Genomic DNA, 55,703 nt, shown 5'->3' with positions numbered 1-55,703 from the left:
ATTGAAATCCATCTGCATGAATCAGAATACACAGTAATAGGGCATATAATATACATATTTAGTCAATATCATTGTGGCGAATCTACTCCCATATATAGTTGTTACGGCACGATACATTATATTGTGCTCAAACACATAATATATTTGATATGTAATTATGTATCTATCAAATGCTTCACTCCATTTATGGACGCATATCGCACAGCCTAAATAATCAATACAATTTTTTACATCATTTTCCGTAGTGATGTCAAGCTGACAGGCAAACTGAGCCAATCGAGTGAGCGAAGTATGGTTGGTAGTTAGCGAGTTACGTTATTAAATTCACGTCATCCCTTGCGCGTACGTTTCTCTTATCTAACTGCGGCTATTCATTTAGTATTGTGTTAGTTGGAAATTAGTTGCGTAGGTTGCAGCAATACAGTCCGCTTAGTTCCATTAGGGCTATCAAATATTTTAGGTAAATTGGGCCCAAGCTTCTCTGAGGCCACTCGGGCCCCATATTATCTGCTCAGCGGTGTAATTGGGACCGGATTTTAAAACTAAAATCATATTTTTGCAATTTAAAACTGGAATTTCTAAATCACGCGGCAAAATCATGGAGCGCTCAAAAATGTTTTTGAATTTTTCTCTTCACAGCTTTTCTGTTAAATTTTTTACCGCGGTTATATTTGACAGCGATATTTTCTTTGCACAATTCGGCGAAAGGTAACAATGCTCGCTGAAGACTACAAATACAAAGACGCGGGAAGCTAGAGGAATGCTGCCTTGATAAAAAGAGTGGGATCACTTGGAAAACACGTGCAGAACATGCAAGGTAAAGATGGAAGGACTAAATCAACATGCTACTACTGTTAAATAACAGCCCACCCGTTCACGGTGTAAGATATAAATTTTCAAAAAATTACCTTTTTTAATTGATATTTTGAATTGACAAAGTCCAAGCTGATAATAAATGTTATTTTTACCAAAAATTTCATTCATTTAATTTTTTAAGTAGGATTTTAAAGTGACTCTAACCAATGCAATGTGCCAAAAATGAAAAAAAATAAACAATTTTCATCAAAAATACATTTGTGCTTTTAGATAAATATAAAATATCACTTTCATAGTATTTAGCAAAACTAGAAAAATCAAGCACATTTTAAGAAAAATGTAAAATTTAGACCTGCAAAATCAGTAATTTTTTTTATCTAAATCAGGGCTGGAGTGAATTTTTCGATAAAAAGCAAGTTTTCATATTTTTTCATTCCAAATTGGGAAAATTAATTGGCATTTTCATAAAAAAAGGACATCGATGGGTAGATGAATTGTTTTCTGAAGTTTTCTAAACGCGAAAATTCAACTAGAACAAGGTTAAAATGGTGGTAAAAATATTTCCAAATTAAAATGCGTTAAAATTTTTAAAACCATTCATAAATATGAAATATTTTGTAAAACCATCGTCTTATGAATTTATAAAATTTCAGCTATAGAACCATCACATTTTAATTTTTATTAATTATATATCTCGCAGAATAGTCAGTTATGATAACAATAAAATTTACACCTCAAACTTAAAACCAACTAAAAAGACACCACCCTATGCTCGACAAATCAACTAAAAAGAAAAAGGAAAACATAAATATATGTATCAGTTAATTTTATACAATTTTTAAGAATCCCGCTTCATTTTCTTACACATTAGTTTAGCTTGAATCATAAATCAACCTTTCAGAAACCAAATGCCTCTATTGGCGGTCCTTGGACGCGCTGGAAGCTCAGTAAATCAAATCTCGAATCGCTTCACGGAATAGTACTCCCTAGGCGTGCGTACGCGACACCTTCTTTCCGTGATGGGGTGCGCGAGCCGGCCTTTCCAGACTGCGCCGAGGGTGCGCGCAGAAAGATGTGCGCGTGCCCCTATAAAAGGCGACGGCGCCCAGCTACTGGTACCACTTTCTAAAGCACCCTCGTAGCCGCAACCAGCCTTCCACAACTCACAGAAATGCAGCGTTGGTCCGCCAGTAGCAGTGCCGACGACTCGGACAGCAGCGAAGACACAAAGCGCCAGCAGGACGAGCGTCCCAAGCGCCGGCAGCGCGTCAAGCGACGCAACGCGCCACGCAACGTCGCCAGTGATTCTAGTGATAACTCGGCGGCGTCTGCTTCTACTGCTGCTACTCCAGAAACTGATGAGGTATGTCTTTCATTTTAAAAATTTTCACATATAAATTAAATAAGATGGTGGGACGTCCAATAGATATCTGGACACATCCTACAAATATTTATAAAGACAAATTAGACATATAAAAACTATTAAAATTAAAATATGAATAAACATCAAAATATTTGAAGTGGAACAAGGAAAAAATTAATTCAAACGTGTTTGGGAAAATTAAAGTTGTATTTAATTTTGTATGTGTCATAAAAAATACTCGAAATAATAAAGTCATTGGAGTTTGATAGCTGCCAAATGATATCAAGGGGACCAAAATATATCCTTCATAACAGACCATTTAATTTGCGGACATCCTCGGATACCCGATTTCTTGCTGGACAAAAGTACACAAATATTTAATATTAACGGTGTCGTCATCTATTGGCGAATTTAAAGTAGATAGCTATTTTTCTTTGGCGAAAATATATTGAAACATATAAATCAAAATATACTCTAACCGATATTTTCTCTTCTAATTACAGAACTCAAAATCCAATCAAGCACCTGCAAAAGAAGCTCAATCGCGATGGTCACCGTTCAAGAACGCACTGCGCATGCTCTCCCTTTCCAACTCTCGTGAGTCCAAGCCCAAGAGTGAGAGTAAGAAGATCCTCCGTTCGCCTGTGGCGTACGTCTACGTGAAAGGGCCGTCAGGTCTTCCGACGCAACGCGTGCCTCTCGGCGCCTCAAACTTCACCGATTTTTGCTGCGTGCAGCGTTCAGTGGCTCTGCGAGCCCTGCTGCTCGAGCCTTAAACCAAATTTGTGACCACTAGTCCGTTTTTGTGATAACTAAAGAGCGTGACTCGCTAGGCTTGAAGAAAATAGTCCATTAAACAAATATTCAGGTTCCACAAAATTTCTCAACTTGTAATTAATTGTATCTATTTTCCTCAAGCCTCAGCAGTGATTTATATCAATGGTGCCTGAATGTTGAAAGTGATATCCTGTTCTCAAAGATATCTCATACGCATCAGATTTCTGTATTGGATATTTTGTATATCTCTCTGTGTCCACGAAAAGCGGAGTGTTGATTGAAACGACGTAGATAGAATACACACTGATTTTTGTAAAATATGTCAGTTTGTGGGATATAATTTTTAAATATTGTTGTACGTTTGCAAACTTATCTTCAAATACACATTCTTTTACTGTGCTGGGCACATATAAACTATTATTAGTTATTAGTGAATGTCTGGGCACAACTTTGTGATGTTATATCAACAAGTAATAAAACACTATTTTCAAATGATACATTGACTTTATTTCCTACGATATTACAGTAAACAAAAATCCAAGGCATAGGCAGAAATGTAGCTTATTTAACTTAAATTGAAAAAGTCCTTGAGAAAAAATTAAATGAAAAGCACAATGAAGAGGAAAATAAAATTGACAACATGAAATTATACAAAACTGCGGAGCGAACAATTTTATGTTCTGCGAATGCGGAGTGTTCTTTTTTTTGTTGGGAGTGAGAGCGTGTCAGCAGATAAAAAATCGTCTGGAGCTGTTAGGAATAGAGAGACAGCCTTGCTGCAATGAGCAATTAGTCTCTAACGCTAATATTGATAAAAAATATATAAATAATTGTTTAAGAATAAGCGTACATCTATTATCAATTTTGTTCAATTTTATAGTAAGTACAAATATACGTTTTCTAAAACTATAAAAGTCAGTTAAAAATTAATAATATTAGGTTCAAGAGACAAATTTTATTACAAAAATTTGTATACTTCGTTTTGATTACTGCAACGTCACGCAATCTGGCTGCACATGAGTAATGGTCACTTCCAGAGCCTTGGCAATAACTTTGATTTTTCTGCGAGGACGCAAATAAAATTTGGTATTATAATAAAAAGAGCAAGTATTCCACTTTCACGAGATGTGAATAAAATTTGTGTGCGATGCATACTTTTCCACAATGAAGCGAGTTAAAAGTAAAATGACTGATGGTACTCACAATCAGTTAAATTCATGACAGAATTTTGTATTTTGCGGAGCAAAAAACGATTTTCAGAGAAACCAATGCTATGTTCAGAAAGCCTTTACCTTTTTACATCGGAATACAATCAGCCTGGGTCCAAATCTGTCGAAAATTTGGCCGAAACACGAAAGTGTCATGCTGTGGCCGCTGCCGCTGCTTAACACACTCGTCACGATCGGGCGAGAACTGGAAGGGGCAGAGTGGCGAGTGGATGACGAGAAACGATAGTCCAATTAAATTGAATGCTTTTTGGTTTTTGATTTTGATATTATTTTAATACGTGGTATAGAAAAATTTTACATTTGAAATACATATTATTATTTTTATAACCAATTCAGCTGTTCTCGCGCCGTAAAAGGATTTGTTGGGGGTCACGTGATTATTCAACATTTCATGCCAAAATTGAAAATTACCCATCGGTTTGTAGCCAATATTTTAAGTGTTTGTCACTCCCATCATTAAGCAATTTAACGTCAAAGTTGACAGTCAATGTAGAAAAATTTAAAGCAGAATTTAATTGGGGCCAAATAAATTTTTAACAATCTTTAAACTTATAAATTTACCCTGCGTGAGTGCAAATTCGCAGTGATAAGCCAATCAACTTATCATTTCCACGACTCGGATAAAAACAACTAAACTCTGTCTCAAGCAGCCAAAGTAAAAATGAGCAGTGAACGGTGGCATCTATATTATATTTGTTTTGACTGTTGTACACTTTTGATTATAATAAAAAGCATTCATTTATTCTTTCATGGCCACGATAAAGTGCATTTAAAGAATTCTTGAAAGAACAGTTCCTCAAGAAACATTGAATCGACGTCTCATGTCTCTTTCATAACAATTATCAATTATGTTCCTATTTGAATTTATTTGTCTGGATATGGCAATGTATAGGGCAAAATAGCACTGCAGAATAAAGATCATTTGAAACTACACCTTGATTTTATGAAAAGTAGCATTGAAAAATGTAGATTACAAAAATGAAACCCTTGTTGATATTCGAGGACTTTCCAAAAATTTTTGAAAGTTTCAAATTTTGACCTCGATTTTTTTTCGGTCCACCTCTTTTGAGATGGACGACCTCCTGATAGCAAACAACTCGCGAAAACTCCGTGTCCCAATAAACGAATGCAGTATATGCGAATGCATAACATGGCGCACGGACCTCTTTGGAGGAAGCTCAGTCCAGAAAAGGACCAGCTCATGATACTTTCCCCGCACCCTACCCAAACCGTGGTTATTAATTGAAACGCTAGACACTCGTCCCGTGAAATTAATTCACGCATGCTGGAAAAGTGTACAGCATTGTTACACTACAACGTGCACGCAAAGCATGCGCTTAACAATACGAGTACAATAACGGAGGTGTGGATCTAGCGAATCATAAATCACTTCTAAATAAACTTTATATGACTATTCTTATGGTAAATTGTCTTATTTTATCAAAAACTATTGAATGGTAGCGAAAACACACGACAATTTTTGGTTTAAAAGATGCGCTCCCTATGGAGGCTGCTACACAATATCGTATAGCTACGCACACCCTTTGGTCCAGATCTCCGTATTTTTCTCAAATTACTTTAAGACAAGATAAGGAGCGTTTCTCTGCGGGAAGCTGTCAGCCGCTACTATCTCGTTAGGCGCTTTTTAAGCTGTGTGAGTGCGTCTACTCCGCCAAATTTGCGAAAAAGAAATCTTGGCCAGTCTGCCGCCCCAAATCTTTCTTAACCTGCTCTACTTACTTACCCTTCTCAGTTTCGCGGAAACCCAAACGAGCCGTCTTTTGTGCAAATCGAGCCTCCGCGTGTTCTCTGTCCTTGAAAATTTGTATTTGAAAAATCTCAGCGTTATTATTATTATTGCTTGTTTATTCTCACCAAAAGATATATAGATACATGTTAAAAAACAATTTGTCAAAAACTAAAAATATAAAGCACGGTGAGAAAAGGCACCATTCCTGGCAAACATCTCGCTAAAACTCTACCAATGAGGGCAGAGCCGGAATGGGTCTTGAAAGGAGGGGAATTAAAGCTGCATTAGAAACACGCACTCACATACGCCTTACACTTGGAAGGAAACTGTGCCGCTGAACAGTCTTTCAATGCAGGTGGTGCAGCATTCCAAAAAGCGATTAATCGAAAATCAAACGCACACTGGCCGAGTTCGGTGCGCGCTGGTGGCTGTTGCAGCTGCGATTAGCTGGGCAGTTTAAAATAGTTGGACTTTAATTTTTAAACAAATCTTCTTGTCTGTGAGGGAAATTCTACTTTCGTCAAATTACTCCCGATTTTTTTTAGAATCAATCACTAAGCCTATTTTCTTGGAGATTCCTTGGATGAATGTTTGCAAAAGAAGGAAAAAATAATGCTATTCAAATGAATCGATGTCCTTCTGCAGAGAGGAATCCAAAGCACAATTTTTTTCCTTGAAATTGCACCACAGGCAGATGGGAAACTGTCGTCTCAAAGTTTTTCAAAATTGTCCCGTAAAACTAGTAAAAACGAAAATTTTTACGTTTTCCAGTAAAGACTGATTCCTAATGTAAACTAAGATAAGTTTTTTGACCTGAAACCAATTTTGACAACCGAGACCCGTGATATTTTATTTCGTAAAAAATAAGAGCAAAAAATTAACAACTAATGAGCATGGAGCTTCAATCACTGTCACAAAAACACATCCCTTTCACAAATTTCCGAGAGTTGATGAATTAATAGAGAGGTGTAGGATCGCCACGTGTAAGGCTGGCGGTATGAGATGGTGGTTGTTGGTGTGGCCGCCGCACGAGTAGCAATTTCACGTGCTTATTGTGAATACTGTGTGCTTACTGTAAATACATGCATATGTATATACATCGGTACAAATTATCTTTGGTGCTTGGATAAAAAAGCCGCAGCACCCTAACAGGCCACAATAAGCACGAGAAATTGCCAAGGAAAAAGTGTGCTTTGGAAGAGAGATGAGACGTTGATTCAATGTTTCTTGAGGAACTGTTCTTTCAAGAATTCTTTAAATGCACTTTATCGTGGCCATGAAAGAATAAATGAAGGCTTTTTATTATAATCAAAAGTGTACAACAGTCAAAACAACTATATATATTATCTTTTTTCTGCCCTGAGTCCACAATTTTTAGTGATTATTATTTTCTTCACTTGAATTTAGAAATGTAAAATTTCAAAGCCGCAAAATTAATATTCCAAAATTGAAACAAGATCTCTTATCTAGCGATGTGGTACCCATCACACACTGGCTTAGATAAACAATCAAGGCCTCACTAGCATGAAAACTACTAAAACAGACATTGAAATAAATTTCCCAATCAATTTAATTAGGTCTGACATTTGAGATCGTATAGCTGCTGATCCGCAATAAAATCACTTTGAATCTAGATTAATGAGCAAAATGTGGCAAGCACGTGCCAATCTTGGCGTCAAACTGCAGTGCTAATTAGGTGAGGGGGCGGTTGCGTTTGGTTTTAATTACTGCTGGCGTGCGCGGCATGTGATTCGCAGTCACATTGCCATCGATCACATATAATACCGACATCCTTCGCATGAATCATATTATGTTTTCGCTTTGAAAAGAAAACTGTAAATACATGCATATGTATATACATCGGTACAAATTATCTTTGGTGCTTGGATAACAAAGCCGCAGCACCCTAACAGGCCACAATATGCACGTGAAATTGCTACTCGTGCGGCGCCCACACCAACAACCACCATCTCATACCGCCAGCCTTACACGTGGCGCTCCTATACATCTCTCTATTAATTCATCAACTCTCGGAAATTTGTGAAAGGGATGTGTTTTTGTGACAATGATTGAAGCTCCATGCTCATTAGTTTTTAATTTTTTGCTCTTATTTTTTACGAAATAAAATGTCACGGGTCTCGATTGTCAAAATTGGTTTCAGGTCAAAAAACTTATCTTAGTTTACATTAGGAATCAGTCTTTACTGGAAAACGTAGAAATTTTCGTTTTTACTAGTTTTACGGGACAATTTTGAAAATCTTTGGGACCACAGTTTCCCATCTGCCTGTGGTGCAATTTCAAGGAAAAAGTATGCTTTGGATTCCCCTCTGCAGAAGGACATCGATTCATTTGAATAGCATTATTTTTTCCTTCTTTTGCAAACATTCATCCAAGGAATCTCCAAGAAAATAGGCTTAGTAATTGATTCTAAAAAAATCGGGAGTAATTTGACGAAAGCAGAATTTCCCTCACAGACAAGAAGATTTGTTTAAAAATTAAAGTCCAGCCATTTTAAGCTCGGCTGGAGCTTGCCCAGCCAATCGCAGCTAACACATAACAAAAAGAAGGTAAATCCAAGGAGAGAAATATTTATATTTATTTTGTTTTTAATTCGTTTTTCTCTTAATTTTGTTTCTGAGCTCTTTTAAATCACGAGATAGTTGGTCATGGAATTTAAAGGTTGGAGCAAATTATTTGCTATTCATCTCTATATATACAGTGCTTTTACTGAATTAAAATCAATCAGTCTTGTAGTATCTGTCAGAAACAAAAACGCGTGGAAGCGTCATGGAAATTTTAAGAAAATGATTAAAAACGGGATTTTGTTGCTTGCAATAATATAAAGTCAATCCAGGAATTAGAGCCCTCTTGAATGGGTTTCACACTGCGACGCATAGGCTACAGAGGACCTTCATATAAGTGGGCTCAAGGGCGGCCTGACACACGCACGATTCATTTGCTTCACAATCAGTTGAAAAAGATGTCGATATTCTCTCAGTTTTTTGTTTTCCAATTGACGAGTGGTTTGACATTGAAGTTCTACGCATTACTATTCTCTCTGAACAAAAACCAGCATGTACTGTATGTATTTTATGTACACGGACACAAAGCGCACATCCACATACATTTTCAATTGGGATATGCCCTCTAAACCCACACACGCGTTCCAACAGACAAGCTGAAAGCGAATCATACGAGCGAATAGTGTTTGGACCAGTTCCGTGCACAGGTCAGCGAGTCAGGTGCGACCGCTGGGTCTTTTTGTTTGTGCCCCGCTGCGAATGACAGGTGTGTTTGTGCAGTGAGGACACCTTTGTTCAATTCTTTCCTTCAAACCCCAAGGTCAGTTCAGCCGCTGGAACAATAGGCCAATGTGAGTGCGCGTTTCGTGCGCTGTGAACGCTGAGATTTTTCAAATACAAATTTTCAAGGACAGAGAACACGCGGAGGCTCGATTTGCACAAAAGACGGCTTGTTTGGGTTTCCGCGAAACTGAGAAGGGTAAGTAAGTAGAGCAGGTTAAGAAAGATTTGGGGCGGCAGACTGGCCAAGATTTCTTTTTCGCAAATTTGGCGGAGTAGACACTCACGCAGCTTGAAAAGCGCCTAACGAGATAGTAGCGGCTGACAGCTTCCCGCAGAGAAACGCTCCTTATCTTGTCTTAAAGTAATTTGAGAAAAATACGGAGATCTGGACCAAAGGGTGTGCGTAGCTATACGATATTGTGTAGCAGCCTCCATAGGGAGCGCATCTTTTAAACCAAAAATTGTCGTGTGTTTTCGCTACCATTCAATAGTTTTTGATAAAATAAGACAATTTACCATAAGAACAGTCTTATAAAGTTTATTTAGAAGTGATTTATGATTCGCCGTTATTGTACTCGTATTGTTGAGCGCCCCAAAATTCAACTTTGAAAAAAGTTTCTAATGGGAATCCCCCATGTTAAACCACTTTGAAAAAAAGTTTCGAAAATTCAGCGTGCAAAAGTGTTTTTAAGACCAAAATTTTGCGCTGATTCCGATTTTGAGGTCCGTTTTTTGTTCCGGAGGCCGGAGGGGGTTGTTTTGGTGGGTTGGAAGCTTGGCTTACAGGGGATGACGGTCAAAATCAAAGTCTGCAAAAAGTTTCGTGCCGCACATGTTTCTGGGGGGAAATTTTCCGCAAAAACCAAAATCCGAACATTTTGTTGCCCTCCGGGAACCGCATTTCTGAGGCGGTCTAACGTCATAAATCTCGACAAAAAAAAACATGAAATTCGGTTTGTGGGCACAAAATAAAGTTCTAAGCAGGAAAAATTTTGGTTTTTGAAAATAAGACCAAAATTGTCCATTTTCATAAGGGGTCCGTGTTTGGCCTTGCAGCTCGGCACCTATGAGTCAAAGAGCAAAAATAAGCACAGATTCCGAGAGCTGATAAAATTTGCAATCTTCCTAACGTGGAAAAAAATTTCCTCCACCCTCGGATTTTCCGGAAAATTCCTGTAAAAAATCTCTTAACTTTATGGGAAAAGGAAAAATATCGAGAAAACTTTTTCAAGATAGCCGAAATTTAGCAGAGGTCTTAATTAACTTCTCGTGAAAAAATAAAAACATTCGTGCAAGCCGTTTTCGTACTGCGCGCAATTTCCCAAGTGTCCACCTGTAAAAACCGAAAAAATTCGAAAGTGTCCGATAATTGTCAAGTTGCACATTTTTGGACTCGTCATGAAGTGCTGATTCCAAAAATGTCTGGTTTTTAAAAACCCGAGCATTTTTCGAAAAGTTACGCTATTTTCAAAAAGTTAAAAATTTCCAAAATGTCCTAAAAATTTCAAAAATCCTCAATTTTGTCAAAAAAGCTCGGGGATATATATATAATATCCAAAGTATATTGTGTATATATGCACATGAATGAGATCTATTTATAAATCAGGAAGTCCAATTACGCAGTTTTGGGAATGCATCACCAGCAAGGTATATTATATTACATATTGTGTTAACTTCGAGTTCATTCTGTATCTGCACATGTAAACGTGCTGCATATACGCATTGTGCACGATCAACTATGAAGCACGTTGCATGCATGCGTTCGCTCGCTGCTTCCGCATTTAGTGTGTAAGTATTTTTAATCGACTTCCTCCAACGTGGTTACGTTGATGCAATTCCCGGGAAAATTTGCAATAGTTATTGACACCCAAATATAGTTTTAAACACGACTTGAAAATATTTGTTTGTTTTGAATTATTAGTATTTTTTATGCTTTCCAAAGAGCCTCAAAAAATGGAGACAACACTATAAATTTCAGCTCCAGACTTCGTATGCCTTTCATAGAGGAGCACTCTTGTTATACCTTCTAAAAATCGTGGTTTATGTTGACTAACGGAAAGTCTCATTTTTTGATCGACGTTGCTCCATAAAGAGATAAAAAAATCAATTTGGTCAGCAACAGTTTTTTGAAGATATAAAATCAAGGAAACTGCCTCCCCCCGGGTTGGAAAGTCACAAATAATGGCTCTAGTTCTAAATTCACTCAAATTTAAAAACGTGATTTCATCACTTCAAAAGGTTAAATCACGCGATTTATGATTTTCACCCAAGTTTGCATTACTTGCATTTTTTGGATTAATGAACAATTTCATATTGTGCTTCAGTGATGTTTCAACATCAAATCTTTTTATCCAAAAAAATAGTATTTATTATTATTTAAAAAAAATAATACATCTAGCTACTTCAAATAATTTTAGTGCCCATTTTCCGCCACTCGTCTCTTCTGTTCTTTCGTTTAATAGTTTTAAGCTTTGATTTTGACTTTCTTACCACATAAATTTAACTGAAATCAAATTTTTGACCTTTTTGATATCTCGCCTACTTTCATTTTGTGTTTTAGTAAAATTTGGGTGAAAATTTCAAGTTGTCTGGTTTTGAAAGGAACGAGACTTTATTTGCTCGTTTTCTTTCCGAAAACCGCGACGAAACAAACCTAGAGCCGAGAGCCCTTTAAGCTGCGTGTACATTTTCGATGCCATGCACGTGCCTCTTTATTTCCCTTATAATCATTCTTAGACGTTAATTAAAATTTCTGCAAGCTCAAAGTGTTGAAATAAAGGAGTAAATTAACACGATGAATGGGCTCTTTGTTCGACTACCTACCAAAATGGAATTGAATGTGGCCGAAGCAAAATACAACGTAGTTTTTTTATTTCTCATCTTGTCGTATGTCCAGCGGTGTCGATCGTGTTGTGGCTTGGTGTAAAAAATGCTAGTCTAAAATAGCACCTGGCTTTGTGGAGTCATTAATTGGCGGCCAGAGATGAGTGTAGCTCGAGGTGTGTGCACGCGCTTGGAGAATCAATGACGTCACTGGACGAGGAGTCGCGCATTGTTCTGCGGATTGAATTACAGACTTTTCCACCAGACTGTCCAAAATACGCTCTCGGGCACGTGGAGTATCCTTCCTCTCACTCCCAATGAGCTTATCATCTGAAAAATAAATATAAAAATTGAGTTTTGAATGCAACGCCGACATCGGCTCATTTTGTTTAGCACACGAATGTAAATAATACTTGTTTATTCTCATCTAGTCATAATACAAATATAGTACAAAAGTTATGCACAAAAACTAATTGGTTATTTATATATATGTTTTACTTTCAGTATGGAGTATGTTCACCTTGAACTGTGATGGCTTAACTCCATAGCATAATTGCAAACACGAGTGCAAAATTAGTTGCCAGTTCAAATGAATTCCAAACAGCCGCATTATTTTCCTCCGTGTGCACATAATGTTGTACAATTTCTCATCTCTTACATGCACTGACGTACTCAATCACTTTGATGTGTGTTGCATTCTTGGCTGCTACAGCTATATGATTATATATTTATCTAAGCTTGTGACGCTTTAACATGTCAATATTGGAGAAATTTGAGCAGGTTAGGGGATCTAATAATACTGCAGCTGCCTAATGTCAGAGATGGCTAAAGATGGTTGGTTTAGTGGCTCGAATTGTCGAAATGCTCAAGTGGCTCAACGGGCTGAGTGGCCGGCTCACCACTTCCTGGTTTTCGAACTTTTCCAGTGGCTTAAGGGACAAATTTCATGTCTGGCGTTTCAATAAAAACACCTCGGTGTGGAGAGGCGAAAAAATGGCCACATTTTGGGCCCAAAAGCTCCTCTGCGGCCACTCGGACCCATATGTTATCTGCTGGGCGGTGTTATTGGGACTCGGTGAGATCATGGGAAGTGCTGAGCATAGAGGTTCTGTATATAGTTGTCATATTATTTTTTTAATTATTGAGCTTTTCCAAAGTGAAATTTCACCCCAGCTCGAGTGAGGACTGGAAACGCAAATACGGTATAAATAATTCCTACATTTTTTTTAATATGATGAGAGTGGTTCGAAATTTAGGCGACTGTTTTTTTGAAAAGGTTATATATGGCTTATCCTTTTCAAATAAGTATCCAATCAAAGCTATGCGGGATAAATATCGTTATGTCTGAACATCCATGGCTGAATACTCTTTTTTAGGAAAGGAAACAAACGATAAAATAGTCCTTTTGAATATTTCTTTTTCCTCCTCGCAGACAATAATCGTCGTGAGTGTATATAAAAGGAAATTTAGTCCGTTTCACAGGGGGTTTATGTCATGAAAAGATTGAGGGAACGAGGAAGAAAGGAGCCGGGAAATTTGCGACGCTGATATCGTCGATGTTTTTGATGTGGGGCGCGCGTGTGTGAGCGCGTGTTCCTCGCACCCTCGGTGGGGTCTGATCTGCCTCATTTTTTGTACGGTCGGCCAAGGAAAGAAAAGTGTATAAAGCGGTTGACAGCTCCCATTCTGTGCAGAAAGACGCCGTCTTGTCACTTACAAAAAACAAAAGATGTGCGCGTTTCATCACGGTCTTTACCACGCACGTGGATCGCAACGAGGCACCTGTCTCCTGATATTCGCGCATAACCCAATTTATTTTTCTACTTTCTTCTAAAACTGGTTCATTTTTTCTCCGCCTAAAAATAACTGTCCAAGGCAGATATATTTATTTACTCCATTTTAATAATGATTGTTATTAAAAATGACGGTTTGTTTTCCTGCTACAAATAACAAATTTAATAATAGTAGCAAAGGCTGGTTTATTTTTACTTTGTTTACTTTAAGGGGAATACATTTTTATAAAATATATAGGCAGAGATATATTATCAAAATTAAAACTTCATGAAATTATACCAAAGGATTTTCTTGAGCTAAACAAAATTATTCTCACCATGAGATCGGAAAATCAGATCCCAGTTTGATATTTTTTTTCTCCCACCTTTAGTCGCTTTTGGGCTTTTTTATTATTGTTTATTCTCACAGCTAGTCAATACATTCATGCTATAGCATAGCTATGCCATAGCTATAGTCAATAAAATTTATAAAAGATGTGAGAAAAGGCAACAATTGTGGCAAACAGCTTACGAAACCCCTGTCCAGGAGGACAGAGCCGGAGTAGCCCCAGACTAGAATTAAAAACACATCATCTTTCATCCCATGTTTGATGTAAATATTTATTGTTTTGGAGTCAACCAAGATTTACCCAGAAAAGAAAAGCAGGGAAGCAGGGACCTTGTTCCTTTATATCAGTCAAAAGATGACATATATATAATATTGGCCAAATTGTGATCTGGTTTAAATATTTCAATATAAGAATGGTATTTTCTGATTTGTTAGCCTGCAAGTGCCAAAAAATAATTATACTCTTTGATTGGGACATAAATAATTTTGCGTGAGAAAGCAAAACGCGAAAATTAACTCCACTCTAAAAGCAATTAAACGGATTCATTTATTTTCCCAGAGCACTACATAGCTAAAAAAACATTCGTTATTATTTGGGTTGATTGACTGAAAAAGAGCACTAAAATAAATCTCGGTTTCACAATCGCTGTTTTTCCAAATTGAGTTGGTGCCTGCGCGAGAGTGGCCGCGGCCTCTCACAGCTTTGAACCGGCGGCGCACGTGATTCAATCTCCATGCCCCGCTTCGATGAGCGATTTTCATAATAATACACAGCTTTCCCGAAATAGAAGATACCTAAATTAGCTTTTCTAAATGGATGTCGCATTTAAACAGGCCTTTTTTATGCATTTTCTATATGAACGATATAAAAAAGCAGAGAAACCCAGCCTAATAAGTGTTTTCCATTTATCATGCTATCGAAAAAATCTCTTTTTCCCTAACATCAATTTCATTTTTGCTATTGTTTGTTGTTAACTTTTCCATTAACGCCATTAAATAGTACGTTGTAATTAGATCTATTAATAACCATAATTCGCCGAAAACTGTATACTTTTCTTCTACTCTTCTATGTCTAACAAAAGATTTAGTGAAATTGGTCTGAAAGCGCAAAAGGAAAATTAATTAATTCACTTTAGTTAAAAAAGGGTTGAAGGAGCGATAAAAAAGGTTGGAAGTGATCCCCCGTCCCCTAAATACCTTTTAGCTCGTCAGGGGAAATCAAAATAAGTTGAAAAGTATACATATAGAATGACGAGTGATAAAAAATGAGATTTTTTATCACTCGTCATGGTTAGCAGGAGCCGAGATCTTTCCAATTCTCGTGATCTTTAATTTTACGTTTTCTTAAGCTGGGACTGTATCACTAATGCATGACGATGTAGTTTACTAGTATACTGCGAGTCTCTTCTATGGTGTTCATTTTACAGTTTTTGACTCCAAACTGAATTTTAAACCTGAAATTGGTAAAAACGACACAATAACTAATAGCCTAACTATTACTGTCGCGAAAATTTCAGTGTACTCGCAATTTGCAACATATTTGCAAAACATGTATTACGTTATTTAATTTCAGTTATTGCTTCCAAAAATTTATTAAAAAAACAATTGAAAATAATGGTAACCTTTGACCTTCATGAGATCTATAGATGAATATTTTGTCATAAAAACCTAAATGCCAGGAATTTCTTGTTTGAAATTGTTTCTGAAATATTCTTTGGGTCAATATCACCAACACACATGTGAAAATCAAGATTATGTAGTGATGCAAGTACAGTAAACACTTCAACAAATTTCGGAACCCTTTTTATTACTTTGTATAGCTCACAATTAGACCGCTCTTTTCTTTGATTTAAGTTGGCACCATATAACGCTTCTAGATTTTGTTGGCAGCAATGGTGTTCTTCGTTCTCCGTTCTGTCAAAATCAGCTGTGTCGAGTGGAGAGAAAAGTGAAGAGTGCACAATAATAATAATGGGCGGAACCTTAATTTTCAAAATTGCCAATTGAACTAAATTTCAATTGATAATATATCTTCCCAGAGAAATCGGTTCTCATCAAGTTGAGCTTAAATCTCTGTTTCATCTTCCAGGATGGCTTTTATGGAGGTTAGTTGAAAAGCAATGACTATGTATGTATGACGGCTGTGATTGTGATCAATTATTTTTGACAGCAATACATATTCATACGCACAAAAATACATACTCCTGTTTTCATATTAGCATTAACAACTTCAATATTTTACAGTGGCGGCGTTTCACTTTTTTTGACCTGAACAAAAGCATTGACAGCGGGAAGATCAGTGAGGCGCTGAAGGTCCTCTAATTATATTTCATTCATTTTCTCGAATAAAATATTATTGGTTTATTTTTAGGGCTCACAAATAACTACTTCGTCTAGTGGTCACAACAATCTTGTCTTTGGAGACGCAGAAGGGTTTGTGCACCTGGCTAATCGTAGTTTCGACGTGTCTACGTTCAGGGCTCACGATGGCAAAGTCAATTGCGTGCACCACATCCAACATTCCTCTTTCCTCGTTACAGTCGGGGTATGAAACTTTTTTAAAATATATAAATGTTCATGTGAATTTTTGGTTTTATGATATATTATACATGATATATTATATCAATCCCTATATAGGAAGATGAAGGAGGAAACTCCATTCTCAGGGTGTGGGACACTGAGAAAAAGGACAAGCAAGGTTCCCCAAGCTCCCTGCGCTCGCACCGGCTGCAACCTGGAGGCAGGGGGGCCACGGTGACAGCCCTGGCCGTCCACCAGAACCAACTGGTTGCCATAGGCTACTCGGACGGAACCATTTTGCTGCAGCGAGGAGATGTAGGCCGCGAGAGGGCGACGAAGCAGGTGGTGCTGCGGGATAGTTCGGACAGCATTTCTGGGCTGGCCTTCCGCATCACCGCCAGGGCAATGTTCCTGTTTGTTGCGACCACTGCTGGCTCCTTCCTTTACAACATTACCACCAAGGATAAGGAGTTTAAGGTATATAATTTTCCTTAGGCTGGCATCTTAATTATATTAATGAAAAAATCAGAAAAATAAGATGAAATTCAAAAAGGAGCAAAGGAGGAAAGTCTCCAAATTTTCGCGTTTTCACAGGGAATTTCTGAAAAAGCTAATAATTAGTAGTTAAATATAGATACGATACTAATTTAAAACTTTCCGAGAAGGATTCCCCTTAAAAGTTCCTAAAATAGCAAAAATATAAAAATAATAATATAATATAAAAGTTGCATTATCAAAAAGTTTCCATACAATACAATAAATAAATCACAAACTAAACCGTCGCATGCATATTGTTTCATTCTGAAAGTGAACAAAAAAATTAGGTTATTTTAGAATATACAAAAACTACTAAAATGATATTATGCAACTTGAAAAAACGCAAATTGAAAAGTTTCACTTTTAAAATAAAAAAGTTAATCTTGAAAAATTATTAATACCTTTTTTGAAAAATAAAAACGAAAAAATAAATTATATAGAGAAATTAAAAAGCGATTTAAAATATTAATTTAGTAGCTCCAAAATATCTCTATTTATCGTCAGCATAGCCTGTGAAACAAAATTATTGATTTATTATTGTGATTTTGCTTCATCCAAATATTTCCCTGTCTTTGTATTCATTTATCACGAAAATAATTAGAGTTAATTTTTTTCAGCAAAATTTGGACAGTTTGGGTTGTGAGCGGAATTGCTGCGTTGCCACAGACTGCATTCCCGAGTGCAACTTCATCATTGGCCGCACTGATGTGAATTATATTCTACGCTAATTGATAAAAGTTAAACAAACAAAAAATCTCTTTCAGGCTGTGTATTGCTACACTCCAGAAGGCAGAGGTCCATGCTACGCCATCGAAGGAAAGAAAAAACTGCTGCAGATTTCACGAACGTATCTTGTTGTCGTGGCTGAGGACAGGAAACCGGGTGGCAGCGAGGAAAACTCTATAACAAGGTTTGCAAAGCTATACTTATTTCTAGGCATTTCAGATTATATTTTTTACAGTTTGACGCTGACGGTGCTTGACCTGCAAAATAAATTTCTCGTATACACGGCTCCCGTCCGCGAGGTGCAGGCAGTACTGAGCGAGTGGGGCTACTTCCTTGTTCTCACTGAAGGGAACAACCTGCTTGCTCTGGCCGAAAAAGATGTGCAATCTAAGCTGTCGATGCTTTTTAAGAAGAATTTGTACGACGTCGCCATAAGGTGAATATATATTTTTTAGGTTGCGTTTTGACTAAAAGGGATTATTGTAGAATCGCGAAAAGTCAGCAATACGATGCTGAAGGGTTGAGCGACATTTTCAGGCAGTATGGAGACCACCTTTACAGCAAAGGAGACCACTCAGGGGCCATTGAGCAATACATTAAGACCATTGACACATTGGAACCTTCATATATTATCAGAAAAGTGAGTTTTGTGATGTTTGCAAGGACCACCAGTCCACAATTTTATATCTAGAGTTGATTTCGAGTTACAGACTGGGATTTATGTAAGAAAACTTTAAAATCCATTTAAAAATCCAATCGTGATTTCCCTTGGTATTTAGATCCCCCCCCCCCTAACGAGAAAAATTGATTGATGGATCCTTTTTTACTTTCTAAAAATCTCTGTATCGTTTTAAATTTAAAAAATATAATACTATTTACACCCCTTAACTTATATAATTTCATGTTTTGTTCATAAATAACTTTTTTATTGATTTTTATACTTATTATAAATGTATTTGAAATATTTTAATATAAATCATTTACATTGCTGAAATATATCTTATTAATGTGCGTAGAGATTAATTATCTACAAATTGAGGTATACAAAGAGTCGAAGAAGCCCAGAAAAATCCACAATAGAACGCTTTAATTTTACTTTTAATCCATGAAACTTTTTTCTCCATATTAAATATCTTAATAAACCAAAATTAACCATGATTGAACAAAAACTAAATTGAAATCAATATTGAATCATTTTTATTTTTTTCCACGTCGACAGATTAATTTTTTTGGAAAGTGTGCAAATCTTCATTGTTTTTCTTAATAAATTTAGCTCTCGATTTATTCAACTTGTTAAAATATGCGCGGGTTATTTTCCAGTTTTTGGACTCGCAACTAATTGAATACCTGACCACGTATCTGCAAGCGCTGCACAAGCACGGTTTGGCCGGTGAGGATCACACGACTCTGCTGATAAACTGCTACTCCAAGCTGAACAGAACAGACAAGCTTCGAGAATTCGTGCTGGTAATTCAATTTTCTCAGGTTTAGGACTGTTTCTTTAAATCTATCAAACAGACAAAAGATCGAGACTTGGACTTTGACGTCGACACTGCAATCAAAGTTTGCCGGCAAGTGTCGTCTGCTGACGCTCTCACTCTGGCTCTAAAACACCGCAGACACGATTGGTACGTGAAAATCCAGCTGGAAGACAAGCAAGAGTACAAGAAGGTTCTCGAATACATTTCCGAGCTGCCTTTCCACGACGCGGAGGCCAACATGAAAAAATATGGACCGCTGCTGTTGAAGGAGGCGCCGCAAGAAACGACAGATTTTCTTAAAAGACTCTGTTCCAATTACAAGCCCAAAGGAGAGCCGCTTATTGATCCAGTATGCTACACTTTAAGCTTGAGCTAATGAGCTAAGTAATTTTTTCCAGAGGGAATTTGATGGCAGCAGATTGGAAGAAAATCGGGCCAATCCAGAGGAGTTCATACACTTGTTTCTGGAAAACCCTGACATGCTGATTCAATTCCTAGAGCATTCCATTCAGGTATTGTGTCTCGCTGCCCTGTCAAGCGGACTGATAAGTTCATGGGGAAAATTAATTTGTGTTGGGTACTTTTTAAGGAATTTTTCCATCCAAAAATTTGGGGACTGTTTGGAAAAATTGAAAAATGACAAATTAATTTTTCAGGTTGATCCGCACGAGAGCAATTTGGTCTACAACACCCTGGTAGAGCAGTATTTGCAGGTGTGGGAAGCTGGAGATATGGAAGAAAAAAGGCAGCTAGGACAGAAGGTTATTATGCTGCTGCAGAATCCTGACGCAAACTTTGACCGCGCCCAGACCCTGATCCTCTGTCAGCTGCACCACTTTTCAGATGGTAAAAAGTTAAAAATTAATTAAAATCCATTAAGGTTTAAACTTGACAATTTTTGCAGGTCTTCTTTATTTGTATGAGGACTCAAAAATGTATCAACACATGATGCGTTATTACGCCTCAAGCAGAGATTACGAAGGTCTGTTGGCTTGTTGTCGGAAGTTCGGAGGCCAGGAGCCAACTCTCTGGGTGCAAGCTTTGAACGCCTGTTCCAAGGATTCTGGTGCTCCAGCTCACGTTCTGTCAGAAATTTTGCTAGTAATTGGTGAGTTATATTTTTTACAGGCCTCTACTTACTATTAACTTTGAGTTGGAAAATTTTTTTTAAACAAGGAGTCATTAAAATCATTTTGGTATCCTAATTTGCAGAAAAAGATAGACTACTGCCACCACTGTTGGTGATTGACGCTCTGGCCTCAAGCAGCGCCACCCTGGGTGACGTCAGGTCGTACCTTCTAGGAGTGCTGAAGGGAGAGGAGGAGATGACAAAGCAGGAGCAAGCGCTGATTGAAAAGTATTCTGCAGAAACTAGAGCAATCCGCCAGCAGATTAACGCCATCGAGACAAGCAATGTGATATTCCGGGCAAATCTGTGCAACGCGTGCAACCAGCACTTGGAGATGCCCTCCATCCACTTCCTCTGCCAGCATTCATTCCACCAACAGTAAGTAATTAAAAAAGAAACCATGTGAAAATTTAGCACCAAAAAATAATTCTTAAAATATGGGTCTCCTCTGCTGTTTAGTCCAAATGCTTTTTCAACATAGGAAACTTCCATAAAAATATTAAAATTGTTATTTTCTTAATGTATCTTAAACTGGGAGGGTTTAAAATTGCAAATTAAATTAAATTAATTGGTAATTATTAAATTTATAGTATTTTTTAAGTATTTAATCAAATATTAAAATTTAAATATGATAAAAATGATTATTTAACCAGGAAAAATTGTTATTCCTGTGTTTAATTATTGAATTTTCTCATGTATTTAATTTTCGGTATTTCTGACTTGACGAATTTTTTCAGTTGTTTTCAGAGTTGTTCCGAAAGTGATCACGAGTGCCCGGTTTGTTTGCCAAATAACAAGAAAATAATGGACATCATTAAATCACAAGTGAGAAATTGTATACAACATCAAAAGCCCTTCATTAAATTAAATTTGATTGAAGGAGCAATCGAGATCTCTTCATGAGTCATTCCATAGTCAACTAGAGCGCGCGCAAGATGGATTTTCCCTGGTGGCCGACTACTTTGGACGCGGTGTGTTTAACAACCCTGTAACAACTGCCACCTCACCTGGTAATTTTCCACAAAAAATCGCTTGTTTGGATTTTAATGACCACTGTTCTTCAGGTGTCACTCAAAAGAAGATCGTTGAGTCAGCGAAAGACAATATCGCGTCAGAGGCAAGACTTAGGCTCATGGAAGGGGGCTCAGGTAATTTTAATTGTAAAAAAATACGCCAATAAATATTTTTGGAAGTCTTTTATAAGTCTGAAATCAAAGAGATGTATCAGCAAATCAGCATTATAATTATAGTGGAGAATTTAGGCAGGGTTAAATTTACAAATATAAAAGAAGGTTTAAGACACTCCTAACATATCTATAACAAACATTTTTTAAACGTTTCATATATACTTTTTTCTAATTCCATTTTTTTACGACAAAAATTCCTTTGAATTTTCTTTTTTAGTGATTGTAATTTTCAAATTAAAGATGATCAGCTTTTTTTGTAAATCATCTGCACAATTAGGTGTCTTAAATAAATAAGAAGGAAAAAAGTCAACCGCCATAATTTCCCAACCAAAAAATGGTTTTGTTATTTTGTCAAGAAGTAAAAATTTATGATCTTTACCTACTAATACCTTTTTACTCTGCTTTCATTTATTAATATTTTTGACCGCAGGTGCAACCACGCAAAGTGCCTCAGTAACCGACCGATACGAGCCCTGGTCGCATTCCGAGGCGCAGGCGGTTCCTCTCGCAGCAAAGTCGGTAAGTTCGGCGAGAAGGTCACCTCAGCCAATTGTGCTGTCGGTGCCAAAGAATCCGTTTGATGAATCTCCCGAGTATGACGATGCCAAGAATCCCTTTGCTGAAGATGAGGTCGCTGTTGAGGCTGCGCCAAAGGATTCCACGCCGCAAAAGGCCTCTGTGAAGTCAATCAATCCTTTTGAGGACGAAGAGGATGATTATGATAAAAACTTGAATCCTTTTGGAGAGGATTAATGCTTTTTCATATATTTTTGTTTTTTGTTTATGGAAGAAATATGCTTTACAAGACTGCGAAATTGTTCATTCTGTATAATTAATTTTAACTGCTCCAATAAATATGTATTAATTTTCGCGTGGCTTGAAATCGTCATCAAATAAACCTTTTTTCATCATTGAGTAAAACTTTGTTTGATTTGTAGAAGGTAACCTTGGAGCGGTCCTTCATAGGACATGTCCCTTTCATGCAATTATGTCGTGATGAGACTGGACACACAGCTGGTTGCTAGCTGATTGCAAAAAGCTCGGGCGTCTTACTCTTTTGGAGAGACGATCCAGGGTTTGACAAAAAAGTAGACATTCACAAAATTGACTCTTTAAGTGTTTTCCGGCGTTACGATTTTTGGAGAATAATTATAAACGTACGATAATACCATTTTCCCAATGCTGCTGATAAAAAATTGTTTCGCCATGATTTTTTAAAATTGTTAATACTAGCCAACAACTAAGACGCAAAAACAAAGTCTCTGAATGTTGTTTAATCGCTTTGATAATTTAGTTTGACCTTTTATAAAGTCCTCTAATGTTCAAATAAAAATGGAGGTTAATTCTTTGTCCTAAAACGCTACAAAGAAGTTCTTAATGAAATTAGTTGCGACAAAAAAAAACTAAAAGTCACTCGTAGCAGTACAATTAACATTAATTACGTGAGTGCTAAGTGTCAACAATATAGCCGCTTGTCATCGTGAATTATGCGAGCGTATATACGCAGTACTAATGGCAAAAAACAATGCGAAAAGTTAAATAACAGAGTCGCGGGTCGAGGCTGTTTCAATTAGGTGCTTGGAGTTATTTAAAGCAGCCTTGCGTCTCACAAACGCACTCTAACTCCTTCGCACTTTCACCTGGCGTGCGGAAAGAGATGCGATGAGAAAGAAAGGCCCCTTCCTAGATCTCGATGCTGCTCCCCACCGCCTTTTTATCTCGCTCGCTCGGCGCGCCCGGAGGACCACCGAGAGACCGACTCACTGACTAAATCCCCGGCGAGCAGGCTGCCACGAAAGGACACATTATTTCTGCAACCAGCTGCGAGACGGCTTCGCTCGGCTTTGCATCAGGAAGTGTACTTTTTGCGAAACATGGCAAGTGCAGAGTTTGCCGGCGGCGTGCAGGGCCTCCTCGATGCTGTCCTCGCCGACACGCCGGCGCCCTATTTGCCAGCCAACCCCCAAAATGTGTCGGCGTTCAACAACTCTTTTTTCCCTGGAGAAAGGTGCGTCCCGGATATGATCCCGTCCGTTGCGGATTACCTTTCAGGTAGGGCAATCAAGCGCAGTTTCTTCATTTGTAAAAGATAATTGTGTTCATTGCTTTCCTGGGGTAAATTAATTTTTATTAAATATATTATGTTTTAAATAGTTTGAAAATATTAGAAATATTGCTTCAAAAGCCTACGACATAAAGTTATATTAATTTGAAATATTTCAGATTACAAATATGACATAATTGAGTCATTTAAGGAAACAAGAATTTTGAAAATTTTCGGTTCAAACAATCTTTATCATATTTGAAGAAACTTTAATCTGTGTTCCTCGTTAAAGCCTGTTTCAAATTGTTCTTTGTGAAGCTTCAAAAATGTATGAAGCACAATTGTTATGCAGAAATTCATGCACGCGCAAGATTATAAAATTTTTAACATTAATTGATTTGAGTGGATGTGTGCTGCAAAATTCATAGCCATAAAATTAATTTTTACCTTTACTTTAAATACATATATACTCTCTGAAAATGGGAAAATAACTTAACTTAAAATTTATGAGATTATGCCTGCTCCAAATTGTAAATAAACTGAATGGCTCTACTTGCGCGGAAAATTAATTCAGCATGGCCTGGAATTAGTGAAAATTAACTGTGGCTATATTTTTTTTATTTTTAGATAAATCACTCTGCTGTACGAAAATGTGTTACGGAATTATTTCCTATCTGAATTTTCACTATTAGCTGACCATCCTGAATTGATTCTGAAATTTAACTGTTACTTGGACCTGATTTTACTATAACAGTATACTGCATAAAATAATCATTCACCCTTACAATTTGATCAACTGCTAATTCAATCAATATATAACTCATTGTTGCAATAGATACCCTGTATCAATTCCACTTCGAATCTCTTAAAAAATCCCTCATGCATCCACTTTGTGCCATTCCTCAATAATAATACATAAGTAAAGTAACCGATAAATTGAATTCAGCCCGTAGAGAATGAAAAGAAAGCTTACATAATTGCTTGAGATGAAATGAATAAAGAACCACCATCTGAACTGGTTCGGTTGGAATTCCCAACACAAAATGCTTCATGGAAGATGAATCACGCATGAAACCCCGCGAGGAAATCTTACAGGGCAGCAGCAAGGTGCTTTTTTATTGCCACGATTTGTCATTTTTATTTTTATTACTCTAATAGCCGTATGATAAATAGATTGTTACAATCACTTGTAATAATCGAAATAGATGTACGTACTGTTTTGCTTTGAATTTAATTTATTTACTAAAATGCGGTCAAGGCATGATTGTTAGTTTCTATTTTGGCTTCGTTTGCAGGCATATTGCGATTTAATTGAACAAGTTTGCACATCAGCTGAGCTGCAGAGAACGTATAATATTTGCAATACCACCACCGACAATGTGTGATGAGTTGAACAATTCGCTCTAATTCTCGCCTTGAGAGGTGATTCCCCATACGCGAATGACTCATGACGCTTCAGATTAAAATTCAAGATATTGACGTGATTTAAATGATATCACGATTCCATCCATCATATTTTTTTCTCTCTTCGCAACACAAAACATCTTACATGTTACATGTCAAGTTTCTTGCAAGTGATGCAAAAACACCTCGCCGCAGGGTTTATATTCGTTCGAAATTTTATGTTACACAAAAAAATTCACGGTAGAATTGGCACAGGATTCTTTTATTAGGTTGGATTCCCGCATCCGCAAGAAGCAGAATAGTCTGATATACACGAACAAAAAGATAGTGGCACTAATTCGAGCGTAAAAGCGAAGTGAAAAAAGAGCTCCTGAAAGAGCCTTGAACTTGCCACTTGACTCCATTCCTTGGCTGTTTCCAAGCAGCGTCATAAGGGCTGTAATAAATTCGCTGCTCTTATGCTCTAACCAGTTTTTTTCAAGCAAAGAATATCGTCTTTCTAGCATCTTCTTTTTAACAAACAAACCTTAAAAGGGTTTGGTCTTACAAATCTGTAAAAAATCATCAAGGGATATTTGCTTTATTATTATGCTTAATTTAAATATAATTTAAAATGTTGCCTTGAAAAATTTAAAATTCATCAACATAATATTGAACCGAAATTTAGGAAATATAGTACAAGTTTTCTCTATTTTTTTATTAGTTCCCCATCTACCTCTATTACGATCGAGGAAATATGACTCAACGTATCAGGCTTGGAATTTCCACCAAGTGTTCATCTATCTGGGGATCCTCCCAGACGGAAAAAATTAAGGCAGAATACCTGACTTTATCGATTCAACCTTGACGCATAATGCCTACGCTCAATTAAAAACCTTTCCGCGACCGTTTTCTTGGGCAAAACGTTTACCCAATCGAATTTAACCAAGCGTATCACAAGCACATGGCTGAAATTACGCAATACGCACTTCGCACGAGATAATAAAGTAAACTACCATACCGCAGAGTCACTTTACGGCAATCAACTAGATGGACACCCAACAATAGAAGCTTTGATTAAAAAACTTATTTCAACCGTTAGAGAGTCTTTAGATCTTTATTACTTCACGGTTCCTGAGCAACTTTTCAACTCTCGTCTGCAGTGTTTATTTATTCCGGTGTAAAAGTAACATGGCCTGAAGTATCTCCTTCTCCGCGCGTTGGCCAATTCTCGCATTTTGTTTGAGCAAGGTGCTTCTAACTTTCCCTTAAATAAATATCTCATTTTTTTCTCTTGACAGCAGCGGCGCCAGGGATTTACAGCCGCTCGCGCATTTCCCATATCTGCTCGACAAACATTTTAAGATATTTTAGAGATTAGAATTGAAGTGCTTATTAAATACCATTACATTTAACAGAATAATACACAACTTAATTTATTACAAAAGATTTATTGTGGTTTGTGTCATGCCAAAATACGTGGAATTGGCCCTTACTCATCCTTGCCTACATAAATGTCTAATTTTTTCATTTTGAGAACAAAAATAACTCTAGCGTCCTTTATTTTTAGTTTTGTGGCCTAAAACTACAAACCATGAAGCAAACAAAAATTTCAAAATCATAATAATTTTTGGCTTCCAATTTAATATCTGCAAATAACACTTTGCCAAGTAATTCATCGTAAAATAAATTTACTGAAAATTTTAAAGTGAAACAGTGTTAATGCTATTCAATTTTTTAATTAAAGCAATATTTTGCCATACTGGGTTTAATTGTTTGATATTTTTGAGTAATTCAATTTCTATATCAATAATTTATGTTAAATTCACCTTATAGTATTTTTATCAATGGAAATAAAAGTGACTCATGTACTTTATTTCGTTCCATTTTTGCAGCTATAGAATTCGCCGGAATCCTCTTGCTGTGCTTAGGGATGGTCGCCCTCATCTCCGTATTTGTGCTTTTCGCGGACTGCGTTTCCCACGTATTGCAACACGGCCTCCCACAAGCCAAGTCGAGCACTATTCTTGTTATTTCTGTGTACCCAGTAAGTTTTACATTCTTATTTATTTTGTAATAAAATAATTCACTGTTTTTTTTTTATTAAATTTTGGCTATGGAAATATTAAAAGAGAAATTAAATGTTGCTGATCAGTAAAAAATGAGAAAGCTTTTCTAAATGACGTAAAATGTGCATTGAAAAAGCAGAAATATAAATTCAAACTACACGATAATTTCAGATATTATAACTTCCCTGTCATACCTATCAAAAACAAAATTTAAATTAAAGCTTTTTTGGTTTTTAAATTGAACATATATGTATAAAGTTTTCCTGAATTTCAGATTGTAGCAGTGGCTATAATGATCGCGTCGATTTGTCCACGCGCTCAGTTGATCTCTGAAGCCACGACGCAGCTGGCTTTCACCACAGCGTGGTACAACTTCTTCTGTCTGCTCCTCGACTACAGCGGCGGCAAATCGGCCATCCTCAACTCCAGTCACAATAGCTCGCAGAACCAAATTCTCACGCCTAGAGTGCCCCCTCTGTGCTGCTTCTGGTGCTGCATGCCGCGCCAAATCGATGTTAAACCGTGAGTAAAAAAATTGAGTTTTGATATTATGTTCTTTTTTATACAGGAAGCTAAAATAATTTTACAAAATTAACACAGAAATTAATTTTAACAGTTTTCCTGTTTTAATATTTGCATTGTCTTTTTAAGTCAATTTAAAATTGTATTTTAATGGTTTACTCAAATATTAAATCAGCTCATTTTCAGGCAGAGCCTAGCGTTTATGCGGTGTCTGGTGGTGCAGTTACCCGTGGTGCAGGGCCTGATTTACCTCACGTTGATGGTCGTGGCTGCCGAAAGCCTGTCAGTGTCTGCTGCCCAGCACACACTTTACGCGGCTCCCGTTATGTTCATTTCGATATTTTCAGCTTTGTGGGGAATGGGTGAGTAAGCCAAGTAAAATAATTATATCTGTGTTTTTAACGATTTTCCTCGTGTGAGTTGAGAAGTATGGACTTCAAATGAACACGAACCATAGGATTCCCACATTGCAAGCAATTTAAGCCCACGTTCTAAAATTATTTCATTTGTATACGAAATTATTCAACCTTTTTTTTAGCTAAAGATATTTATTTTCCACCTTGCATTTTTGGATTTTGGAATACTTCTTTGAAATAATTAGTTTGGTGGAATCGAGAAACTTCAGTTAATTTAGTTTTAAAATTTTAGAAACGTCCCAATTTTGTAAAACTTTTATATAAATTGAACAATTCCGGCCACAACAAACACAAAATTCTAGTTTTCAATTTCGGTTTCACTTTTCACTTTTAACAACATTGTGTTTATGATAAATACAATAAATTTTTACACGTGATATAAAAATAAGTAAAAATCATCAACTTGGTTCAATTTGACAGGAATGCTTGCGCGATTTTTGGGTCCTGGCCACCTTCAGGGCTACTTTGTGCCGCAGAAGATGATCTCGCTGCAGTTCGTGCTGATCTTCTCGAAACTGCAGGGACTGGGCATCCGCGTGGCCGCTTGGGCCGGCGCCTTTCCCTGCCACCCGTCGCTGCCACCGACCGTTTTTGCAAATCGTAAGCATTCACGAAAAGACACATTTTCCTTTATACATACCACTCTCGTTTGCAGTGGTTTACAACACTTTGATGATGACTGAGATGGTGGTGCTGATGGTGATTGCCTGGCGCCTCTACAAGAGACCGCTGCCCGCCGACAAAAGCGCTCACTTCGCCTGCGAGGAGCCGCCGACATCAAAGCTGCCGTCCATCAGTAGCGTCATTTCTGAGAGGGTCAGATCGTAAATCTTTTCTTTGTGTGCTTCAACACCTCTGGATCTCCCAAAACAACTGCTTTCAAAGAGATTAATTTAAATTATTTATTTCCCTTCACTGTCTCTTCATTTGCTCCTTGAAGCGGTGAAAATCACTGCGCGACCTTCAATCGCGAGAGAGTGAACCATTTCGTCTCGCATGAATGTAAAGAACAGTATAAAGCAAGCCAAGCGATAAACTTAAGAGATGTCTTGACGTGATTAAAGATACGGAACTATATATAGTTTTAATTTAATAAAACCTTCGAAGAAAAAAGCTTTGATTTCAATTTTTAAATTCACTTCCTTATAAATGACCTAGATAAAGCTATATAGGTACCGATAGATACAAAATTGAGATGATTCAGAACGTAACTACTATAAACCTTGAATTAAAATCAATTAAATTAGTACAATATTCTCAGCCATGATATTTCCCAGTTAAAGAAAATTGATGGGATTTTTGTGTATATATACCTTGTCATACACAAATCATGCTAGATAAGATCATCTAATAAACGTTCAAGTAAAACTCGAGTGCTTTAATGAATATCGAACGCAGAACGCAGTCGTGTCCCAATATAGCCACAAACACGCTGAAGTGTCCACGAGCAGACAATGAAAAATGTTGGTGTGAGTGTGTTTAGCGGGTATTGATCTGGTGCGCCTGGAGCCTCGTTATGTGTCTTGTGGGCGCTCTCGAAAACGTTCTCTCGCTGCCGTCTATACATCATGTATGTGCCGGAGTGCGCTGGTGCATATTGTATGAGCTTCCGAACAGCACTCTCTGCGCTGTAAAACAGGGCAGGAAAAAATGAAACGGTCCTGGGCTTGTGCAGTCGACGAGGAACTTTATTAAAAAGTTTCAATCGGTTGATTTCTCCCTCAAAAGGGGACACGTCTTTTATTCCACCTAATTGATATAAGGGTTGCGTTTATCAGATTTCAACAATCCAACTGGGGGCTATACAAAATAGGAGTTGGCACAATTTTAATTTTTTTTTCTCGTCTCGCAATTAAAGAATGCCTTCATTGGGCCCAACGCTGAGCTCGGGTTCTATCACAATATTCTGCGCAACCAAACTTCTCACGACAATATAAGGAGACACACACATATCTTAAAGAACATTGTGTGTCGAATATATATTATATTTTTGTTCGAAGCTAAAATTTTGAAAATCAAGAAAATCAGAACTTTGGAACTTTTGGAATCGGACCCCCCACGCGTTAGGCCATCAAGCGCTAGATAAGGAGAGAGGCCATATTGCGACATCATTACTTCTCAGAGTGACAATGATAAGGATGGGTCAATTTTCCTTCGTTGCCCATGCTTTGTAAACCAAACTATCGGCAAGTAACAACAAATCCAGGGCTTTTCCTGAACTTGTCAGAGGCTATGATCCTTTCACCAGTTAACGCGCTGGCTAGATTAAAAAATTTCAACTGGAAGGATTTTTCAGAAATTTAAGCTGAACCAAATTAAATTATAATATTTTCGACACCAATATCCTTTAATCTGGAAACTAGACATCTAAATTGAAAGTGTAATTTACGAAGGGACTGGTGAAAAATTCGTTTGACACATAAATTGAGATCGGGAAGACAGAGCTTCTTCGTATAAGAGGGTATTCACCTAGAGCTACCTTTCTCGTCAAGATAAATCAAGCAGCACACCCAACTACGTCTCTCTAAAAGGGGATTCATCTCTGATTGAAGCGGTAAAAGCGAGAGTTAGTCAAAAAGACAGACAACAGAAAGACGCGTCTATTCATTTATATCTCGCGGATTGTCACCTACCAGATCTGCATTTTTGCTTTCCTCGTGTCTACAGATATAGATGGTGTGCGTAAAGCGTGCCTCCCAGCAACACTGGAGGGAGGATTTGTGTGTATCAATAATACCAGACAGCAAAAAATGAACATAAATGAATGAGCCAGCCGGCATTTTACGTTTACTCAACTATATCGCGCATCTTCACGAACCCTGCTTTCCTCCCCTGGATCCACGCTTCCGGGGGTTGCAAAACGCGAGAAAATGCACTACGGTGCTTAAATTAAATATAGTTTCTTATTATCTGCTGATTTGTGCTTTGTACGTAAGAAACTTCATAGAAAGGAAAATTAAAAACAGCAATATATTATAATGAACGATGGCGTTAATAAAATTGTAGAATTTTAATCATTAATTTTATTTTGTTTCTAATTTACCTAAATAATTTTTCTCATATTTCTGTTTCCAGATGAAATGTAAAGAAACTAATTTTACTTAATTCAGAATTTCACTTGCAAACAACAATAATTTGGAGACCAAGTGTTTTAGTGTTTCGTGTTCTTTTCCGTAGAGGAACAAATTTAATGAAGAAGTTTATTTCTTTTGATAATTCATAAAATTTGAAAAAAAAATTGTGCGCTAAATTCCGTGTAGTGCATTTCAGCAAACCTGACCCTGTGTGAAGCCTCCCCTACATGTGCCCCCACTACTCGTCTCCCCCCACCACGTCGGTGAGCACGCCCTCGTCGTAGAGGTCGCGTAGGACGTGCATGAGGCGGCGCTCGGTGCGCGTGTCTCCGAGCGCGACGTCGACGGAGCCGACGCAGAGCAGCAGGGCGAGCAGCTGCGAGCGCTTGAAGTCTGCGTAGAGCATGTGCGCGGTGTAGCCCAGCGCGTCGATTGAGACGCCGAGCGCCGCGCACAGACGCTCCAGACTGGCCAGGTACCAGTCGAGCAGCTCGTGCGCATGCGCGCGGCGCAGCCTGGCGTCCAGCGAGCTGACCAGCAGCAGCGCCAGGTCGTTGGCCGGGTGCGAATACGCCACCATCTGCCAGTCGAGGATGGCGCAACGTGGCCGCCCCTCCGCCCCTTCCGCCACCCCCTCCTCGGTGCGGAACAGCAGGTTACTGCACCAGAAGTCCGTGTGCGTGATCAGCGCCAGCGGTTCGCGCGGAGCCAGCAAAGATGCGATCACGCTGCGCGTCCGCGGACGTAGCGCTGACAACGCTTCCAGGATGCAGGCAAAATCTGTTTCAATCAAAATTACGAAAATTACTAATTAAATATACGCGCAAAAATGATATTTTCTTTTATTTTGCATGAAAGGAAGAACCGAAACTATTGTTTTGGAATTATTAGAAAACACAAGAAATATTTTTGGGTTAAATTAAATGAAGAACTTTTAAACTTCTAAAAGGTTAGGCAACTGCCTTGACGTGGATACAGTGCCAGTTGCATAAGTTTGCTTTGAAATCTAAAAAGCATAATAATATTTCCTTATACTTGGAATAAACTGCAAATGACGTCATTGCAACCCATACGAAAATCTCTTGGGCAAAATTTTATTTTATTTCTGGCACTCTTCTCCCTTTTAGCCGAAAGTCGCATAAAATTTTATTGCTGCTGCGCCGTTCTTATTTAGGAGTTTTTTTAACCTATTTGCATGAAACGGGGCCAAATTGTATTTTTTCTCACCTTCTCCGGGGTGTTCATCCGCTTGTCGCTGGAGAAAACGAGCAAGTTGTGGCAGCCCTCTTTCCACGAGTTGCTGGTACGAATCGGTGGCTGCCGCAGTCTTGAAGAGGAAAGGGTATCGTTGCAGTAAATCTGATCCTTCACGCACCTGTCGTCGTAAAAAATGCTCGTGAAAATACACTCCCAACGAAAATGATATTCTTCAGAATCTCCCCTTTTATGCAGTCGTAAAAAGCATTGCAAAGTTAATTTACACTATGTATAAGAGCTGTGAAATTTAGACTGTCGACAATTTTTTTTAATCAAATAAAATTTTTTAATCACTAAAACATACTTTAGTTTCCAGAAAAACTGTTTTGAAAAAGTCAAGTATTTTTTCGTCAAAAATTTACAGTTTATAAAAATTAACCCCATTCAAGAGAATATTGTGTACGAGTTGTGGCAGCACTCATAGCTCATTCGCTTTGGATTTGTTGAGTGCACTTGTGACTTATAAGAGCCGGGTACGCACAAACAAGCGCAAATTCATGCAAAAAATGCGTCGTGTAATTGCGTTACGTACCTTAAGCACTAAAGAGAGCGAGTGCATTCGGGCCAAAGCCTCGAGCGCGGCTTTCGCTTGATCCAAAGACAGTCCTTCAGCAAAATCGGCGCTTTTGTATCCCTGTGCTTTGAGGTTCTCCAAAACGAGTACAGAGTGGTGTGGCGAAGCTCGGTAAGTGGCATGCAGGCAATGCGGGATAGGCAACCAGTCTGATTCGAGGGTGTCGCCGCCAGCAGCTAGCAGGTCTGGCACTATCTGCGATCGCCAGGGGTAATGCATTTTAATATTACATCTCGCAACAGATTCACCGTGGCTACTTGAATCAATTACGGCAGTTACCGTAACTCACATCGCATGGCTCTACTTATACTGTCTACAAATATTGGATTTACAAGGAGGGCGCATTACTTATTGATTCGTTGAAATTTTTACTTTCGAATAAACAGGTTGAAATTATTGAGAAAAAAATTGTATTCACACAAAATTTTAATGTACATTTTTTAGGTTTTCAAGTTATGGACATTCAAATCGTTAGTGTACTTTCTTACTTTACACGCCTGTAAAAGATTCTAGGTTGATTAAAATTTTTGAATATTGTGATGCAGATCAACCACATTTTTCTTATTTAAATTGTACATATTTTGATAATCGAATCACATATAGGGAATACGAGTTTAACTTTGTAATTCAGCTGCTATGGGTTCTAGAACAAAAATCTAGGCAAATCCGGAAAGCTGTTAAAATTTTGGGAATTAACAAACTCATGAATAAATTTCCAACCCCCCATTTTCTCAGTAAAGCCGTTTAAAAATGGACCAGTGTGTTTTGCAACCCTCAGAAAATTTTGGAATGGCAAAAAATGCTCGATTTTATGAAAACCAAATTAAAAATCTGCTACAAAAGCCGTTATATTTCTGCAAAATGATTTTTTGTTTGTTTATGCGACTGAAAAGATTGATGTAATATGACTTGTGCTCGCCGCTTCATTAGCTTGCTAACTCTTGAAGCTGAATTTCTCAGAAATTTTTCTTTACCCCATTTTTATAGATTGTTTAAGATAAAGGAAAAATTAGTTTTCAGAATTTTTTAGTCTGATCTATGATCCTTCTTTAAAAATTAAAATTTTACTAACATTTTCTCGAAACATTAAATGATTATATTATATTCATTTGGTTTATTCGTTTGATTTCTCGAGAGTTTATAAGACTCTGGGAAAATTTGAGATGTTTAAAATTTTAGTGAATAATTTAGGAAAAGATAAAATAGATCTTCAGAATTTGTCCACCCTTTAACTTGTAATAGAATTTTTTTTAAATGGTTTGAAAATCTATATTAAAACATCTTTGAAAAAATGAACCACAAAATTCAGAAAGCGTAATAATACCTGTGTGTAAAAATTGATTTCCCTCAAGTCGAACTGCGCCTCGGAGACGAAAAACCTGCTGACGGGGTCCCTGGGAGGCAGTTTGAGCACGAGGTGCACGGCGCCGGGCGTCTGTCCGCGGGGACCGGCGGCGTACTGCACGTGCAGCGACAGCACCTCGCTGAGGGCCGAGTCACCGACGGCCCCCGGGGGCGGTGGCGGCCCCTCGAGGGGCTCGCTGCCCGACTTGGCGGCGAAGTGGAGCACCTCGAAGGGCCTGCCGGGGGCGAGCGCCGCCCCAAGCACCTCTTGCAGCCACCCCTTGCTGATGCTGAACGGCGGCGGCCGCGGGGGCGGCTCCAGCCCCTCGGACTCGTCCGTGTCCGAATCCCCGGTGCCCGGCGCCTCCTCTTCTTGCGAAGACATCTCTCGTCTGCCCGAGACACACGGCCGCCGCAGCGCCGACGCCGCGATCGATCAGACACGTTCGTGTGTGTGTGTGTGCACCCCCTGCCGCCCCTCCCCACGTCACCCCTAAGCCCAGAATCTCGCGCGCCGACAGGGTGGAGCTGCCACGCGCGGCCGTCTCCCTTTTTCCCGTGTTTGTGACATTGGAAATTTATTATTATTTATAGCCAGGCCCAGCAGACGTGTGTGTAATAATTCGAGAGGTGTATATTATTGCACTCTGAATATTGTAAATTGATATTTTCAATCAATTCGATTTTTCCCAGCGTGCATGCGTCATGCTCTGTGGAGTGGAAATTTTATCGTGCAAGATGAATGCTAATAATGAAACTGTGATCACATTCAATCATTTTTTTTTAATTTTCACGTGAGCTATCATTATGATTTTTTAAAATGCTGTTTGGATGGTGTTGTGGTTTCGAAATTACCGAGTCAACCAGACAAAAATTTAATCACCCTGTACCGAGAAATCGGGGTGAAATCAAGAGAAACGGACCAATCAGTGTTCCAAAACAAAATATATCTCGAGTTATAAAGATAATATTTAAACTCAACATTAAAAGATACCCGATTACAGCCTACATTGAAATAAAACCAAGTTTTCAAATTATTTAAATTGAAATAAACTTTTGAAATTGATATTTAATTATTTTAACTATTAAATAAGGAAATTTTAAAGTGCTTGGCGTGCGTAGAAATTTTCAAGATAGTGCGCAATGTTTGTTTTCGAGATACAGATGGGTAAAGGTTGAAAAATGGTAATTTTTAGTTCAGGTGAATTTTTGAGACAACAAAAATTGCACGAACAATTGATTGTGACCTGAGGAACATGCTATGGTGGTTGCAGAAAATACCATCCGAGCAGGGAAGCCATCGATAAGCATTAGATTCCAATTTTATTGACGCCTGTTGGGCTCTGTCTGTATTGTTTAGAATTGCCAGATCTGCACACTGTTGGAACGGCCAATTCAACAGCTTTATTCAACAGCTAATTATGTGCAGTCCGCACCTTTGGAAGCTATCAGGGAGTTCAGGAAACGCCAAAAACTTCGTTCCTGAGCACCCTTAAACTGAAGGCGCTCGGTGAATGTGCACCTTACACCTTACTCAGAGCTATTTTTCCTTTTCTTAAAAATATATTTTAGCTTTGTCATATAATTATGGTGTACTTATACCAATTTATTCTGCTGCGCCAAATGACTACAAAAAACTGTCCAAGTTCTGCGGATGAATTTTTCCACCAATGAAGCCTAAATATGTAGCCCTCAGTCAGAGAAAATGGATAAAAAAAAATTAAGGGGAGCAAAATAGGTTGAAGCGATGAAAAGATATTTATCAAAAACCTTGAAACGTTTATTTAAAGTCATTTTTCTTTAAAATTTATTATAAAAAAGATTTTAACTACCAAGAAAATATCTTAAATAATGAAAGAGATATCACTAGAAATTAGGGAAATTTTACGTCAGATTTGTATGTATTTCACACTACTATTTCTGTTGGTTGAAAATTTTGATGTCAATTAAAAAAAAACTGTTGATATTTGATATCCCAAAACTTATTGCAGGGTTTATTTTGCTCTAATTATATGCAAAAGTTGCTGCAGTTGATAAAATTTATTGTGACATTTCAAGAAGTGTACATTTACAGGTGAATAATGAATTTAAAATCTAACATTGCTGTTTCAAGTCGGAACAAAAAGTGTGATCACACCAAAATCATCCTCGAGAAGACTTTTTACAAAAGAGATCGCTTACATCTACCACTAAGCAATGATAAAAGATTACACCTTGAAACTGATGAGATGTCTTTGTATTTATTCATTGATGGTCTCCAGAAGTTTCAGCGACTCCTTGGACTCGATTTCACTCGACGCTCCTTCCTCGTCATCTTCGTCATCCTGAGCAAAATAATTATTATTAGTTTTTTAATATGAATGAGTGATGAATGGGAGGAGGAACTCACATCAAATCCAAAGCAATTCTCCATATCCTTCTGGGCCTCAAGCTTCTTTTTGATCGCTTGCGCGTCTCTCCTGGTCAACTTTCTTGTTTTCAAAGTTTGAATGATTCTGGTTTCGCCTAAAAATTTAAATTTATTTGGTTATTTTAATTATTTTGGTTCACTTGCAAACATATATTTCGATACAGCAATTTATAGGACTTGGTTAAAAATGACCAAAACTTTCAAAATTGATTTAAAAACAGTTTTTTCTCAATCTATGTGAAATTTAATTCATAGACAGCTTTTCATGAGACAAATTGACCATCAGTGGCTCATTATCTACATTCAGGAAAAATTTGAAATTTTCTTTGTAAGCTTTGTAAATTTTGAATGAGGAACAGTATTGAAAAATCTTAAAGCTGTAAGGATTTTTTTTACATTAAGTGTCATACAAAAAAGACACTTAGCCAGATAGAGACTACACATCAAACATCATCAAAATTACTGCTAACTTGTTCATTCAAAAATTTAAATAAATTAATTCAAATTACCTGACGCTCCATCGGCGCTTTCGATGGCGGTCACGGCTTCAGTTCCATCGGTGCCAGAAACAACAATGTCATCAGGGACCACCGCCATGGTGGTGTCATTTCCGTCCTGCAGCTGGATCACCTCCAGCACCACATACTGCTGGCCGTCCTGTCCCTCCACTGCCATCATTTCACCATCTTCATCTTCCTCTTCCTCCTCGTCTGTCTCGTCAGCTGGCATCACTTCCACTTGCTGACCGTCAATAATCTAAAACAAAAAAGTAATGGGATTGATTGATATAAAGTAATTTGTAGAGTAGAAAATAAGCTTTTTGAGGAGCGCAAATTGGAAGATTTAAGCGTGCTTTTAAGAAAATTAGCTACGGAAGTAACCAAGTTACCTGGATTTTCTTTTGTCTGCCAAGCTTGAGGGCGAGCGCTTTCTCTTGAGCCGAAGACTCAGGGTCGTGGACGGCCATGTGCCTGATAAGGTTTCCTTTGTGACGGAACGCTCGCCCACACTCGGGACACTCGTGCGTCTTTTCTTTGGGGGTTGGTGGCACGTAGTTGGGGTTGTGGTACAGGTTCTGGTGGCGTTTCAGCAACTGCTTTTGACGGAAAGCCTGAAATAGAAAAGTATTTTGCAATATACTGTTACGTTAATATTAAGAAAAAACGCCAGAAAAGTAAGAAATTTTAACAATGTAGATATTGTATTGGCTGAGAAATTGTATAATTAATTATTTTTTAAGATAAAACACAGAAAAATCCGAGCTTGAAATAACAAAAATCAATTGAATTACATAAAATAAATGAATAGTTTTATCTTGATAAAAGATATAATGTCATTGACAAAATTTTGCCTGTTTTAAATTATACCTTTAAATGGGCTTTTTTAAGAAAAATGTCCGGTTCTTACCTAACTACAGAAATTTCCCAAAATTATTCTTGAAAAGAGCAGCTTAAAGGCTAGAGTCACTATTTATTAAAAATTTTAAGTTTAAATTTTACTGAAACAAATTTTTGCCTTAATCCTGTACCACTCTCATTCAAACAAGTAACAAGCAAGATGATGATAAATTATTTTACCTGATCGCATTGATCACATTGGAAGGGCTTCTGGTCAGTGTGGATCAGCATGTGAGACTCGAGATGTCTTTGAGAGATAGAAGCGTACGGACACAAGTCGCACTTAAAGCACTTTTCACCCTCATGGGTCTTGTTGTGGACCTACAGTTTAAATCAATTATTCAAACATTCCAAGATTCAATCATGATTGACTCGCCTTAAACGAATATCTGTCAGGATAGGACTTTCCACAGCGCTTGCACTTGAGAGGCTTGTCCGAGGTGTGCAGCTTTTGAACGTGGATTCTGAGGTCGGTTTTGCGGCCGCACGTTGTCGGACACAGCTCGCACTGGAAGATGGGCTTGTCGCCAGCCGTGTGGATCAGCCTGTGCGCCTTCAGGCTGTTGCTCTGCGTGAAGCGGGCGTGGCACACGTCGCACTCGTATGGCTTTTCACCTGTGTGTATCCGCAGATGTCGCTTCAGCTTGAAGGTATCGGGACTGGCGTATGTGCAATGCGGACACTATAATCATGAGGATTGCACCAAAATTTAGTAAAAAAATCAATAAGAAGACTACAGAAAATTTCAAGATAGCAATAAACGTAATTAAAAATTATCGATTCAATAGTTTTACAGGCAGGAGGATACTTTTAAATTAAGGAACATTCTTAGTTTCAGAGTTTAAATTGCATTTCCCCGTTAGTTTGAATGAAATTTAAGTACCTAGGAAAACCCTAATACTTTCTGAAATTAAAATCAAATTTATAACAAAAACCTTCATGAAGCTAGATGAAAATGGATTATGCACTAAATTTCTATCACTACTCCCGTATCAAGTTGAGATCAAAGAGAAATACAAAATAAAAATATACACAAGCTACAAAGAGCCTTTGAATATTAAAAATCCAGTGCACTGCATAGTTTTATAAAAATTACAGAAGGTATTTGGCAACCCTGAAAAAAGTACATTTATAAAGCTGAAAAATCAGTCACATTACCTGATAGGGTCTCTCTCCAGTGTGGCAGCGCATGTGGCGCTTGAGCTTGCTGAGCTCCACGCTGGAGTAGTCGCATTCAGTGCAGTGGTGCGGCTTCTCGTGCGTGTGTTTGTACCTGACGTGTCTGACCAGTTCACCAGAGGTGGTGAAGGCACTGTCGCAGAACTTGCACCGGTGCGGCTTGGTACCTGTGTGCGTGTTGACGTGGTTCTGCAGCGAGGCCAGTGTCTTGAAGCCGCGCTCGCACACGCTGCACTTGTGCGGCCGTTCCTCAGAGTGCGACTTCATGTGTCTGGACAGCAGGTAGCGCTTTGGACTCGTGTAGTTGCAGTAGTTGCACATGTGTGCCTGAGTCACTGTCTGGCTCTTCTTTGGCACGATCTTGATGATCTTTGCCTTGTCCTCCTCATCTCCAGACTCCTGGAAGGGCAATAATAACGTTGATTACACATCAAAAGACAGCGTAAAAATATTTTATGACAGATATGACCTATACAACAGCAAGTATTTTGATCGTAGAAAACTGTGAATCAATTTTTAATCAAAAATTGTGTTTCTTTTCAATAGTATTATTTGCTAAAATTAAAATATGAAAATGACAAAGGAATATTCGCCAGATCTACACCTCTGTACTTGAAAAATAAAATATTTTGAAAATAGTAAACTAACAAATTCCCTTAAAACAAGGTGAGATCAAATATCCCACTTTTGTGTAAAGCTAAGAAAATCATCAGTTATTTCCAATCTGGTATTATTAAAATGCTTGGGTAATTTCCAGAGGAATTCCATCTAAGCATTTCCCAAATAATACCTGAAAATTTTAAAATCACTTCAAAACACTAACCGGAGGAGCTCCTTCCTCTCCTTCATCAAAGTCATAGACGTTGCTCAAATTCGCATCGTCGCCATCCTTGTCCTTGCCATCCTCAGGTTGCTGAACAATCAGCACATAACTGACCTCACCAGTGCCAGTTTCACTTGGAACAATGGTCACTGTTTGATACCCGTCGCCAGCATTGAGAATAACCTGCAATCAAGACAAATGGAAAGCTGAACATCAAACCACAGCTTGATTATCATACGTCGTCTGTGGCTTCCATGGCGATGGTGCCATCCTGGCCATCAGCCCTGGGCATTGTAATATAAGTCGCCTCGCCCGACGACGCTTCGGCGCATTCCTCACCCATGCTGGCAGGAATCGATATGGCAATGCTTTCTCCCTGGCCATCATCTCCGTCAGCTGCATAAAATATTAATTAGGAAAAATACTAATTTTTCGGCAGGTCATCCTCACCAGCAACGACGGTCATGACCTGCTGCTGCTCTCCATTGGCGGAAGTGTAAAAATAGTGGCTAGTGCCAGACTGGTCTATAAAAAAGCCTCCTTCTGTCGCAGCTTGGGCATTCACTTGAGATCCATCTAGAAGGAAAATAAGATTACAACCTCCAGGCTGAAACAATAATTCCGTTTTTTACCTTGGATCTCTTTGTTGAACGTTTCCAGATAGTTTTGTATTTCTGTAATCGTCTCACCATCTTGGCCTTCAAGTTTGACATTGGTGTCAGCGACTAAGTTGTTTAATTCTTATTTAATTACATATGTCCAAGTCTGAATAGGAATAGCTTACCATCTTTTTTCTTCACTACTTCAGCACTCATGATTTAGCAGTGTAAATCAATCATAAATTACCTGAAACTGAAAAGAAAATTATTTTAGCAACTCAATGGAATAATAAAGCAATATTATATTTATTCATTTGTGTGTTGATTTAACACATCACTAACCACTGTTAGCCATTCATTGGAAAATAAAGTTTAACTCAAAATTCCAACCCAAAACCCCTGAGAGAGGGATGCAAAGAGTTGTGGAATTAAATTAACACTTGTGTTTACTCTCCAGGCTTGCAGGTGCAGACGTTAAAATTCAAAATATGTGGTTAACCCCTCCCTCCCGCCAAAAATGTTGCTGTGTAATAATCATAAATTTCAACCCACCCAGGAGAAAAACGCTCATGAAGAAAACTGAGCCACGTTGAAACCTCAATTTCTCTTCTCTACATTCAAATATGAACGACCAATTTATTAAGGGAATCATGTTGGGGCAGTTTATACAAAGCAGCCCCCATCCCGCCTCCGATTATCCTTTCGGTGTTCCGCCATCTTGCCGAAACAATAAGCATAGAGGGACCAAATTAGAGCATTTTTTCGGGGTCAGGGCCCAGGGTGCCAGCGGAGGATGAGGGGGCGGCAAAAAGGGAGGGAAAAAGTGTCGGAGGTGGCTCAACCTGAGCCAAGCCCTGACGACCTTTCTCGCGTGCATCAACGCCGTTAAAATCAACGGCCAAAACGCAAATACGGGTTTGGCCGAGAAATGGGGCCCTCGTGGGTCTCGGCCGGCCCCCGGGGGCGGCACGCGATCTGTCGGCATGAAATAGAGAATTGAGTGGTTTGCGATTCGGGCACAGGGGGCATTATTTGGGTGAATTCTGTAAATCGGCACGGCTGGCGCTGTCGGCAAGATGGACGCCCTCTCCGGCCGACCCTAGCGCCGCCTGCATTTCAAGCCCGAATTCGACCGTTTTTAGCCCGATTCGGCCCCCCAGACCGATGCCAAACCGTACGTGAAGACATGCACTAATTAGTGAGCTTGAAGTTAGGGCGAAAAAAATCGAATTAGGGCTGAAATTTCCTATTCAAAACTTACTAACTGATAACTCCAAATTCCGCACGCTTGGTGGCGTTGATGAATATGGCGATCGAAGCGACGCACTCGCGTCGGCCAGCCGCTACACATGCGCAGAGACGGGCTGCACGGCACCGCGCATATGCCAACATAACGGGAAAAAACTGACACCGTTGCATTCGAAAAAGCTTCCTAAAATATGACGTATTATTGATGATTTTTCTTCCATTTTTTTAAAATAAAAATTCACTTTGCTCTTCTTCTTATTTAAAGGGTTTAAGAAAAAAACAGGCGTTGTTTAGAAAAAGATAATAAGCCTACAATGAAAATGGATTATATTGGTATTACAAGAACGGCGGGGGCTTCGCGCTTGTCTACATAGGCTACCAGATTTACAGCTCTGTCGAGCGGGTATCGTCTTTGGATGTAACAGGCGCACATGCAGCTCTAATGAATTCGACCATCAGATGTTTCTCTAGAGGATTTTGATTTGAATTTAAAACCACAATTATAACGATTCAATTGTTGGCTCAGCCTAATTTTAAGAAATAATAATGTAAGTAGTACCATAGTCCTATTGATAAAATGATGTTAAGGGAAAAGAGAAAAATATTTTCTGTTATTGAAGGAATTAGAGCAGCATTTTAATTTAATATATTTTGATATGCACTACATACAAAAACATCCTTTGATCACCTACAATCAACAATAACAATTTATATTAGGATGAACTATTGAGAAATATCGTTGATAGTTTTATTCTAATTAATCTTCTTAAATTAAGTTTTGTATTATGTCCGAAAAAATGTAAAAAATTATTTATTTTCCAACTCGAATTTCAAAATGGAACAGTTGAAAAAACTTTCAAAACAAGTTTATGTGCTTAAAAATATTTTAAAAATTATCTTTCATTTTGACAAATCAATCCATTATTTTCCGAGGCTATAAATCAAACAATTTTTGGAACTATTTAACCCCTTGCTAAATCAACATTTTAAATAAGAAAATTCATGAGAATCTTGTTTTTATTAAGATAATAACCTTGGCTCATATTAAGCTTTAATATTCAGCAAAAGCAGTTGCGAGCCCATGATGATCTTGCGCTGAAGAAAAGCCGGAGAATATGCAATTCAGTTTTTCTCCCCAGCCGGCAATTCATCGCGCAGCAGCAGCAGCAAGCATGTTTTATTAATAAATTCGGCCAATATTGATAAGCGTGCGCGCACCGGCTCTTTTGTGTGTTTTCGCTGCACGCGGCGGGCACCAGCTAAAGGTGGATTGCCAAAACGCACACACACCGGGTCCCTGGGATGATTTTTGTTTCGTGCTCGCATGATTTCCCCTAGGTGAAATAATTGATTCGATTTATCGACTGAGCTAGCGCGCCGCCTGTGTGTGCAATGCGTACGGAGTCGGTGCCGCCGCCGCGTATGATAAATTACTCTGGGCATCCGTCAGTACATGAATAAATAAATATTTGCATTTGCAGAATTCACCTGAGCTCGCTCGTGGAGCCGTCAACCCGATTGCATTCGTGTTTTGCGGCTGATGAAACACAAACAAACGGGTTAATTTTATTTTTATCACGCCACAGAATTAACGGAATCAAGCATGACTAGCATGAGGCACAAATTTCAAATAAGCACAAATCTCATGAGTTAATTTTTAAGCTTATTAACGTTTTTAACGCATTTTGAAGCTCGTTTATTTACGATTTATTTCACAAAGAATCCGGTGGGTATGTTTTTTTTAAATATATTGAACATTGCAAATTTTCTATAAAACCCGGCCATTTTTCGATGATTAAAACATGTTATTTATTTATCATTTTAAGAGTGGAAATAAATAACAAGCAACTGTTGCACTTAAGGCACCCTGAAAAATAAAATGTTAAATTCTTTTATTTGACCTGAAATTTAAACGATGATTGAAACATATTCCTGATTATTAACAAAATACATATTATCAACCGCTAAGCAGTATCTCGTTGTTGACTCCATTTACGCAAAACACAATTAGCCCCGTTGCTCAAGCAGAAATAATTGGCAGTTTGCGGGTATTATTTCGATGGCATTGTGTGAGCGTGGGATCACGCTAAAAAAGTGCGTTAATAATAGAGCTCGGTCTTTATTTCGCGTTTAGAGTGATTGACAGTTTCGACAGGTGTATTTCAATCGCAGCTGAGCCAGACAACAAAGCAGGGTGAAGTGACGCGCCTTTCACTCGCAAACAACCACCGCAAAACTGTCGCTCAATCTGTGCGCAAATCGATGCATGTGTTTTCTGTCTCAATAACATATCTGATAAAGCTGTCAATTTTTCACTCTCAAAAGCGTTTAACGTGCATATTGATTGAATGGATAGCTATGAAAAACTTGTTAACTTTGATTTAATGAGGGATTCGATTTAAGCTTCTAACAAATTTATTCTATAATTTCGATTATTTCAATAACATTTGAATCTTGGCACAAAATAATTTGTTGGATAACCAATTATAAGATGAGTAGTCGGATTCTAAACATTCAACATTTTATTTATTTTGTCAACTGCCATATCAGTGAAATAGCCGCTTGTTTCTCTGCCATGACAATAAAACGACAAATTTTCGAGTTCCACGAGTTAATATTAGAAAAAAAACAAAAGCTGTTGAAAATTTTTGTGTAATGAAATCAACGTCTCCGTGAAAAGCGACCATTTGAAGAGGGCGTTTGATTGTCTGAATTTAATCATAGCGGCCACAGAATATTTTCTTCGCTTTTTAAGTGTCATTAAGCTCTGCGAAAGATTTTATTTCACCAGAACCGTCGTTAATGGTTTATCCGTTTTTTTATCAGAAGCAGACATGGACGTTTGTATAATAATACTAAATTTAAATTATTTATTTTTTCATTTTAAGCAGATTTAATAACATCTTGGATTTGGAAAATTTTATTAGAATGTGAATGCGTTATTTTTACTAAAAATGATGAAAACAAAATATTTTCTAGAAAAAAAGGTAAAATAATAAGCAAATGGCCTTGAAAAATACATAAACAACATTGCTTTACACGCACCCGTCTAAACGGTCAAAAAATAATCTTTCCTTTAAATGGAATTTTCATCTAAAACTATTTCTTGAGTTAAATCCACATCTTGACAATCCAGTCTTGTAAATGATGAACTCTCCAGCTGCGGAGTCCATTAATGTGTGTGCGGCTAGACCGCGCACGTAAATTAATATGTATAATACACGAAGCGGCGGCGGCTGTGCTCCGACACATATTATACACCGAGACTCATGCAAGTGATTAAGCACTTGCATATACACATGTCTATACAGTTGTTTCTGCGCGGTCAGAGGTATTCAATTAAAGCAGCGAGCCCAGCAGGTGAGTCGGTCGGTTCTGTTTCATCGCCTAAACGGGCACAATAATATGTATGTCATCAAAGTTGGCTTATTTAGGTTTGCTGACCCGGCCAGGTTGCTCGCTTTGACTGCTGCGCTCCTCCTGCTGCACTAGCACTAGATAATAATATTGGGGTTGGGAATTTAAGTCGAACGACGTAATATATTTACGGGCGTCAGTTCTTAATATACATAAACACCTCATGAGCATAAATCACGAAATTATAAGACTTTACATAGCCAAACTTAACACTGTCTTTCGAGCCCAAAAATGTCTTTTTGGCATCAAAAATTGAAATTTTTAGTAAAACCATTTGAATTTGACCACATATAACTCATTTTCAAAGGTGAAAATATCTAACAATATTTTGTCGTGTAAACCATCTAAAATTCCCAACCCTGATGATAATTTTTGGCCGCGTGCGCAAACATACACACACCGAGAGAGCAGTTGCATCAAACGTAGCCGCTTTTGATGTTTTCCGCGCGCCGACCACAAATTGGCTTATCCCCGTGTAATCGACATGCAGACCGCAAGCTCGCTCACTGTATGTATGTTTGCCTGCCATGCCTTCATTTAATAACTCATCTGCTAGATAAATAAGTTAAGGCAGTAACCCTTTCAAAATTTATTAAATGCGCCCGCTGCAAAGGTGGATGGCAATTCATTCCCTGCGCTTCAGGGGTATAAACACACAGACGGTTAATTGAAAATGCACAAACTAGGCCGCTTAGAACAGATATGATATGAATTTGATTGATTTCCTTTGCGATTTTTATCTAAATCAATTAATTCTCATGTTTTATATTCCAGTAGCTCTTACTGAAACATTTGGTTTTGGTTTTAAATTTGATTGCAACACGATGGCCAAGGCTTTAAAGGACATGGATGTCAAAAAAATATTTTGATATTAATATAAAGCTAAAAATTAGATCTGAAAGTCAGATAGCCGTTGGAAGTTTTGGAATCGGCCGCCGCGTTATTCACCAGAGAGCGGCCATATTTTTACGTCACCAGAGTCAAAAATTGACGCATTCCTTATCTTTAATTGCCACCCTGAGCTGTGATGACGTTCCAAATTTAATGTATTGACCGCTCTCTTCCTCCAGAGCGTGTTTACTTAAGTGGATGCAGTTTCTAAAAATTCCAACAAAACTCTGATTTCAGAAATTTCAATCTCTACTTATTATGCATGCACATCCTTTAATCGATTCGATTATACAAAAAAATGGTTAATTAATAGTGAAATTTATTTCCCTGAATTATCGATGCTAGATTCTTTTTTTAAAAAGTATTTGACAAAATATATATTTATCTGACTCCAATTCTGAACGTTGAACGTGATATTCCATAAAAAATTTGAGCACAGCTGATGTATTAATTAAATTTATTTTTGTCAAATGAGTCTAGGTTTGCGTCGAAACCATTGAAATTGAATGCGTGTTGCATCGTTTGATTGATCAGTTTTATAACCGCAGAGGAATTTTCATTCAATTGCGCGCATTTCCCTCGAGTACCGGGCGCAGTAATGGAATAATGTATCGGGTTTCAAAGTTTGCCAGCAACTCTCAACTTTAGCCGGCACCAATTCCTGATTCTATTTTGCACGTGTGAGAAATAAATAGACAGCAAACGAATAAATGCACAAACTTTTTGATCGAGCGCTGAATTTGTGAACTTTGGCACCGCGGCGCCATTATTGCGCGACTCTTATCACCGAGCTTGTGTGTGTTGTGAGTGTGTGCATTCACAAATTCTACGCGCTTGAACTTTCTACTTTGGCTGAAAATTAGATTTTCAGCGCCTGCGGCCGGGAAAAATGTGCTGCTTTTCAGCCGAGATGCGCGCGGTGGATGGTGAAATATGAAGACGGATGCAGTCTCTCGGGAGTCACAGCCTCTCCGCGGGGAGCAAAATTCACTTAGCCAAACGCATCGAGTGTTGCCCGCAACAATACATCATCCGCGCAATCGCCAGTTGCCTGACTCAACAACAGTCTCGAGTCTCGGGCAACTTTTTACCCTCTCTTATCTTATTAGCCCACGCAGCGAAATAACGGCCGCTTCCTCTAAGATCTATTAGCAATGAATTTTATTTGCACTGCACTTTTAATGCAACGCCCATGTCGCGCGGGACACGCTATTCTTTTATCCCAGGCCGTAAAAGATATTGTGTCGCGCGAGGAGAAGAAGCAAGACGAGGGTTGGGAAATTTATACCGTGTTGAAGCCAATTCAAACCGTTTTAAACTATTTTATTTCACACTTTTTAAAATTTCGAGGGTTGCAAATCGTTTTCCACTTCAAAAAAGAGCTAAGATGTCACATTCAAATGGTTTCCTTTATTTTCAGCGAAAAAATGCTTAGAAACCATTTAAAAAACCACACAAAAGTTCGGGCCTAACTCGACGGTAAATAATCTGCGAATAAAAAAATGGAAAACAGATGATACACAAAAAATAAAGGTACGAGACATTTTTTTATTAAAATTCAAATTTATTTTTGTGTTTATCGTTTTTAAAACTAAAAACGGCTTAGGTAGGCAAAGTTCCAAAATTTTATTGATTTTTCTTTACTGAGAAAAAAAATAAAAATTTTTAAACAAAAATTTGAAGTCCGGTAAAAATTCTAGATTTTTCTTATAAACGTGGTTCCTGGAAAATAAAAAAGGATGATCCACAGTATTTTTGAAATATGAGACCACTCGAGGATATTTGAAAATTTTGACATCCCGCTCACGTGTTTAATCTGGGCAGTAGAAAATCTGGAGATTTTGTGTGTATCATTTGGCGTCCAGAGAAATATAATCGGTCGACTTAAATCCACAACCCTAAAAATAAGCAGGAATTTAATCTCGGCAAGTAACCTAGCTGCTCCAGTATTCAGATAAAAAAGAATAGCTGAACTGGTGCTGATGCATTTTTATTCAATTAACTTTATAGAAGTGTCCCAGTCCAGCATGCAGTTGCTCTACTTGTTTACCACTCCCTTAGGTATTTTCTCGAAAATATGGAGCTCTGAATTTGTCTCTTGAATGGAGGAGCGACAGAGAGCTGAATTATTTATCATCCACCCGCTGTGCAGAAGCAGAAGAAAAGGGAGTAGCTGATTTTTCTTGCTCCAGCGCCGGAAAATTGCAGGATTTTGAGATTTATGCAGCCGTATCGGCCTGAGAGTCATGCCAGTTGCCTAAACGACCAGCGTCAAGGGGCTACAGATTTCAGTGGGAAAAATAGTGGACCGCCAGATTTGATTGACGTCGTGGAAATTGAGTGGACAAGTACTCTTGCCACTCAATTAACCCGTCAGATACACTCTTTATTGCATATATACCGGTCGGAAAATAACTGACAGCAGCTGTTGTGGCTTCGCATCAGCCTCACAATGTAGGGTCTCACACGCGACTGCTTTAAACATTCATACCGTCCAAAACAATTCAACTGTATTGATTTTCGTTTATGCAAAGGATAAAAATTTTATAATGATATGAAGAATTTACTTCAACCAAAATTAATTGTTTTGGATAATGACCTAGTATTTTTGTCAAAAGCTTGTGATTAATAGTACTCGGAAACCTTGGAAACAGCCTAGAACCGACTAAGTTGCACCAAAAAATAGTTAAAATGGTCTTAATTATTAAATAAAAAAACCGGTATCAAAATTCTAAAACTCTCAGCCCTCATAAATTCTGCTTAACACGATAAAACAAAAATAATCTCAAAAGGCACACTAGAACAATTTCTAGAAAGTCAAAAAGTGCTTCTATCCAGACAATCTTAAGTGGATCCGAACTTAAGCTGGATTACGAGCAGCTGCGTCATTTTTTTCCAATCGAACTAAGCTGCAAAATTTAATTTGCCACCTTGACGTCTGTGACCTAGATTATTATGTTATTTCTCAATTTTTAAAATAAGAATTGAATAAAATTCCATCTATAAAAAAATTTATGTCTCTCTTTATTATTGAACTTGTGTTAGTCATTGTTTAACAAGTCTTGCAAACGCACACATTACGCCAAGCAGACGCAGAGGTACACGCGGCTGAGCGTCGTCATCAATTATAAAAATGACAGAGTACAAGTGGAGGCGCCAAGCCAGCCACGTCTTATAAAACACTTTGGCAAATTCAATGGCCTGTCAGGCTCATTGTTCCACCTATTTTAAACAGGAGGCAGCCCATTAATCATCGTGCACACATACGCGGGCACGCACTCCGTCAAAAATATAGCACACTCATATTGGCAATTAAATTATCATTTGTTCGAGCCCACACCAGCTCGCGGCTTTACATAAATATCCATGTAATTATACATATATATAGACCCAGCTTTTGAGTTGTATGTGCATGTGTTGGGAAGCCGTCGCGCTGTGTTATAATATGTACACGGATGTTTCATCATCGATTCTGGACCATCCATCATACCAATTCACTCACTCACATATACATACATATTGCCAGCGATCACATGTAACAGGGGGACCATCCAATCTCAGCGGACACAAGCAAAATTTAGCATGGATCACAGTTTATGACTCTGCTGACAGTGAGTACTGTGTGCAATAAAATTCAGTAAAGGTTCAAGTATAAAAATTGAGAATTTTGTACCCATAAATTACAAAAATGTGTGCTTCAATTTTAAGCAATGAGTTATTCAGCGTAGGATCCAACACAAAATAACATTAAAGGCCGCCCCCTCTATAATGGTGAACTTTACTCACCATTTTATAATAAACACTAATAGTCAAACCCATTGAATATCGCAGCTAAATTAAAGGTGTGATATACTCGTAATTTCATGATATTATTTTATTTCCCATTTGTTTCCTCTCTTAAATCTATTTTGCTTATCAAAATCTACTTTCCTGATCCTCAGACTTTATGATCTGACGCTTCCTCCACTCAAACCAGAAATTCTTGAGACGTACAAAAGTTGAGGTCGTAATACGCACTCTTCTTCATTCGTCACTTGAGATTAATTCAGAATTCAGCCTGCTCCTGCGGCAATCTACGAAAGTTAGACCCATGTATTCTAAATTGACTCCAGCACTCAGGCATATGTATAAAGGTTTTTAGTTCACCGGCAAAAGCAAAAATGCAGAATAGCGATTCCCTCTCTGCATTACCGCAGCCGGTGTGTGAAAACTTCCTGGTCCAAAATAGCAGATAAATAAGATCCAATACATCCCCTTAAACACAAATAATAGCAAACAAATCAGCGTTTAATCAATTGGAAAAATAGTTATGTTTTTAGAATGTTTTTGTGAGAGTTTTGAGATGCTAAAATAGAAAGTATAAAAGCTTCAGATGAAGCCATAGATTTTTCAAGATTGCGCTAGTACATTTAAAACAATCATGCAGAGAAAATAGTAATTCCTAATTCCAGTGCTGGGTCAATTTTTGATTTTTTTCAATACTGCGGCAGTCTTTCTAAAACACATACTAATTTATTTCTTTAACTTCTTAAAACTACAAGTGTATTTAAAAAATAATTTGGAATTCTAGAGCTTCATTTTGAAATTCTTGTGTGTTGTTTAATTTTTTGGTCTTTGGTTAAAAATGTACATCACTTAACAATTACACGGTTTTCTTCCAACGATGACGACGTTCGAAAAGGGTCCACTGTAATTTCACTGTAGTGAATTCCTAGAGAGCAAAGTTAAACACGGCGCGAGAGCATTATGAAAAAAAAACGAATGTCGCCGGGCGGGCTCGCTCACTTTTTCGGGCATTTGGAACACGGCCATGCGAGTCTGAATTCATGTAGACAGACGCGCGCGGCGGGCGAAATATATAAAAATGATTATACCAAGTGACATCTCGCGCCCAACAAAACTGACGAAAATAACTCTCGCACCACGACCACACGCGGCTTTTCTCCTTCGTGAGTTGATATTTTTCTCTCTTATTCACACTGTGTCTCCCGCGATAAGCATATTTTGGCACCGCCGACCGAACATTTTTCGATAAAATTCTCTCGGCAGAGGGCTGAAATTGAGTGGAGCCGTGGTGTGCAGTTTGTTTTTAATTTGGCCGGCTGGTAATTAGGTAGAGTGTTTGCCCAGACCGACCTCGAATGCATAATTATTGCACGTGTGTACGTAGATCCCGCGCCACGGGCCGCGCGGCATAAATATACGTGCACATATACTCTGCGGCTGGTTTGTTCTCTTTCTTGGCTAATTGAGTGATTAATTATTAGTAAAGTGGCGGACTGGCTGTAACTTGCAAGCCGCTTTTCAGTGTTTCTCGTATTTTGTATGATGCAAACTCCAAGTCAACATTGATTAATAATTGATGTAGCAAAACAAACTCTATCATCAAACAGTGTTTGAACTTAATTAATTTAAATTTGAAACAAAAAAAAACATGAGTAAAAATGTGCTGAAATTTTTGATTGTATATTAATTTAATTATTGAAATGTGCGAAACAGAATCGAAAATTCTATGAATTTCTTGATCTTATAAGGGTCAACAAGCACTGAAATTACGATGAATCTCCCGAAAAACTATTGTTAGTTAATTTAAGATGGATATGTACTTTTTGTGTCAAAATTAGCAGGCGTCAATAATCTCTGGACAAGCCCATTTTGTTTTAATCTTCACAATTTCGAGGCGAGTTATCATATTTAGTCATATTTTGGCCTTTAAGCTTGGTAGTAGTGAATGGATGTAATTCTCCCTCGATGCACCCCATCTGATTGTAAATAATTATTCACAAATTTAAATAAGTGAAATACTTATCCAGCAAATAAATTTTATGGAAGTACATACTATTTTTTAAATAAAAATAACCTAATCTGATGTGTACACTCAAGTCATCGTCATCGAGTATTGAAATGGTGAATATATTTGTTCGATAAGAAGTATAAATGCTGTGCCAAACTAACCTAAACATTACCTTTCTTATTTTCCAATACATCAATTGAAACTTAAATGTGACAATTTTGTTTATTCCTTAAACACAAATGACTTATGTAATTTTCAAATGCAATGAGATGAGACAAGATTTTAAATCCATTTCTAAAAGGAATTGCTAGTATTAAGAAAATGCCATTATAAAATCAATTTTACAAATTAGCTGCATATAACTTAATTTATACTAAATAAAAATTAAATGTTTGGTATAATTGCGTTTTTCACTTTGATAGCTTTAGACTCAATTCAAGTTAAAACGTTTGCTCAAAATTAGGTTAGGATAAGAGTATTTAATTATTATGAAATAACTTGCCAAGGCAATTATAAAGAAAAGCTTACCATTAATTTCACAATAATTCCTTCTGAGAAATTACAACAATCAATTCGAAGATCAACAAAAACGCAGTGTAATTAAACATTGCAATGATGGAATGGAAATGATGCCGCAGATCAAATGATGCAGCATCCATATCAGCGGGAAATCACTCTAGAAGGGGTGAGCGAAGCCGATCATTCCAACGCTTTAATTATTCTAATGGAAAACGGGCGAGCTCCGGCAAGGAGCCTTCTGACGCATTTCCTCCTCACATATAGCTCTGGGAAAGCAATTCGTCGCGTGAAAATGAGATTTCGCAGAACTAAAATCCAATACTGAATTTGCTTTTTTCTTAATTCTTCTTTAAGAAGATGTATCACTGAATTGAAAGTTGAAATATGGTAAAATTGGCAAAGTGCGTAAAATAGTAAAATTTTAATTGTATTTTTCAAACTTTAATTTTGAATTTAAATCTGCAAGGATCTTTTCGGTTATTTCTGCACAACCGGTAGGTTGATAATTTGATCAGGACCTGAAAATCTAAGTAGAACGGAAAATTTCCCTGGTTTCCCGCACTTTTTGAAACGTGCAGCGCCTTCTATTTTATTTTCTGGGACTTTCTACTTAAAATTTTTCGCTATGTAAGTCCGAAACAGCTCTCTACAAAATGATCGGTTGGAACCATAGTTCGTGTACAAAGCGAGACTAAACTTAATTCTTTCACCGACAGACATGGCTATTTGCTATTTTGAAAATCTAGATTTAACACTCTCAAGAAGAGCTAAGTCTTTAAAATGTATAAAACATATAACATTTTAAAATATGTTAATTTTTTACCATACGCGAGGTTTAGCAATTTTCTCAACTGTTCAATTATAATAAAATTGAAATTTCTGCGATATTGGTAGAGCGATCAGGGATAAAAAGAAATTTGCAATAATGTCTAGGAAAAGATAGGAAATAATGCGCGCACGCGGTAGTGGTCTTGAGCGCACACAAGTCTATAAAACATGGGAAGGCAACTGCAGCGCGCGCGCGGCGGCAGTAAAAATAAAAAGTGCGGCTGGCCTAGCTGCTGATGAAAGTGGCGCAGAGTTAATTTTCAAAATTGCCTCCTCGGCAAATAATAATCCAATTACCGAGCAGCATTAGCCCTCTCGTAAAGCGTTCAACTGTTCACAAAATTAATTCCGTCACTAGACCGCCACTTTTATCCCGTTCCTTCTCCTTTTTGTGCGTCGACTCGCCGCGCCTGCTTTTTGACGCCAGCTCTGTTGGGGATGTCGATTAATCTCGTGCAGTTGACTGATCTGCTTGTTATCTCGTCATTTTCTTTTATTTAATTGTAGCTGCGAATATGAAAATGGTAGCTCTGACTTTTGCATTTGTTTACCTTTGATTAAGGTGATTTTTTAAGAAAAGATATATATTTGCATACTGAAAATATTATGTTAAAATTTATTGTTTCTAAACTCCTGACAAATTTAATTTAAGACTTCAAGTTCTAATCACAAAAATTGTAGCAAGATTTTAACATTTCATAATTAGTTCTTTAGTTGGATCACGTTTTTCATATTTGTATCATTAGTTATGCACCATTATTACCACCAAAATATTTTAAATTCAACAGTCTTGATTTATAAATTTTATACCCACAAGCATCACACTCCAAAATTGACATAAATCACTCACATTTTGCGTTTAAGATTTTAAACTTAAAACAAATTGAATTTAAACTCAACTTTGTATTTAAGTTTGAATGATTGGAAGTCTTCAAGCAGATATTTTTTGAAAAAAAAAACTCACCAAATTTAATAACACTTTGGTGAGTGGCCACAGGCTTCTCAATTGAGCCACCTACAGTTTTGCCGGTTTTACCCCGCACACCAAATTATCTGTCCACACCATCTGCTGATTAAAAAGACAGACCGAAATGAAAAAGCCGACTCTCACTCGGCTAATTAGACTAGCAGCTGAATTGGTTCGAGTGAAATTGGCCAGGCTATCATGCACTTTCGTTCCGTTTTTCACCCGTTTCTTTACATTTCCACCTTTTTTATCGCGCGCGAGAGAGTCGTGCTCCCCTCTACGGTCTAATAAAGCGGAGCGCACGGGGTGGCTTTATTAAGGGTGTGTGCATTAAGGGCGCTATATTGGGGCTGACTTTTTATCATGGCCTAACTGGTCAATACCTTGCCGATGTCCTCATTGGCGCGGGTGATGAGACCATTCCAACCAAGGTATGCCAATTTGTGCCCGGCCCAAAAATTTTGTAAAAAAAACACGCAATACGCAAATAAATATATTAATTTGTGTATTGGAAAGTGTAAACAATTGACGTATTTTGTTTTTATTACAGACAAGGAAATGATAGAGACTTATCTTCATTTTGCATAGGGTACATTCATATGAAGGCAGAGATTCACACCGAAAAACATGTTTGAATAAATTAGTTAGTGAAACCTGTGACAAGCATGTCTCGTGAGCCCGTGCCTATTGTCATACAAAGCTGATTTCCATATTATTTCTGGTCGACCATCGTCGGCGTGTCAAAGAATTCGAGCTCAATCTGAGAAATCTTAAATAAGTAGCTGATTTTGAATGGACTTGACAGAAGCGTGGAGTTTTATTTTCTAAACAAAAAGTTAAATCAGCAAAAAAATAACTTTGATCTCTTTGGTGATTGAGATCTATTTCAGCTCTTTTGGTAAGGAGTTGTATATTTTTTATTCCATCATAAAAATTCAATTATGAACACTTTTATTACAAGTCAAGCTTCCTCGTAAATATAGTTGGGAACTTAACCATTTTAATTACTGAATTATAATTTTTTTTAACCAAAACAATCTTCCTTAAAAGCATGCCAAACTGGATTGAAGTGTTTGTAAATTTCAGAACTCCAACGATCAACATATATTTTTACCTCAGTCTATTTAAAAATCACATGTGCAAAAACATGCTTTTAGCGAAAGCTGGACGTAAAGCACGAAGGG

The 55,703-nt window shown here is 37.8% G+C and overlaps 5 protein-coding genes across 8 annotated transcripts; 3 read left to right on the top strand and 2 right to left on the bottom strand.

Moving 5' to 3' along the window:
- The first annotated feature begins 1,627 nt into the window (after positions 1-1,627).
- LOC135939436 (uncharacterized) lies at positions 1,628-3,451 on the top strand. Its single transcript, XM_065483827.1, has 2 exons — positions 1,628-2,179; positions 2,683-3,451. The coding sequence occupies exons 1-2, from the start codon at positions 1,988-1,990 to the stop codon at positions 2,953-2,955; spliced, it is 465 nt and encodes a 154-aa protein (XP_065339899.1). The 5' UTR covers positions 1,628-1,987; the 3' UTR covers positions 2,956-3,451.
- A 12,662-nt stretch (positions 3,452-16,113) lies between these two features.
- Positions 16,114-22,685, top strand: Vps11 (vacuolar protein sorting 11). 2 transcript variants are annotated; one of them, XM_065484178.1, is made up of 18 exons: positions 16,114-16,289; positions 16,429-16,497; positions 16,556-16,729; positions 16,822-17,181; positions 17,859-17,948; positions 18,006-18,151; positions 18,203-18,403; positions 18,454-18,607; positions 19,288-19,434; positions 19,486-19,797; positions 19,847-19,960; positions 20,105-20,294; positions 20,353-20,556; positions 20,661-20,955; positions 21,315-21,402; positions 21,458-21,587; positions 21,642-21,725; positions 22,195-22,685. In XM_065484178.1, exons 1-18 carry the CDS (start codon positions 16,275-16,277, stop codon positions 22,515-22,517), a joined length of 3,096 nt encoding a protein of 1,031 aa, XP_065340250.1. In that variant the 5' UTR covers positions 16,114-16,274; the 3' UTR covers positions 22,518-22,685. The 2 variants fall into 2 exon arrangements, with proteins under 2 accessions (XP_065340250.1, XP_065340249.1); XM_065484177.1 differs by having other exon boundaries at positions 18,006-18,403.
- Positions 22,686-23,441: 756 nt separating this feature from the next.
- LOC135940126 (uncharacterized) lies at positions 23,442-29,309 on the top strand. Its single transcript, XM_065484895.1, has 6 exons — positions 23,442-23,816; positions 27,087-27,238; positions 27,535-27,782; positions 27,969-28,144; positions 28,619-28,798; positions 28,854-29,309. The coding sequence occupies exons 1-6, from the start codon at positions 23,639-23,641 to the stop codon at positions 29,024-29,026; spliced, it is 1,107 nt and encodes a 368-aa protein (XP_065340967.1). The 5' UTR covers positions 23,442-23,638; the 3' UTR covers positions 29,027-29,309.
- A 556-nt stretch (positions 29,310-29,865) lies between these two features.
- LOC135940114 (uncharacterized) lies at positions 29,866-34,899 on the bottom strand. Its single transcript, XM_065484864.1, has 4 exons — positions 34,428-34,899; positions 33,062-33,298; positions 32,500-32,647; positions 29,866-32,052 (listed from the first exon to the last, which is right to left on the bottom strand). The coding sequence occupies exons 1-4, from the start codon at positions 34,830-34,832 to the stop codon at positions 31,511-31,513; spliced, it is 1,332 nt and encodes a 443-aa protein (XP_065340936.1). The 5' UTR covers positions 34,833-34,899; the 3' UTR covers positions 29,866-31,510.
- Positions 34,900-36,468: 1,569 nt separating this feature from the next.
- Positions 36,469-42,231, bottom strand: LOC135939569 (transcriptional repressor CTCFL-like). 3 transcript variants are annotated; one of them, XM_065484030.1, is made up of 13 exons: positions 42,117-42,231; positions 41,041-41,102; positions 40,889-40,981; positions 40,707-40,832; positions 40,495-40,652; positions 40,257-40,439; positions 39,413-39,832; positions 38,631-38,936; positions 38,435-38,575; positions 37,747-37,968; positions 37,367-37,613; positions 36,837-36,952; positions 36,469-36,771 (listed from the first exon to the last, which is right to left on the bottom strand). In XM_065484030.1, the coding sequence occupies exons 2-13, from the start codon at positions 41,069-41,071 to the stop codon at positions 36,688-36,690; spliced, it is 2,127 nt and encodes a 708-aa protein (XP_065340102.1). In that variant the 5' UTR covers positions 41,072-41,102; positions 42,117-42,231; the 3' UTR covers positions 36,469-36,687. The 3 variants fall into 3 exon arrangements, with proteins under 3 accessions (XP_065340102.1, XP_065340103.1, XP_065340104.1); XM_065484031.1 differs by having other exon boundaries at positions 42,121-42,183; XM_065484032.1 differs by having other exon boundaries at positions 41,041-41,108; positions 42,117-42,174.
- Between the last annotated feature and the right edge of the window lie 13,472 nt (positions 42,232-55,703).

Source organism: Cloeon dipterum, chromosome 3, assembly GCF_949628265.1.
Source record: "Cloeon dipterum chromosome 3, ieCloDipt1.1, whole genome shotgun sequence".
Classification (NCBI taxonomy): domain Eukaryota; kingdom Metazoa; phylum Arthropoda; class Insecta; order Ephemeroptera; family Baetidae; genus Cloeon; species Cloeon dipterum.
The sequence above is the reverse complement of the archived record's forward strand: the minus strand, read 5'-3'. Positions and strand labels throughout refer to the sequence as shown.

Bases quoted from the DNA above. Each gene is read 5' to 3' on its own strand.
- LOC135939436 (XM_065483827.1), top strand. From the start codon at position 1,988: ATGCAGCGTTGGTCCGCCAGTAGCAGTGCCGACGACTCGGACAGCAGC. The intron at 2,180-2,682 runs GTATGTCTTTCA...TTCTAATTACAG, and splicing joins CTACTCCAGAAACTGATGAG to AACTCAAAATCCAATCAAGC.
- Vps11 (XM_065484177.1), top strand. The intron at 18,404-18,453 runs GTGAATATATAT...GGATTATTGTAG, and splicing joins TTGTACGACGTCGCCATAAG to AATCGCGAAAAGTCAGCAAT. The intron at 18,608-19,287 runs GTGAGTTTTGTG...GTTATTTTCCAG, and splicing joins CTTCATATATTATCAGAAAA to TTTTTGGACTCGCAACTAAT.
- LOC135940126 (XM_065484895.1), top strand. From the start codon at position 23,639: ATGGCAAGTGCAGAGTTTGCCGGCGGCGTGCAGGGCCTCCTCGATGCT. The intron at 27,783-27,968 runs GTGAGTAAAAAA...GCTCATTTTCAG, and splicing joins CGCCAAATCGATGTTAAACC to GCAGAGCCTAGCGTTTATGC. The intron at 28,799-28,853 runs GTAAGCATTCAC...TCTCGTTTGCAG, and splicing joins ACCGACCGTTTTTGCAAATC to TGGTTTACAACACTTTGATG.
- LOC135940114 (XM_065484864.1), bottom strand. From the start codon at position 34,832: ATGTCTTCGCAAGAAGAGGAGGCGCCGGGCACCGGGGATTCGGACACG. The intron at 33,299-34,427 runs GTATTATTACGC...TGGCGATCGCAG, and splicing joins AAATCAATTTTTACACACAG to ATAGTGCCAGACCTGCTAGC. The intron at 32,648-33,061 runs GTACGTAACGCA...TTACGACGACAG, and splicing joins CGCTCTCTTTAGTGCTTAAG to GTGCGTGAAGGATCAGATTT.
- LOC135939569 (XM_065484030.1), bottom strand. From the start codon at position 41,071: ATGAGTGCTGAAGTAGTGAAGAAAAAAGATG. The intron at 38,576-38,630 runs GCGAGTCAATCA...TTTAAACTGTAG, and splicing joins CTGACAGATATTCGTTTAAG to GTCCACAACAAGACCCATGA. The intron at 36,953-37,366 runs GTAATTTGAATT...TTAAATTTTTAG, and splicing joins AAGCGCCGATGGAGCGTCAG to GCGAAACCAGAATCATTCAA.